We start from the raw sequence: 72,089 nt of genomic DNA, 5'->3' as shown, positions 1-72,089 counted from the left end.
TTTCCATGGCTAGTCGTATCCACGGGTGCCTTCCATACCAACACTTTCCAAGGAATTTATTATTTGACAACATAAAGTAAATTCATTTTTGCATTTCGGGACTAGGCATCCCTAAAACCTTTGCCTTACTCTCATGCAATGACAAGTGAATAAACACTCATCGTGAGAATAACACATCCAGCATGGAAAATATTAGCCACCCGTTACCGTTCCGCGAGCAAAACAAATACACAAAAGAGAAGTTTATTGGCACATGCAAATTTTCTTAGAACGGCAAAAGAATACCGTATTTAGGTAAATATAGTGGACTCATGTGGCAAAACTGGTTTAAAGGATTTTGGATGTACAAGTAGAGATCATACTTAGTGCAAAATGAAGGCTAACAAAAAGATTGAGAAGCGACCAACCAAGTCGTATAATCTCATAAGCAAGCATTAAGCATAATTAACACCGAATAATGCACCACAAGTAGGATATAATTTTCATTGCATGATTATTAACTTTCGTGCATGCATAGGGAATCACAAACCTTAACACCAATATTCTTACTAGAGCACAATTACTCATCAACATAACTCACATATCACATCATCATATCTCAAAACTATTACTAAGAATCAAGTTTATTTTGTCCAATTATCTTCATGGCATTCTTTTACTTTATCCTTCTTGGATATCTATCACTTTGGGACTAATTTTCATGTGTTGCTTTTCATAACCTCAAACAAATATAAGTGAAGATCATGAGCATAACAAATTTTCTTTCTCTCAAAATAATTTAAGTGAAGCAAGAGAGAATTTCTTCAAAATTTTACTAACTCTCAAATAAATCTAAGTGAAGAAAGAGAGCATTTCTTCAAAAATACTAAGCAAACCGTGCTCAAAAAGATATAAGTGAAGCACTAGAGCAAGTCCTAGCTCATAAAAGATTTAAGTGAAGCACAAAGAGCAATTCTAACAAGTCATGATATAATTTTGGCTCTCTCAAAAAGGTGTGTCCAGCAAGGATTGATGACTTAAAACACAAAATAAAACAAGCAAAGACTCATATCATACAAGACGCTCCAAGCAAAACACATATCATGTGACGAATAAAAATATAGCCTCGAGTAAAATACCGATAGTTGTTGGAAGAAAGCGGGGATGCCACTCGGGGGCATCCCCAAGCTTAGTTGGTTGCTCATTCTTGGATAAAATCTTGGGATTCCTGGGCATCCCCAAGCTTAGGCTCTTACATCCTTCCTTCATCCATCGTAAGATAACCCAAAACTTGAAAACTTCAATCACACAAAACTCAACAAAACCTTTGTGAGATACGTTAGTATAAGAAAGCAAACCACTACTATAAGTGCTGTATAAAACCAATTAATATTTTGTTTTTGTATTATATCTACTGTATTCCAACTTTTCTATGGAAAAAACTCATCAAAGAAAACCATAGAGCCATCAAAATAAGCACACAACACAAAGAACACAGAATCTGTCAAAACAGAATAGTCTGTAGTAATCTGGCTTTGGCGAATACTTATGGACCTCCAAAAATTCTACCAAATTAGGAAGACCAGGGTAATTTGTATATTAATCTTCTTCAAAAAGAATCAGGGAAAAATCTCTTTTCTGTGATTTATGAAAATTATTTTCGTGAGCGCAAAGTTTCTGTCTTTTTCAGCAAGATCAAACAACTATCACCCAAGAAGATCCTAAAGGCTTTACTTGGCACAAACACGAATTAAAACACAAAAAACACAATCATACCAGTAGCATAATTGTGTAAACACACAAGAACAGAAAACAAAAAGCAAAAATAAATTTTATTCATTGGGTTGCCTCCCAACAAGCGCTATAGTTTTACGCCCTTAGCTAGGCGTAAAGCAAGGATCTGAGTTTTGTCTTCCGAAGTTTTGGCAACTTTTGTAAGGGTTTTCTCAAACCCGGGAGGCTCTTTACACTTCCCTAAATTCTCCGGAAAAGAAACCATCTTAAGATCCAAAATATCCAATCTCTTGTTGCAAAGAGTAATCAAAGTATTCATGCGATTGATACTACCATTGAGGTGCTTGAGGGGTTCATTATATTTCTGTATTTCAACCATATGTTTATGCAAATCACCAAGTTTGTCCAACATTTGAAATCCCTCAGGGGTAAAAGAAAACCCCTTCTTTTGAGGAGGAATTCCCAAAATTCCCTCTAAAATTTCAAAGGCAGCATTAGCATCAAGCTCAATAAAATTTCCTTTAGCGGCAAAGTCCAGAAGTTGCCTATGATGCAAAGCCAATCCTATGTACAAATTACGAAGCAAAACTTTAGCATCCCCCTTTAGATTGGAAACACGATACGATTCCATAAGCCTATACCAGGCATCTTTCAGATTTTCTCCTTGTCTTTGCTTGAAGTAAAGAACTTCAAAATCTGGTGACAAAGGAGGAGTAGGGACGCTAGCCATCAAGACTAGAAAGCAAGAAAACGGCGAACGAAAAAAGAGAGGCGAATAAAACGGAAAATTTTTGTGAAGTGGGGGAGAGGAAAACGAGAGGCAAATGGAAAATAATGTAAATTGCGAAGAGATGAGATTTGTGATTAGGAACCTGGTTATGTTGAAGATCCTCCCCGGCAACGGCGCCAGAAATTCCTTTTGATGTCGCTTGAAGCTACGTCGGTATTTCCCCAAAGAGGAAGGGATGATGTAGCACAGCGGCGGTAGGTATTTCCCTCAGATATGAAACCAAGGTTATCGAACCAGTAGGAGAACCAAGCAACACAACGTAAACAGCCCCTGCACACAAATAACAGCCACTCGCAACCCGACGTGTTAAAGGGGTTGTCAATCCCTTTCGGGGTACGGCGCCAGAAACGGTGCGTGGACGGGAGAAAATTGTAATAGATTGAAATAATAGACCGCAAATAAAATAAAGTGGAGCAAAGTATTTTTGTATTTTTGGTTTAATAGATCTGAATAAAAAGAGCAAATAAAATAGATCGCAAAACAAATATATGAGAAAGAAGACCCGGGGGCCGTAGGTTTCACTAGTGGCTTCTCTCGAGAAAATAGCAAACGGTGGGTAAACAAATTACTGTTGGGAAATTGATAGAACTACAAATAATTATGACGATATCCAGGCAATGATCATTACATAGGCATCACGTCCAAGATTAGTAGACCGACTCCTGCCTGCATATACTACTATTACTCCACACATCGACCGCTATGCAGCATGCATCTAGTGTATTAAGTTCATGGAAAATGGAGTAATGCAATAAGAACGATGAAATGATGTAGACAAGATCCGTTTATCGATGGCGGTAGATATAGATCCCATCGTTTTATCCTTAGTAGCAACGATACATACGTGTCGGTTCCCTTTCTGTCACTGGGATCAAGCATCGTAAGATCGAACCCACTACCGGCCACCTCTTCCCATTGCAAGATAAATAGATCAAGTTGGCCAAAAAAAACAAATATCAGAGAAAGAAATACGAGGCTATAAGAGATCATGCATATAAGAGATCAAAGAAACTCAAATAACTTTCATGGATATAAAAAGATATGATTGATCATAAACTCGAAGTTCATCAGATCCCAACAAACACACCGCAAAAGAGTTACATCATATGGATCTCCAAGAGACCATTGTATTGAGAATTCAGCGAGAGCGAGGAAGCCATCTAGCTACTAACTACAGACCTGAACGTCTACAAAGAACTACTCACGCATCATCGGAGAGGCACCAATGGAAGTGGTGAACCCCTCTGTGATGGTGTCTAGATTGGATCTGGTGGTTCTGGACTCTGCGGCGGCTGGATGAATATTTCATCGACTGCCCTAGGGTTTCTGGATTTTTGGGGTATTTATAGAGCAAAGAGGCGGTCCGGGGGGGGGCACCCGAGGTGGGCACAACCCACGAGGGCGCGCCAGGGCCTCCTGGCGCGCCCTGGTGGGTTGTCCCCTCCTCGGGACTCCCCCAGGTGTAGCCAGGGCCCAACTTCTTCCTTATGGCCCATAAAAATCATCGTGAAGTTTCGTGGCATTTGGACTTCGTCTGATATTGATTTCCTACGATGTAAAAAACATGAAAAAAACAGCAACTGGCACTTGGCACTATGTCAATAGGTTAGTACCATAAAATGACTATAAAATGATTATAAAACATCCAAGATTGATAATAAAACATGGAACAATAAAAAATTATAGATACGTTGGAGACGTATCAACCCCGCTGCCACGGGAGGGTAGGACAAAAGATGTCATGCAAGTTCTTTCCATAAGCACGTATGACTATTTACGGAATACATGCCTACATTATATCGATGAACTGGAGCTAGTGCCGTATCGCCCTAGGTTATAATTGTCTCATGATGAATAACATCCAACGAGTCACCGATCCATTGCCTACGAATTTATCTCATATTGTTCTTGCTAAGTTACTACTGTTATCATCACTGTTACACTTGCTACAAAATTACTGCTATCACTGTTACCGTTACTGTTATTGCTGTCACTAGTATCAAAACTATCATATTACTTTGCTACTGATTACTTGCTGCAGATAATTAATCTCCAGGTGTGGTTGAATTGACAACTCAGCTGCTAATACCTTCAAATATTCTTTGGCTCCCCTTGTGTCGAATCAATAAATTTGGGTTGAATACTCTACCCTCGAAAACTGTTGCGATCCCCTATACTTGTGGGTTATCAAGACCTTTTTCTGGCGCCGTTGCCGGGGAGCATAGCTATATTTGTTGATTCACTTGGGATTATTATCAATTTATCACTATGAAGAATCTGGAGGATGCTAAGACTAACATATTTCCCTCAAAGACGAGGGGAGGTAAGGAACTGTCATCCAGTTCTGCTTTTGATTCACCTTCTGTTATAAGTAAACTTGCAACACCACCACATGCTATCAATTCTAATATGTCGCAAGTTATTGATGATGCTACTTCTACTTTGAATGATGCTTATGATGATGCTAGTATCTTGCTTGATAATGATGATGTGCCACTTGGTGAATTTCTTGGTGAACAAATTGCTAGAGTAATACAACATGATGTTGTTGAATCTGATGATGAGCTTGAAACTGTAACCCCTGAAACACCTGCTAGAACTAGCCTTCCTAGATATGAATTGCCTAAGGTACCAGAAGGTTATGTTATGAATGAGGAGACAACTAGAGATATTCTTGCTTGTAAGGATAGAGATGAGCGTCATCCCTTTTCCAATTCTTTTTGTATGGCTCGGTTGCATCCGATTGATCGATCCCTAGTCATTGATTACATGCATGAGTTCTTTGATTCACTACTGACTTCTTCTGTGGAGCCGAGTTCGCCGACTGAGACTACTTGAAATGCAAGTATAAAGAAAAATCTATGAATGCTAGAATGAAATATGATCCTAAGTTTGTTACTTCACCTATCTTTATTGATGATACAGATTATGAATTCTCTGTCGACCCAGAGTTAATTACTTTGGTTGAATTTGATCCTTTCCATGGTTATGAAATTGAAACTGTTGTGGCACATCTTACTAAGTTGAATAGCCACCCTTTTTACTCATGATGAGAAAACTTGCTATTACTTTATTCTCAAATTATTTCCTTTCTCATTAAAGGGTGATGCTAAAGCTTGGTACAATACTCTTGCTCCTGGTTGTGTGCGTAGTCCCTAGGATATGATTTATTACTTCTCTGAAAAATATTTTCCTGCTCATAAGAAACAAGCTGCCTTACAGGAAATATTTAACTTTGTGCAAACTAAAGAAGAGAGTCTCCCACAAGCTTGGGGGAGGCTTTGCCACTTACTTAATGCTTTGCCTGATCATCCTCTTAAGAAAAATGAAATATTTGATATATTCTATAGTGGACTAACCGATGCTTCTAGGGACTTCCTAGATAGTTGTGCTGGTTGTGTTTTCAGGGAACAAACTATTGGGCAAGCTGAAGGATTATTGAATAATATATTGAAAAATTATGATGATTGGACCCTTCCCGAACCACCGGCTAAACCCACTCCGAAGAAGAGGGGTATATTATATCTTAGTCCTGAAGATATGCAAGAGGCAAAGAAATCTATGAAGGAAAAAGGTATTAAAGCTGAGGATGTTAAAAATTTACCTCCTATTGATGAAATACATGGGCTTAATACACCACCAATGCCTAAGGTGGTAGAGGTAAATTCTCTAATGAAATTCAATGATAATGACAATCCTCACAATATGAATCCTAGCCAATGCCTTTATGGGTTTGAAAACTACATTAGAAAACAAGATCACTTCAATTCAAATGTTATGAAACAATTGAAATATAATTCTGATATGATTGCTCGCTTGAGTGACTTGTTATTTAGAATCTCAAATGATGTTAGAGGTTTTGGAAAGCATGCTTCTATGGTTCAAACTCAGTTAGAACAAGTTGCCAAATCACAAAGAGAATTACTTGATAAAATGAATAACAACATACATGACTTTGCTGTTAGAGTTGCAACTAGAGGAGGTAAAATGACTCAGGAACCACTTTATCCTGAGGGACACACTACAAAAAAAAGACACATCCGTGACATTTTGGGCCGAACGAATTTTTTTCTGTCATACTTATGACACTTCTATGACGATAATTGTGACAAAACCCGGTATCATCATAGATGTGGTGGGGTCCTACTTCTATGACAAAAAATCATGACAGAAAATGGGCTTTTCGTCCTAGGCGAGCCGGAGACGCGGCTGCATGACATTCTTTGTGCCGTCCATGACGGAAAAAACCATGGTAGAAGCGAGGGCGAGAGAAATATTGGGGAGTTCCCGGTTACGGTGGGTGGTCAGGGGCCGAGCGATGCGCGTTTCTCTTGTACGTACGTGCGTGTGTGCGAGGCGTTGCACTCTAACTGAACCCGAGCGAGGCGTTGGGCTCTAACTGAACCCGAGCGACTGCATTGTAGGCTACGCGTTACTGAACCCGAGCGATCGATCGATCCCTTGCTGTTAACTGAACCCGAGTGATTCCTTCGCTACTGCTGCTAACTGAAGCCGATCGATGCTGCCTCTGGATGAACAGTGAGCGTTGTAGGGGGCGGGGGGGGGGGGGGGTTGGATGAACAGTTCCTGGTGGGGGGGGGGTTGGATGAACAGGACCCCGTGGTAGTAGAGGCCGTTGCCGCTGGATGAACAGTACCTCGATCGATCGAGCCGGTTGGGGGTGGATGAACAGGACCCCATGGAGGGCTGGATGAATAGGACCACGTGGATGGCTGGTTGAATAGTAGCCGGTGGAGGGCTGGATGAACAGTAGCCCATGGAGGGGTGGTTGAGCAGGACCCCGTGGAGAGGGCTGGTTGAACAGTAGCCGGTGGAGGAGCGTGCGGTGGAGGCTGGATGAACAGGAGCCCGTGGATGAACAGTCGCAGGTGGAGGCTAGAGGAGGTCAACGGTGGATGAACAGTAGCCAGTGGAGGCTGGAGGAGGTCGACGGTGGAGATGAACAGTATCCCGTGGAGTCCCGTTTTGCGGGACACCACACTCCTCCCGATGAACAGGACCCCCGTTTCGACCGTAGCGCTCCAACACAAGTCCGTTTCCTCCATTTTGTGGTACATCACACCCCTCCCGATCAACAGGACCCCATTTCAACCGTGGCTGGTCGAACATAAGGCTGTTTCCTCCGTTCTGCGGTATGCCAGGCCTCGTTTCCATCGGCTGTTCCGTCCAAGACGGTTGGCTCCCGATGAACAGCATGCGTTCCGTTGCCTCCCGATGAACACGACGCATTCCGTTGCCTCCCCATGAACACGACGACGACGCAGTTTCTCCGTTACGAACCAGCCATGTACACGAGCGCTGGCCGTACATATCCGCGAGTAGGTGTTCGAGACCCCGCCCGTATGTACGTACGTGGCCATATTTATTTTCTTGCACCCTGGCCGCTGTACATACGTGTACATGCTACGTGCGTGCCTCTATTATGACACATGCGCGCCTCTACTACGACACGTGCCCTTCCTTACACGGCCACGGCTCATCGCTGCAGCCTGCAGACTGACCGATCGTATGTATGTACATGTTCGTGACCAGAATGACAATGCTACGTACGCTTCGACCGGGTGGGTCCCGATTGTCAGGCACTTCCTTGCGTGCGAAGATGTAGCTGGTGGGTCCCAGTAGTCAGGGGAAACGTTTGTTTTTTGTGAAATATGGTGGCCCGTCCGGTGGGTCCCTGCTGTCAGGTGGAGGAATCATTATTTTGCGCGTAATAAGGAGGCACTTCCTTGCTGCGGCCGTAGACCCAGCTGTCAGCCTCTCCATGTACAGTACTCTTCCGGTCGAAGTCGTTCGTTGACCATGTTGTCCACGCCGCGCCAAGAGCAACAGGGCGGTGGACGACGGCGAGGCCTAGGAAGGGGACGACGCGGAGCTGGGGAAGATGCGGCAGTGGATGCCCACGCGGAGGGGAGTACGTGGGTTGACTGCTTCGGCTGCGGTGTGAGGCTACCGTCGCCGGAGAATAACAGGAGGTGTGGGTGAGTATAGAGGGATGGCATCACCAGCGGTGGCAGCACAGCCGGACACGGGAGGCAGGAGCAGGCGGCATGGACGACGCTTGTTTTGGCGGCTGGAGCAAGAAGACCAGAGGTTGAAGAAGCACTACGACCGTTGGATGGACATCGTATGGTCACTGGAGCTAGAATCGTTCATATTGACTAAGTTGACAAAGCCCTCCGTCCCCGTCATCTTCGTAGGCCCACAAGTCAGCCTCCCACAATGGTGGGTCCTAGCTAGCAGGGGGGTATTCATTTTTTTGTGCATAATAAGGAGGCACTTCCTTGTGTGCGAAGATATAGCTGGTGGGTCCGAGCTGACGGCGGGGGGAACGTTTTTTTCAAGAAATACAGAGGCCCTTCCGATGGGTCCCAGCTGTCAGGTGGAGGAATCATTATTTTGCGCGTAATAAGGAGGCATTTCCTTGTGTGGACCCCTACTGTCAGCCTCTTCCGATGGCTGTTGTTTGTTGACCATGTTGACCTCGCCGTGCTGAGAGCACAAACGCGGTGGACGAGGGCGAGGCCCAGGAAGGGAACGACCCGGAGCCGGCGAAGCCACCGCAGCGGATGCCCACGCTGAGGGGTGTACGAGCGCTGACCGGTCGGTTGCGGGGTGAGGTTGACGTCGCCGGAAAATAACGGGATGTGCGGGTGGGTAGAGGGATGGCCTGGCGGCAGCATAGCCAGCCACGGGAGGAGGGAGCAGGCAGTCCCGCCGGCGCTGGTTTGGGCGGCTGGAGCAGGAAAATCAGAGATTGAAGAAGCACGGCGGCCGTTGGATGGACATCCAACAGTCACTGCTCTGTGTTGACTAAGTTGACAAAGCCTTGCGTACGCGTCAAAAAAAATTAGGACATCGTCATCCTCAACCTAGTAGGCCCAGAAGTCAGCCTCCAAATCTGTGGAGAATAACATACAGCCCATTAGCCATTATTTCAATAATTTACAGCCCATTTGCTAATTCTTAAGGGTATTTGAAGCCCATATTCTTTTTATTAGCATTACAGACCATATATTCTGGGCACTGCTAAAAAATTCAACGAAAATTTGCATATTTCGGTGGGGTCCGAACTCTTTTAATCACGAAATTTCGAGTCGCGTTAAAAATAATTTTTTAAAAATTATATCAAAATAAAATTCAAAAAACAATTCTCCGCAAAAAAATGAATGAAATTTAAAATCTTAACTAGCAAGATGCCCGTGCGTTGCACGGAACATGAAGATGCATTTGTATGAGTAGTTTATCTTGTGGGAGAAAAGACAATATTTTAATGTAATTGCCAGTTGGCTTTGGTTTTTATAAGAGTAGAGAGTAGAGAAATCCAAAAAAATGATATTTTAGTGTAATTGCCGGTTGGCTTTGGTTTAAAAATTTACAGCCCATTTCTTACAACTTATAGCCCATTTTCTAGGGAAGCCCATTTCTTATTACTTACATCCCTCTCTCCTCGTCTTGAAAGATTTGCTGTCCAGCAGGGCTGAGAAAAAGCAAGTAAGCCGCGGTTTTGGTATTCTCCAAAAAAAGAACTGGGCTAGCCATTTTCAGAAACAAAAAAGATATCAACTGGGCTCGTCATGTGCTTAAATAAAAGCGTAAGCGTGGGCTAGACGGGCCATAGCCCCCGCACAGCGCGCAGTTGAGCTCCGTCTCTGAAACTAAAAAAACAACTGGGCGAGCTACTGGGTCCCTGGTGTTATCCGCTCGTTGTGTAATTTTAACAAATCCGCCGCCGCGCCGGCCTATCCATCGCCGGTGTGAGATTAGACGTCGATGACTTGTCCTAGCGACATGCCGCCATTGGTGGACTCCGCGTCCCCCTTGTTGAAGTCGACCGCGTCCCCGTCCTCGTCCTCGGCGCCGCCCCTCAAGGTTGTAGTACTCGTAGTAGTGGCTGCGCTAGAGCTCGTGTTGGTACTCCACCGCCGATTCCTCGACGGACAGACTCTTCTCTACCTCGACCTCGGCCACGCACAACTCCTCCTCCCAGCGCTCCTCGTTCTCTGCCGCCTCCTGCATCTCCAGCTCCCGCTCGACGACCTCATGAGGAAGTAGGTGCTCCATGGCCACCGCCGCCTTTTCAGACGTGGGTTGCATGCTGGAGTCCGAGGTGGCCTGGAATATCTTGGCGTGTGCATCCTCGATCTTGGCGTGGATGGCCTCGACCCGGGCCAGGGCGACATCGGCGGCACGGGCGGCAGCTTGAGCGCTCTCGGCGTTTGCAGCCGCCATCGCAGCAGCAGCTATAGCCGTCTCGGCTGCTGCAGCTGCCCTGTCAACTGCCGCAGACGCCCTCTCGGCGGAAGCGGCCGCGCTCAATTCGGATGCGGCGACACTCTCGCCGTAGGCGGCCGCGCTCTCGGCGCAGGCGGCGGCGCTCGGGGGGGACGCGGCCATCGTATGGGCCTTCACGAAGCGTTTCCACGGCGTCATCTTTGCAAGAAGGGGGTGCGGGAATGAGGATTGGGATTCGTGGATTCGGGGGTTGCCGGCACTGGAGCAGACGAGCCGGCGAAGCTTACGGAGGGAGACTTAAATAGACCCAGATATTTTCATCGCAAACGGTTCCTAGAAAACATCTGTGTGTGATGTTGTACATATTTTTTATTAGCTGTGAAAGACGAATTTGGACTAAAGTGGCAACGGATGGTGTTTTAAATGAACGAGAAATTTTGTAGTACTAATACAACTGTCATGTCAAATTTTGGAAAATTTCAGGGGTCATTTGACCTTTTAAGACATTTAAGTGATTTTCTAGCAGTGAGGAATTAGGAGGAAGTATTTTTTGGCTTGTAATAACGAGGCACTTGCTTGCGTAATGCAATGACCCTGGTGGGTCCCTACTGTCAGCCTCTCCACGTACAGTCATCTCCTGATTCCTCTTGGTTGTTGACCATGTTGACAACGCCAGACGGAGGCGGGCACAGCGAGCGAACCAAGGCGGAGAACGACGGCGAGGCCTCGGACGGGAAGGAACAGCAGCCGTGGAAGATGCGGCAGTGTAGTGGCAGGTGGAGGGGAGTACGAGGGCAACAACATGCAACTCAAGCTTACAAACGGTACAAAAAGCCCAAGGATTAATTGTTCATCAAATTTTTAGACAAAACCCAGATTGAACATGGCAGTAACATCTAACCCAACCACTCTTTTTCGCAGTCACAAACAAATGGATCAGTCTGATCCATAAAATCAACATCCTGTGCATAAAAATTATTGCAGGATGACTACAACTTGTTGTAAATAGAAGCCGAGCACGTTTAGAAGCCCATTTGTCCACCTGAAACTTCTTATTTTTGCTCTTCAACGTGTCCGTCCGTGAGAAATCTCTTGCGGTAAAACTTAAGCCTCAGGGACAATAGTAACCTCGCATTCAACAAGAAGAATGTGACAAAGCTTCTGTTTGCCTGGTTGGATGCATATCCTTCCATCGTTATTGTCCTCAAACGAATGTCATGAGAACTGAGAAAATCCTGGTGCTTATTACGCCACCGATTGGTTATACGTTTTTGTCCATGTGCTTGCAGTACCTAAGTAGACATGAAGATTTGAAAACAGTTAAGGTCTGAAAAAAGAGTATGTCGAAAGAGCAACAGCTGAACGGTTAATTCTAGTACAATATATACAGTCTTTCAATGTGCATGAAATCATCACCTCCATATATAAATTCTCCAGAGACCGAAAGCATCGCAGCAAGCCAATAATTATGTTCAGATCATAACTATACATTCCGATATATAAGATCTTGACAGAATCCAGCAGCATTGATAGGCTATCCATGGACGAACTCTTCATTGAGCATATAACATAATATTAGTACCCAAAGTGTACTCCAAGATGATATAAAACTTATGCGCACAAATGAAAAATGCAGCTTATGATTACAAATGTGTAGATGATAATATACGGTACCTGAAAAAGTGAGGAGCCAAACACCAACTTCTTGTGATCATTAAACGGATCACGAATTACACCCAAGGTCTCCAGTTTGGGCGCAGAGACGACAGTTATTTGCGAAGGTTTATAACAATTATCAAGGAGCAACCTTTCAAGTGAAGGGGCATCTTCGATGATGAGCTGCTGTCCTTCAAAACAAATTCCAATGCTTTTAAGGTGAGGCGACTTTATTTGGAGACAACTGATAGGGATTTCTATTCCCAAAACAATCAGCAAGCGCTCCAGGGCAGGGCAACTGGAGTGGATGATGCTGTGCAGTGAGGCCTCCGACAGATAAACCACCACAAGCGAAAGTTTTTTAGCAGTGGGAGTCGAAGCATTTGTACCAGATCGTCTGGTAGATGGCACCGGGCGAAGGTGGCGGTGTGGAGAGAGGAGGAAAACCGCGAGATGGACAACGGTGGTGTGGGCACGAATTCTTGGTGTGTTCGTGGTATGAAACTTTCGTGGTAATGGTAGAACTCAAACTGCTGGAGTTTTCCGAATTCAGGGGATGTCAGCCAAGCGTCCACCGTGCCGGGTATGGACAACAGGTAGCGTGTCAGGATGTAGAGGCGTTGAACGGGGACCTGCTGGTGAGAGGAGACGATGGCTCTGAGGAGATCAAATTCAGGAAGGACAGATATCTGACGACAATTGAGATTGAGGGGCGCGGTGCGCCATAGAGGGCGCCACCGAGTTGAGAGGACTAGTGTGCGGCAGCAATCCTTGGTGGGGAGAAGCGAGATGATCTCCTCAAGGATGACGTCCGGGAGATCACTAATGCGGTCCACCGGAGATTCTACCGGTTGCTCAGATCCGGGTGGGGGGGGGGCTCGCCGCTTCTCTCCGCGATACCGGGTGAGGGATCTACAATCGACGTCGCCGCTGGCGGGAGCCTCATCTTCTTGGCGCTGCGGCCAGTCGACTACATTTTCCTTGTGGGCGTCGCGCCGAGCTCACGGGTTTGAGCAGAGTAGCCAGAGACGAGCCTAGTGGCACTGCGAGTGGGGAAGAAGGAGGGCTGGGGTTTTCTGTAGGAGTGGAAGAAGAGGAGCAGGCGTTTTCTATACGAGTGAGGAAGAAGGTGAGCAGGGGTTTTCTGGAAGAGTGAGGAAGATGGGGAGCGGGGGGAATTGGGGCGAGACGGAAGCGTAAGTGGAAGCGAGGAGGAAGGAGGGTTTTCCTGGGATCGCCCCCTCTTCAAGAAATATGGGCTTCTCCTCGCAAAAACAAAAACAAATGGGCTTTAAGATGGATAGGCTTTTGTATCGGCCCAGTCGGCTGCCCGTGTTTCGTACTGGAGGGCCTTGTGCTAGAGGCAGCCCGAGACACTCTCCAGCTTATTGCCCATTCGAAAAGAAAGAGACGCCTCCAGCTTATGGCTACTCATCGGTAACCTTTTTCAACTTGGCATCCACCAAATTAGAGGATGCGGTACTGGATGCAGACACTCACACCGTAGCACGGCAAAGTGAGGTGTCAAATAACAGGCCTACAATATACTTACTAGATTGTGAAGGTTCACAGGCTAGTCAACATTTACATTAAACTAAGCTTCAGAAGATACGGTATGCATACTAACATTCAGAAGAACAAAAGTTCAGCATGTTTATGCATCTCAATGATTCACCATACTATAACCAATACAAAGCTGTGAGAAGGTGTGGAAATAAAGAAAATTGGTCGATGCTTCTCTGAGCAAAGGGCCTCCCTGCGCATGCATTAATTTCTTGGGCATGCTTGTTTCTTCTCAATGTTGCGAGCACTTTGAGCATGTTGGCAACTCCACAGCTAGCTAGCTGCCTCATCTTGCAATTGATGCTGACACATTTGCAGCAAACACATGAGGCAATAGAGATGACTCAACATGAGTCCATATTGTGTAGTTCCCCTGAAATCATCTTCATTGTCGTGAATATGAAAAGATAGGAAAACAATAGCTATACTTAAACGGCGTTGCAAAACAGTAGCACACATCAATAGCTCGGCATGACAAAACATGATCATCTGGACGAAGGGGATACTGACCTGCCTTAGCAAGATTATATATAATTTCATAAGTCCTTGGTTGGTTTCCACCTTCGGCTGCACTGCTTGTTTGCTACTTGACACATGACAGGATCGTTCCGCACTGCAATCAGCAAGTCAATGTATGAATAAGCTTATTTCATCTTGCGGTGGTCATTGTACCTACCTGGAGCACCATGAGGTTAGCTGACAGCAGGTAGATGCAGCCATATAAGTTTTCCGCGGTGCTACCAAAATTGAGGTTTGTATTCCTTCCCGTTATGAGAATTCTTCTTGAAGTTGGTAGAATGTGACGGCTTGTTCTTTGCATCATACTTGCCTTTCCGCTGAGATTTGTTCTTGTTGTTTTGGGGTTGGTTGGGCTGGAAGTTCTTCTCGTGTAGCATGTGGGCACTAGATGTTGGAAATATGCCCTAGAGGCAATAATAAAATGGTTATTATTGTATTTCCTTGTTCATGATAATTGTCTATTGTTCATGCTATAATTGTATTAACTGGAAACCGTAATACATGTGTGAATACATAGACCACAACATGTCCCTAGTAAGCCTCTAGTTGACTAGCTCGTTGATCAATAGATGGTTATGGTTTCCTGACCATGGACATTGGATGTCATTGATAACGGGATCACATCATTAGGAGAATGATGTGATGGACAAGACCCAATCCTAAGCATAGCACAAGATCGTGTAGTTCGTTTGCTAAGAGCTTTTCTAATGTCAAGTATCATTTCCTTAGACCATGAGATTGTGCAACTCCCGGATACCGTAGGAATGCTTTGGGTGTACCAAACGTCACAACGTAACTGGGTGGATATAAAGGTGCACTACAGGTATCTCCGAAAGTGTCTGTTGGGTTGGCACGAATCGAGACTGGGATTTGTCACTCCGTATGACGGAGAGGTATCTCTGGGCCCACTCGGTAATGCATCATCATAATGAGCTCAATGTGACTAAGGAGTTAGGCACGGGATCATGCGTTATGGAACGAGTAAAGAGACTTGCCGGTAACGAGATTGAACAAGGTATTGGGATACCGACGATCGAATCTCGGGCAATTAACATACCGATAGACAAAGAGAATTGTATACGGGATTGATTGAATCCCCGACATCGTGGTTCATCCGATGAGATCATCGTGGAACATGTGGGAGCCAATATGGGTATCCAGATCCCGCTATTGGTTATTGGCCGGAGAGGTGTCTCGGTCATGTCTGCATGGTTCCCGAACCCGTAGGGTCTACACACTGAAGGTTCGGTGACGCTAGAGTTGTTATGGGAAATAGTATGTGGTTACCGAAGGTTGTTTGGAGTCCCGGATGAGATCCCGGACATCACGAGGAGTTCCGGAATGGTCCGGCGGTGAAGATCGATATATTGGACGAAGGGTATTGGAGTCCGGAAGTGTTCCGAGGGTACCAGGCTATGGCCAGCATGACCGAAAGGTGTTTCAGGAGCCCGGCAAGTGTTTGGAGGGCCTCATGGGCCAAAGGGGAAGGGGCAAACCAGCCCACTAAGGGGTGTTGCGCCCCCCACCCACCCTTTCCCACGTTACTTGGGGAGGTGGGGGCGCCTCCACCTGGCTTGGGAGGCAAGCCTCCACCTGCTTGGCTTGGGGGGCAAGTCTCCCTAGGATTTTCCCTAGGGAGATCCAATCTGCTTGGCCGCCGCCCCCTAGTGGGAAACCCTAGGGCGCCTCCCCCTCTCCCCTTGCCCTATATATAGTGGAGGGTGGGATGGCAGCCGCACCTCTTCCCTGGCGCAGCCCTCCCTCCTCATACACCTCCCTCCTCCTCCTCCTCCGTCAGTGCTTAGCGAAGCTCTGCCGGAGAACCACGAGCTCCATTGCCACCACGCCGTCATGCTGTTGGAGTTCTCCCCTCAACTTCTCTCTCCCCTTGCTGGATCAAGAAGGAGGAGACGTCCCGGCTGTACGTTGTGAACGCGGACGCGCCGTCCGTTCGGCGCTAGATCGGATCTTTGCGATTTGAATCACCGCGAGTACGACTCATCAACCGCGTTCTTGTAACGCTTCCGCTTAGCGATCTTCAAGGGTATGAAGATGCACTCCCTCTCTCTCGTTGCTAGCATCTCCTAGATTGGTCTTGGTGACACGTAGGAATTTTTGAATTATTGCTACGTTCCCCAACAGTGTATCAGAGCCAGGTTTATGCGTAGATTCTATGCACGAGTAGAACACAAAGTAGTTGTGGGCGATGATTTGTTCAATTTGCTTACGTTACTAGTCTTATCTTTATTGCGGGCATTGTGGGATGAAGCGGCCCGGACCGACCTTACACGTACTCTTACGTGAGACAGGTTCCACGACTGACATGCACTTGATGCATAGGTGGCTAGCGGGTGTGTCTCTCCCACTTTAGTTGGATCAGATTCGATGAAAAGGGTCCTTATGAAGGGTAAATAGCAATTGGCATATCACCGTTGTGGCTTTTGCGTAGGTAAGAAACGTTCTTGCTAGAAACCCATAGCAGCCAGTAAAACATGCACACAATTAGAGGACGTCTAACTTGTTTTTGTAGGGTATGCTATTGGATGTGATATGGCAAAAGGATGTGATGAATGATATATGTGATGTATGAGATTGATCATGTTCTTGTAATAGGAATCACGACTTGCATGTCGATGAGTATGACAACCGGCAGGAGCCATAGGAGTTGTCTTAATTTATTTTATGACGTGCGTGTCAATGAAAACGCCATGTAATTACTTTACTTTATTGCTAACCATTAGCCATAGTAGTAGAAGTAATAGTTGGCGAGACAACTTCATGAAGACACGATGATGGAGATCATGGTGTTATGCCGGTGATGAAGGTGATCATGCCGCGCCTCGAAGATGGAGATCAAAAGGCGCAAGATGATATTGGCCATATCATGTCACTTTACGATTTGCATGTGATGTTTGTCATGTTTACATCTTATTTGCTTAGAACAACGGTAGCATAAATAAGATGATCCCTCACTAAAATTTCAAGAGATGTGTTCCCCCTAACTGTGCACCGTTGCGAAGGTTCGTTGTTTCGAAGCACCACGTGATGATCGGGTGTGATAGATTCTAACGTTCGCATACAACGGGTGTAAGCGAGATTTACACATGTGAAACACTTAGGTTGACTTGATGAGCCTAGCATGTACAGACATGGCCTCAGAACACAAGAGACCGAAAGGTCGAACATGAGTCGTATAGTAGATACGATCAACATGGAGATGTTCACCAATGATGACTAGTCCGTCTCACGTGATGATCGGACACGGCCTAGTTGACTCGATCATGTATCACTTAGATGACTAGAGGGATGTCTATCTGAGTGGGAGTTCATTAAATAATTTGATTAGATGAACTTAATTATCATGAACATAGTCAAAAGGTCTTTGCAAATTATGTCGTAGCTTACGCTTTAGTTCTACTGTTTAAGATATGTTCCTAGAGAAAATTTAGTTGAAAGTTGATAGTAGCAATTATGCGGACTCGGTCCGCAAACTGAGGATTGTCCTCATTGCTGCACAGAAGGCTTATGTCCTTAATGCACCGCTCGGTGTGCTGAACCTCGAGCGTCGTCTGTGGATGTTGCGAACATCTGACATACACGTTTTGATGACTACGTGATAGTTCAGTGCGTAATGCTAACGGTTTAGAATTGAGGCGCCAAAGACGGTTTTGAAACGTCGTAGAACATATGAGATGTTCCAAAGACTGAAATTGGGATTTCAGACTAGTGCCCACGTCAAGAGGTATGAGACCTCTGACAAGTTTCTTAAGCCTGCAAACTAAGGGAGAAAAGCTCAATCGTTGAGCATGTGCTCGGATTGTCTGAGTACTGCAATCGCTTGAAGCGAGTGGGAGTTGTCTTCCAGATGAGATAGTGATGGTTCTCCAAAGTCACTGCCACCAAGCTACTGGAGCTTCGTGATGAACTACAACATATCAGGGATAGATATGATGATCCTCGAGCTATTCGCGATGTTTGACACCGCGAAAGTAGATATCAAGTAGGAGCATCAATTGTTGATGGTTAGTAAAACCAGTAGTTTCAAGAAGGGCAAGGGCAAGAAGGGATACTTCATGAAACGGCAAATCAGTTGCAGCTCTAGTGAAGAAACCCAAGGTTGAACCCAAACCCGAGACTAAGTGCTTCTGAGATGAGGGGAACGGTCACTGAAGCAGAACTACCCTAGATACTTCGTAGATGAGAAGGCTGGCAAGGTCGACAGAAGTATATTGGATATACATTATATTAATGTGTACTTTACTAGTACTCCTAGTAGCACCAGGGTATTAGATAACAGTTCGGTTGCTAAGTGTTAGTAACTCGAAATAAAAGCTGCGGAATAAACGGAAACTAGCTAAAGGTGAGATGACGATATGTGTTGGAAGTGTTTCCAAGGTTGATGTGATCAAGCATCGCATGCTCCCTCTACCATCGAGATTGGTGTTAAACCGAAATAATTGTTATTTGGTGTTTGCGTTGAGCATAGACATGATTGGATTATGTTTATCACAAAACGGTTATTCATTTAAGGAGAATACTGGTTACTCTTTTTATTTGAATAATACCTTCAATGGTCTTGCACCTAAAATGAATGGTTTATTGAATCTCGATCGTAGTGATACACATGTTCATGCCAAAAGATATAAGATAGTAATGATAGTACCACATACTTGTGGCACTACTATTTGAGTCATATTGGGATAAAACGCATGAAGAAGCTCCATGTAGATGGATCTTTGGACTCACTCGTTTTTGAAAAGATTGAGACATGCGAACCATGTCTATTAGTATATATGCATGAAGAAAGTCCATATAGATGGATCGTTTGGACTCACTTGATTTTGAATCACTTGAGACATGCAAATCATACCACATGGGCAAGATGACTGAAAGGCCTCGTTTTCAGTAAAGATGGAACAAGAAAGCAACTTGTTGGAAGTAATACATTTTGATGTGTGCAGTCCAATGAGTGCTGAGGCATGCAGTGGATATCGTTATGTTCTTGCTTCACAGATGATTTGAGTAGATGCTGAGTATATTTACTTGATGAAACACAAGTCTGAATTATTGAAAGGTTCAAGTAATTTCAGAGTGAAGTTGAAGATCGTCGTGACAAGAGGATAAAATGTCTGTGATATGATCATAGAGATGAATATCTGAGTTACGAGTTTGGCACACAATTAAGAAATTGTGGAAATTGTTTCACGACTAATACCGCCTGGAACACCATAGTGTGATGGTGTGTCCGAACATCATAACTGCACCCTATTGGATATGGTGCATACCATGATGTCTCTTATCGAATTACACTATCGTTTATGGGTTAGGCATTAGAGACAACCGCATTCACTTTAAATAGGGCACCACGCAATTCCGTTGAGACGACACCATATGAACTATGGTTTAGAGAAACCTAAGCCGTCGTTTCTTAAAAGTTTGGGGCTGCGACGCTTATGTGAAAAAGTTTCAGGCTCATAAGCTCGAACCCAAAGTGGATAAATGCATCTTCATAGAATACCCAAAACAGTTGGGTATACCTCCTATTTCAGATCTGGAAGCAAAAGTGATTGTTTCTAGAAACGGGTCCTTTCTCGAGGAAAAGTTTCTCTCGAAAGAATTGAGTGGGAGGATGGTGGAGACATGATGAGGTTATTGAACCATGACTTCAACTAGTGTGTAGCAGGGCACAGGATGTTGTTCCTGTGGCACCTACACCAATTGAAGTGGAAGCTTATGATAGTGGTCATGAAATTTCGGATCAAGTCACTACCAAACCTCGTAGGTCGACAAGGATGCGTACTACTTCAGAGTGGTACGTAATCCTGTCTTGGAAGTCATGTTTCTAGACAACAATGAACCTACGAGCTATGGAGAAGCGATGGTGGGCCCGGCTTCCGACGAATGGCTTGAGGCCATAAAACCGAGAGGACCCATGTATGAAAACAAAGTATAGACTTTGAAAGAACTACTTGCTGGTCGTAAGGCTGTTGGGTACACATGGATTTCAAAAGGGAAGACAGACAATGATGGTAAGTATCACCGTTAAGAAAGCTCGACTTGTCGTTAAGATGTTTTTCCGATAAGTTCAAGGAGTTGACTACGATGAGATTTTCTCACTCGTAGCGATGCTAAGAGTCTGTTGGAATTATATTAGCAGTTACTGCATTATTTATGAAATCTTGCAGATAGGATGTCAAAACATTGTTTCCTCGACGATTTTCTTGAGGAAAAGTTGTATGTGATACAACCAGAAGGTTTTGTCAATCCTGAAAGATTCTAACAAGTATGCAAAGCTCCAGCAATCCTTCTAAGGACTGGAGTAAGCATCTCGGAGTTGGAATGTACGCTTTGATGAGATGATCAAAGATTTTGGGTTTTTTACAAAGTTTATGAGAAACTTGTATTTCCAAAGAAGTGAGTGGGAGCACTATAGAATTTTTGATGAGTATATGTTGTTAACATATTGTTGATCAGAAATGATGTAGAATTTCTGTAAAGCATGCAGGGTTATTTGAAAAGTGTTTTTCAATGGAAAACCTGGATTAAGCTACTTGAACATTGAGCATCAAGATCTATAAGGATAGATCAAAAAACGCTTAATAGTACTTTCAAATGAATACATACCGTGACAGGATTTTGAAAGAGTTCAAAATAGATCAGCAAAGAAGGAGTTCTTGGCTGTGTTACAAGGTGTGAGTATTGAGTAAGACTCAAGACCTGACCACGAAAGAAGAGAGAGAAAGGGCGACGGTCGTCCCCCATGCTTTAGACGTCGGCTCTACAGTATGCTATGTTGTGTACCGCACCTGAAGTGTGCCTTGCCATGAGTTAGTCAAGGGGTACAATAGTGATCCAGGAATGGATCACATGACAGCGGTCGAACTTATCCTTAGTAACTAGTGGACTAAGGAATTTTCTCGATTATGGAGGTGGTAAAAGAGTTCGTCGTAAAGGGTTACGTCGATACAAACTTTGACACTAATCCGGATGACTCTGAGTAGTAAACCGGATTCGTATAGTAGAGCAGTTGTTTGGAATAGCTCCAAGTAGCGCGTGGTAGCTGCATCTACAAGATGACATAGAGATTTGTAAAGCACACACGGATCTGGAAGGTTCAGACCCGTTGACTAGTAACCTCTCTCACAAGCGAGATATGAACAAACCACATGGGTGTTGGATTCATTACAATCACATGGTGATCTGAACTAGATTATTGACTCTAGTGCAAGTGGGAGACTGTTGGAAATATGCCCTAGAGGCAATAATAAAATGGTTTTTATTGTATTTCCTTCTTCATGATAATTGTCTATTGTTCATGCTATAATTGCATTAACTGGAAACCGTAATACATGTGTGAATACATAGACCACAACATGTCCCTAGTAAGCCTCTAGTTGACTAGCTCGTTGATCAATAGATGGTTATGGTTTCCTGACCATGGACATTGGATGTCATTGATAACGGGATCACATCATTAGAAGAATGATGTGATGGACAAGACCCAATCCTAAGCATAGCACAAGATCGTGTAGTTCGTTTGCTAAGAGCTTTTCTAATGTCAAGTATCATTTAACGTCACAACGTAACTGGGTGGCTATAAAGGTGCACTACAGGTATCTCCGAAAGTTTCTGTTGGGTTGGCACGAATCGAGACTGGGATTTGTCACTCCGTATGACGGAGAGGTATCTCTGGGCCTACTCGGTAATGCATCATCATAATGAGCTCAATGTGACTAAGAAGTTAGGCACGGGATCATGCGTTATGGAACGAGTAAAGAGACTTGCCGGTAACGAGATTGAACAAGGTATTGGGATACCGATGATCGAATCTCGGGCAAGTAACATACCGATAGACAAAGAGAATTGTATACAGGATTGATTGAATCCCCGACATCGTGGTTCATCCGATGAGATCATCGTGGAACATGTGGGAACCAATATGGGTATCCAGATCCCGCTATTGGTTATTGGCCGGAGAGGTGTCTCGGTCATGTCTGCATGGTTCCCGAACCCGTAGGGTCTACACACTTAAGGTTCGGTGACGCTAGAGTTGTTATGGGAAATAGTATGTGGTTACCGAAGGTTGTTCGGAGTCCCGGATGAGATCCCGGACATCACGAGGAGTTCCGGAATGGTCCGTCGGTGAAGATCGATATATTGGACGAAGGGTATTGGAGTCCGGAAGTGTTCCGGGGGTACCAGGCTATGGCCAGCATGACCGAAAGGTGTTTCGGGAGCCCCGACAAGTGTTGGAGGGCCTCATGGGCCAAAGGGGAAGGGGAAAACCAGCCCACTAAGGGGTGGTGCGCCCCCCACACCCTTTCCTACGTTACTTGGGGAGGTGGGGCGCCCCCACCTGGCTTGGGAGGCAAGCCTCCACCTGCTTGGCTTGGGGGGCAAGTCTCCCTAGGATTTTCCCTAGGGAGATCCAATCTTCTTGGTCGCCGCCCCCTAGGGGAAACCCTAGGGCGCCTCCCCCTCTCCCCTTGCCCCTATATATAGTGGAGGGGTGGGATGGCAGCCACACCTCTTCCCTGGCGCAGCCCTCCCTCCTCATACACCTCCTCCTCCTCCTCCGTAGTGCTTAGCGAAGCTCTGCCGGAGAACCACGAGCTCCATGGCCACCGCGCCGTCGTGCTGCTGGAGTTCTCCCTCAACTTCTCCTCTCCCCTTGCAGTATCAAGAAGGAGGAGACGTCCCCGGGCTGTACGTGTGTTGAGCGCGGAGGCACCGTCCGTTCGGCGCTAGATTGGATCTTCCGCGATTTGAATCGCCGCGAGTACGACTCCATCAACCGCATTCTTGTAATGCTTCCGCTTAGCGATCTTCAAGGGTATGAAGATGCAGTCCCTCTCTCTCATTGCTAGCATCTCCTAGATTGGTCTTGGTGACACGTAAGGAATTTTTGAATTATTGCTACGTTCCCCAACACTAGAAGCTCCCTCAGCAACCCGAGCACGTGTGTCTTTTGCTCTCGCCTTCTCTTCAAAATGAAGAGTGCTAATGAGATCTGAAATGGAAAACTCATGTCTCTTGTTTTTTTAGAGAAGTAGCAAAATCGTTCCACGAAGGTGGAAGCTTGGCAATGATGGTCCCAGCAACAAATTTATCCGGCAACACACACTTGAAGTACTCAAGTTCCTTAGCGAGTGATTGTATCTCATGAGTCTACTGAACAACAGAGCGCTCATCAGTCATCTTGTAGTCACAGAACTGCTCGATGACGTACAACTCGTTGCCAGCGCCCGAGGCCCCAAACATGGCCTCGAGCGCAGCCAACATGTCTTTGCCGCTGTCAAACGACATATATGAATCCACAATGGAATCGTCGAGAACACTCAACAGGGCGGCTTTGAAGAGGGTATCCAAGTTCTCAAAAGCTTCCTGCAGTGTAGGATTAAGATCGCCCTCAGGCTTACCCTTAGTGGCGTCATAGCAGTACATGATCTGAAACCAATATACTGCTCTTGTGCGCCACCTTTTGTAATGCACCCCCTTAAAAGTAGGCGGCTTCAAAAGCGCAGCAAAACCACTCGGAGTAAATTGCCTATAATCAGGTTTTTGGATTGGATTGTTGAATATATGAGCAATTTACTATGAGATGTAATCCGAATCAATAGTAAATAGATCATGACGACAATTGCAAAGATCAAAGTAATGATGCGGACTAAACCAGGAGGACAGAATCACATACTGTACAGCGGGAGCAGAACCGATGTGGTTGATGTTGTCACTCATCTCGTTGATGAAGAGGTTACTGAGGGAGTCCTGGATTAAGGGGTCCTCGGACAGCCGGACTATATCCTATGGCCGGACTGTTGGACTATGACGATACAAGATTGAAGACTTCGTCCCGTGTCCGGATGGGACTCTCCTTGGCGTGGAAGGCAAGCTTGGCAATACGGATATGTAGATCTCCTCCCTTGTAACCGACTCTGTGTAACCCTAGCCCCCTCCGGTGTCTATATAAACCAGAGGGTTTAGTCCGTAGGACAACAACAATCATACCATAGGCTAGATTCTAGGGTTTAGCCTCTACGATCTCGTGGTAGATCAACTCTTGTAATACTCGTATCATCAAGATCAATCAAGCAGGAAGTAGGGTATTACCTCCATCGAGAGGGCCCGAACCTGGGTAAACATCGTGTCCCCTGCCTCCTGTTACCATCCGCCTTAGACGCACAGTTCGGGACCCCCTACCCGAGATCCGCCGGTTTTGACACCGACATTGGTGCCTTCATTGAGAGTTCCACTGTGCCGTCACCGTAAGGCTAGATGGCTCCTCCGATCATCGACAACGATGCGATGCAGGGTGAGGTTTTCCTCCCCGGACAGATCTTTGTATTCGGCGGCTTCGTACTGCGGGCCAATTCGCTGGCCATCGGGAGCAGATTGAGAGCTACGCCCCTGGCCATCAGATCAGGTTTGGAAACTTGTACTATACTGCCGACATCCGCGGAGACTTGATCTTCGACGGATTCGGGCCCGTGTCGGGGGCGCCACACAATCACGACGAGCATGACTTAACTCTGCCATCGGACAGTGTTCGGTAGATCACACCTGCAACTGCTCCGGCCCTCAATCTGGTACAAATTGCGCCATCTGAGGACGGGTGGATGGACCCTGCCACGGAGGCCGCACACTCAGTGGTGATAGAGCCAAATACTGACTTCACCTCCTACGAGACCCATGTTGCCGAACCGTTGGATTCGTCCCCGGCCATGGGATCCGAGCCGCCCGCGTCCGTGCCTATCGAATCCGATTGGGCACCGATCATGGAGTTTACCTCCGCGGATATCTTTCAGCACTCGCCCTTTGGAGACGTGTTAAACTCGTTGAGGTCTCTCTCCTTGTCAGGAGATTCTTGGCCGAACTATGTCCGGCTAGAATGGGATGCGGACGACGAAGAAATTCTCTCCCCACCCACCACCCACTTAGTAGCCACTGTCGATGATTTAACTGACATGCTTGACTTCGGCTCCGAAGACATCAACGGTATGGACGACGATGCAGGAGACGAACAAGAACCACCGCCCACAGGGCGCTGGACTGCCACCTCATCATATGACATATACATGGTGGACACCCCCAAACAAGGGGATGGCGATAAGACAACGGAGGATAACCCCTCCAAGAAGCAATCCAAGCACTGACGTCAGCGGCGCCGCTCTAAGTCCCGCCATAGCAAAAGTAGCGATACCGGCACAAGAGACAATAAGGCTTCGGATAGTGCCGAAGATGATGATAATCCCCTCCAGCCAGACCTCGAGCGGGAGGATGAACAAACTAGCCCTCCGGAACAGGCAGCAGACGGAGAATCAGATGATGACAATTACATGCCTCTCTCCGAAGACGAGGTGAGTCTCGACGACGAAGAATTTATCGTGCCTGAGGATCCCGTCGAACAGGAGCGCTTCAAGCGCCGGGTTATAGCCACAGCAAACAGCCTGAAGAAAAAGCAACAACAGCTTCGAGCTGATCAAGATCTACTAGCGGATAGATGGACCAAAGTCCTTGCGGCCAAGGAATTCGAACTCGAACGCCCAACCAAGAGTTACCAAAAGTGCAGGTTGCTACCCCAACTCGAGGAGGAAGCATTGAAACCTACATCACTAGCGTATGATGCGGCTGATCGGCCACCTCGTGGCCGGGACAGAGAGGCATATCAGCCCGAAGTCCAGCCCGCACCCCGTCGCCGTTCAAGCAAAAATACCAAGGCCCGGGGCAACACGCGGGACCTGCGAGACGTATTGGAAAACAAAGCAAAAAATGCAAGATCGATCTACGGATCACGGGGGCACGCCCCAACGCGGGACGATGACCGTCACGCCAGATACACTAAAAGCAAATCCGGTCGGGCCGAATACAGCAGATAAGACTCGTATGAACTGCGTCGTGATATAGCCCGGCACAGAGGCGCCGCACACCCCCTACGCTTCACTGATGAAGTAATGGATCACGAATTCCCAGAGGGTTTCAAACCCGTAAACATTGAATCATATGATGGTACAACAGATCCCGCGGTATGATTGAGGATTTCCTCCTCCACATCCACATGGCTCGCGGTGATGATCTACATGCCATCTAATACCTCCCACTTAAACTCAAAGGACCAGCTCGGCATTGGCTGAATAGCTTGCCAGCAGACTCCATTGGCAGTTGGGAGAATTTGGAAGATGCATTCCTTGACAACTTCCAGGGCACTTATGTGCGACCACCGGATGCTGATGACTTGAGTCATATAACTCAGCAGCCAGGGGAATCGGCCACGAAATACTGGACCCGGTTCCTAACTAAGAAAAACCAAATTGTCGACTGTCCGGATGTAGAGGCCTTAGCAGCATTTAAGCATAACATCCGGGATGAGTGGCTCGCCCGGCACCTCGGCCAGGAGAAGCCGAAGACTATGGCAGCCCTCACGACACTTATGACCCGCTTTTGCGCGGGCGAGGATAGCTGGTTGGCTCGTAGCAACAACATAGCAAGCAAACCTGTCACATCAGAGGCCAGGGATAGCAACGGCAAACCACGACGCGACAAACATAAGCGCGGAAAATATGGTGAAAACGCTGAAGATACGGCAGTTAATGCTGGGTTTAGTGGCTCAAAGTCCGGTCAGCGAAAGGGGCCACTCGAAAATAACAATTCGGGTCCATCCAGTCTGGACCGAATACTCGATCGCCAATGCCAAATTCATGGCACCCCAGGAATGCCAGCCACCCATACCAACAGAGAATGCTGGGTGTTCAAGCAGGCCGGCAAGTTGAATGCCGAAAACAAGGACAAGGGGCTGCATAGCGACGACGAAGAGGAGCCCCGGCCGCCGAACACAGGAGGACAAAAGAAATTTCCTCCCCAAGTGAAAACGGTGAATATGATATACGCAACCCATATTCCCAAGAGGGAACGGAAGCATGCACTAAGGGACGTCTATGCGATGGAGCCAGTCGCCCCAAAGTTCAACCCATGGTCTTCTTGTCCGATCACTTTTGATAGTAGGGACCACCCCACTAGTATCCGTCACGGCGGTTCTGCCGCATTGGTCCTTGATCCCATCATTGATGGATTTCACCTCACCCGAGTCTTATGGACGGTGGCAGCAGCCTGAACCTGCTTTATCAGGACACAGTGCGCAAGATGGGCATCGATCATTCGGTGATCAAACCCACTACAACCACTTTTAGAGGCATTATACCAGGTGTGGAAACCAGCTATACAGGCTCCATCGCCCTTGAGGTAGTCTTCGGATCACCAGACAATTACCGTACCGAAGAGTTAATCTTCAAAATCGTCCCTTTCTGCAGTGATCATTAGGCACTGCTCGGACGAACCGCGTTTGCTCGATTCAACGCGGTGCCACATTATACCTACCGTAAGCTCAAAATGCCCGGTCCACGCGGCGTCATCACGGTTCGTGGCAAGGATGAACTTTACTTCGGCACCAATGAGTACACCGCTGCCTTAACAGCAGAAGCGACGAGCAGCATCTTGCAGCCGAACCTCGAGTCGACGGCCAGGCTCCCGGACACTGTCAAAGGACTTCGAACTACTTCGCGGAAGGATAGCCCGGCTCGTCCGGAGCTCAGTTAAACACTCTGGCGAAGGCCAGGACAGGCCGCACTCAGCGGCTCAACCGCTCTTCGGCACGGAAACATTTCTTACATTTCCTTCGCAGGTTCACTTTTGCGCCAACCAGGACGGGCGATATGGAAGCAGCTCGAACGTGCAAGGGAATCCATAGATATTCCCCGCGGTGACCATCCGACTATACTCCGGATCCGCACACAGCTTCTTCCCCTGGTCCCAGCAGGTTCCACAGTCATATTTCCTTTTTATCACATTACCTGTACTCATACGCATAGACGTACTATTCCAATACAATATGTGGATTTATATGACGCTTACCTGCTGTTATTTCTTATTGAAATTCTTTTGTCAAGTGGCATCCGTACACAGCGATATGCCTTAAAATATGCTAGGGGCTTCGTTTTACCCATAATACGGCAATAAAGTCCGAACACCTTCATGGAAGTTTGGCACCCCGAACTTATAGCACTATATGCATCAGCTCCGAATCATGTCTTGGGTCAATAGTTGGGTTTGCCCGGCTCCCATGTTTTGGTACCTTGCGTTCCGCTATATCGGCTAAGGTAGCACTGGGAGAACTACTGCGATTGTGTCCCGGTTCTTCCGGACGAGCACCTCAGTAGAGAAAGCCAAAAACTGATTGTCATGATACGGCGAGAGCTGGTCAGCTGTTCGAGAGGTCGTAAAATCTTTAAGGATTTCTCCCGCATAATGCCATAACCAATGCAGCGTGCGATGGATCGGTTTTTCCTCCGATCAGGTGCTTATAGAGCCCCTAGTACGGTCTCCCGAACACCAGGGGCTGCGCCTACCTTACTAAAGCTCCTATGGCTAAGTGGGAGTGTTAAAGCCTTATAGTCCGATTGCCTGGTTCGTTGTGCTGAGCACCTCCTTCGAAGGACCCAAAACTGAGATAAAGAGTGCTCAGGTTTATCCCGAACACCCCCGTACTTCTTACGTGGGGGCAGAAGCCGACGACTGGCCAACTCTCAGGTTTCCAATATAAAACGGCCGCACAGGAGGGTAAACTTTTATATAACAGGCAATAAATAAATGACCTTGTTCAAACATTACAAAGGACAACATGATTTGCATTCATGGAAATATAATGTCCTTGGTGCATAGCTCTGCTGCAAGGTAGGATCCTTTTAGGACACTTTCATAATATAATTCGGGCTTGCGGTGCTCCTTCCCCACTGGCGGCCCTTCGGTCGTCAGCTTTTCAGCATCCATCTTCCCCCAGTGCACCTTTGCGCGGGCGAAGGCCATTCGCGCACCTTCTATGCAGACCGACCGCTTGATGACGTCAAGTCGAGGGCAAGCGCTTGCAAGCCGCTTCACGAGCCCGAAATAGCTGCTCGGAATCGGCTCGACGGGCCATAACCGGATAATCATATCCTTCATGGCTAGTTCCGCCGCCTTATGCAGTTCGATCAACTGTTTCAGTTGATCGGCAAAAGGCACCGGATAATTCGGTGCCAAATACTGCGACCAGAAGAGCTTATCCGCAGTGTTCTTTTCTTCGGCTCGGTAGAATTGGGCGGCATCTGATATGCTACGGGGCAGCTCGGCAAATACCCCTGCGAAATTAGAATTCAAAATTAGAAACATAATTTTCCCCTCAAATACCTGCTTTACATGGAAAAAGCCCTACCCGCCGCGATCTTTCTCGCCTCTTGGATCCCCTGCAGGGCGCTTTGGGTCTCCCCCCGGGCATCGCTCGTGGCCTGATGCGCCTTGGTAAGTTCGGATTCTTTCTCCCTTAAACTCTGCTCCAAGGTCTCGCATTTCCTCATGGCCTCTTGCAGCTCCTGCTCGGCTTTTATAACCCCGGCCTCGTGCTTTTCACGAAGAGCCTGCTCTGTGGCTGCCTTTTTCTCGGCCTCGGCCACAGCCTTCTTAAGAGCCTCGACTTCGGTCATCATCCCTAACGCAGATCATGAAACATATTTTATCATACTGAAAATTCATTCGCAATAAACGCGAACAAGACTTGCGCATACCTTGTTTATCTCGCAACTGCATTTTTAACTGGCCAAGTTCTTCTTTGGCCCGCTCCAGACTTTGATTCAGTCCGGAGACCTCCGCAGTATGAGAGGCAGTAGCCGCTACAGACGTCTGCTTATAGCAGAAGAGAAATAGATCTCATCCAATGAGTCTTCCTGTGATCCTAAATTTGATCCTCTGTCCGCTTCCTTCTTTCACCGAACAGTGTATCAGGGGCTACTATCCATACCATGACACTCTTCGAAACCTCATAAAACATACCTCATAACCTTTTATAAGGCCGATGCAGGCTTCATTCAGTCCACTCTCAGCAGACTGAATCTTCTTAATCACCGCACCCATAAGGGCACGGTGTTCGTCGATGATGGAGGCGCTCTTCAGCGCCACCAACAAAGCATCTGACACCTCTGGTTGGACAGAGATTGCCGATGGAACAGGCATGCCCCCTCCAATCGAGAGAGGCTGCCTGCTTGATTCTGGATCCGTGTTGGTATCCAGAATTGCATCCGGCTGGGAGCCGAATTCAAGATGGCCCCCGCCGTCAGCTCCCATGGGAATTTTCTCCCCCATGTGTCCGGCCCCAGAAGTCTGACCTTCAGGCGCCCCTTCACGGTCTTTCCGTCTCCTTCTTGGCCGAGGCCCCCCTGGGACGAAGCCTCGGTGTTATTCACCTGTTTGGAGGAAGGAGCCTTCGGGGGCGTCTCGCTCTCCATAGCATCCAAGCTCAGCAAATCCTCTGATGAGGATTGATTGGTACATGACCTCGCCGGACTACAAAATAATATGGCTCAGCTTAAAATATTATGCCATGATGAGTCTGGACGCATAAACGTACTCGGATTCAATATACTCACGAATTCACCAGGGGCTGGGCCCTGCGATCCCATGCCGGGCCGCTGTCGGCGGCGGCAGTAGACTCCTCTGGAAGAGGAGCTTTTCCCCTTTTAGGCAACTCGGCCTCCAAGTGTGCGGAGGCCGTCCTCTTCTTTCTTCCCCCTGTAGGGGATTCATCTTCCTCCTCCTCGTCCTCTTCGGAGGCAGAACAGGCATCAGAGCCTTCGGATATTGTGTCAGAAGTGCCGCGACGACGAAGGCCGCCCCGGGTCTTTTTGGCCTCCTTCTCGGCCGTCTTCTTCGGCACCTTGTAAGGCGCCGGGACCAACATCTTCGTCAGAAGTGGGACGGCCGGTTCTTCGGGCAGCGGGGCCGGACAATGCATCTGCTCCGCCTTCTTCGTCCAGCCCTAGGAGAGTTGTAGAAAACGCATTAAGCGCTTCCTTTGGGTTAAGCGGATAAAAAAGTATGATGACTTACCGAACTTGCAGGGCGGGACAGTTGGAACCCGTGGTCTTCAGCGGAGTCCGGCGATGATTTGCTGGACTTGAAAAGCACCCTCCAGATGTCTTTGTGCGAGGAGCCGAAAAGCTCTCGCAGGGTTTGGTGCTTGGCCGGATCGAATTCCCATAGATTGCAAGTCCGGTGTTGACAAGACAAGATCCGACGAACTAACATCACCTGGACTACATTGACAAGTCCGATGTTCTTGTCTCCCATATTTTTAACGCGCGCCTGGAGCACTGACAATTCGTCGGATGAGGACCAGTTCAGGCCCTTCTTGGCCCAGGATGTAAGCCGCAGAGGGGCTCTGGATCGAAACTCGGGAGTAGCGGCCCATTCCGTGCCGCGCGGCTCGGTGATGTAAAACCACTGCTGTTGCCACTCCTTGACGGAATCGTTAAAAGTGCCTGTTGGCCATGTGACGTTGGGCATCTTGCTCACCATAGCGCCCCCGCACTCGGTGTGCTCGCCGCCCACTACCTTGGGCTTCACATTAAAAATCTTCATCCATAAGCCGAAGTGTGGCGAGATGCGGAGAAAAGCCTCGCACACGACAATGAATGTCGAGATGTTGAGGAAGGAATTAGGGGACAGATCGTGAAGATCGATCCCATAATAATACATGATGCCGCGAACGAATGGGTGGAGCGGAAACCCTAGCCCGCGGACGAAGTGAGGGAGGAATACAACTCTCTCGTGGGGCTCCGGATTAGGGACGATCTGTCCCGCCGTCGGGAGACGGTGGCAGATTTTCTTGGCCAGATACCCGGCCCCCCGAAGCTTTTTGATATCCTTCTCCCGGATGGCAGAGGCCATCCACTTGCCTCCTGCTCCAGATCCGGACATTTTCGGAAGGCCTTTGTGGGCAGAGGAGATGAACGCTTGGGCGCTGGAGCTCGAGCAAAGGGGAATGGATCGGGAAGAAGAAAGCGTGGGTGCGAAAGGGAGTCCTTATCCCCTTATAACGGCAGCAGGGATTCTGCGCCTCCCCACTTGCCTGGTAAAACCGCTTATTCCCCAAGCGCCGTAATTGATGGCACGGTTGGGTTACCCATGACCCGTACTGATGAGAATCCCATGATAAGGGGACACGATCTTTGCTTCGACAAGACGTGCCAAGAAAACCGCCTCGCGATATGTGCAATGGCTGGATGTGAAAAACGGTTCGAATAATAACCGGGCCGTGGCGTGATGTCATGCTGCAGAATGTGTCAGCAGATTAGATTTGTGGAAATATTATTCTCTCTACGGTGGTATGCGAAATTTATTTTGCAGAGCCGGACACTATCCTTGTGTTCAAAATCTTCTATGGAGTATTCGGAGGAGGAACCCGCTTTGCAATGCCGAAGACAATCTGCGCGCCGGACTCATCGTCATTGAAGCCTGGTTCAGGGGCTACTGAGGGAGTCCTGGATTAAGGGGTCCTCGGACAGCCGGACTATATCCTATGGCTGGACTGTTGGACCATGAAGATACAAGATTGAAGATTTTGTCCCGTGTCCGGATGGGACTCTCCTTGGCGTGGAAGGCAAGCTTGGCAATACGGATATGTAGATCTCCTCCCTTGTAACCGACTCTGTGTAACCCTAGCCCCCTCCGGTGTCTATATAAACCGGAGGGTTTAGTCCGTAGGACAACAACAATCATACCATAGGCTAGCTTCTAGGGTTTAGCCTCTACGATCTCGTGGTAGATCAACTCTTGTAATACTCATATCATCAAGATCAATCAAGTAGGAAGTAGGGTATTACCTCCATCGAGAGGGCCCGAACCTGTGTAAACATCGTGTCCCCTGCCTCCTGTTACCATCCGCCTTAGACGCATAGTTCGGGACCCCCTACCCGAGATCCGCCGGTTTTGACACCGACAGTTACCAAGGTCGGGGAAGAAGGCTGTCGTTGAGGAAGTCGTCACTGGCAGCAGTCACAGGAGTGTGCTCCCCAAAAACCTGATCGCCCCTCTCCCGTAAAGGATCACGAAAGGCGGGGTTCGGAGGACTGCTATCCCTTCTCGCAGTGCACGCCGGAAGGAGGGATGGAGAAGAATTGCGTGGCGGCGCTAAGATCTGGAACGGTGCGAAACCATATGATACAACGGCGGCTAGGGTAGAGCCTGTCAGGTCGGTCATGCGAGTAAGACCAAGTATAATAGTAGGCCTTTGGCCCAAACCCCATGTCCAAGTAAATGATAGCCCCAGTATCCAAAAGAATCAGAAACGGCTGAGTAATTAAGGCGTCTGTTAATTATTAATTGATGACTTAATAAATTTTCCGACTCACATCACACTTAGAGCATGGTTAATAGTATAGCCAATATCCGGCTATATGAAGTTGACACATCATCTAGAACCAACCTAATACGTAGCCTGCTTACAATAGTTAGTCCCTTTAGTATAAAACTATATCATTAATAATGGCCCCACCATTTGTCTCACAAAGTATGCGTAGTCTGAAATGCCGGGCGTGCAGCGGGCAGTGCCCTCAGTCGGCGTGCCGCTTGAACGGCGGAAGCAGTGAGAGGTCGCGTCGCCCTGACTTGCCATCAATGTGGAGCAGCGGGCTCAGCTAGCGCCGGGCGGGTGATACATCTCCGTCGTATCTACTTTTCCAAACACTTTTGCCCTTCTTTTGGACTCTAACTTGCATGATTTGAATGGAACTAACCCGGACTGACGCTGTTTTCAGCAGAATTGCCATGGTGTTATTTATGTGCAGAAACAAAATTTCTCGGAATGACCTGAAACTCCACGGAGGTAATTTTTGGAAATAATAAAAAATACTAGCGAAAGAATCAAGGCCAGGGGGCCCACACCCTTTCCACGAGGGTGGGGGCGCGCCTGCCCCCTGGGCATACCCCCCTGCCTCGTGGGCCCCCTGGAGCTCCACCGACCACAACTCCAACTCCATATATTCGTGTTCGGGGACAAAAAATCAGAGAGAAAGATTCATCGCGTTTTACGATACAGAGCCGCCGCCAAGCCCTAAACTCTCTCGGGAGGGCTGATCTGGAGTACGTTCGGGGCTACGGAGAGGGGAATCCGTCGCCGTCTTCATCATCAACCATCCTCCATCACCAATTTCATGATGCTCACCGCCGTGCGTGAGTAATTCCATCGTAGGCTTGCTGGACGGTGATGGGTTGGATGAGATTTATCATATAATCGAGTTAGTTTTGTTAGGGTTTGACCCTAGTATCCACTATGTTCTGAGATTGATGTTGCTATGACTTTGCTATGCTTAATGCTTGTCATTAGGGCCCGAGTGCCATGATTTCAGATCTGAACCTATTATGTTTTCATGAATATAAGTGAGTTGTTGATTCTATCTTGCAAGTCTATAGTCACCTACTATGTGTTACGATCCGGCAACCCCGAAGTGACAATAATCGGGACCACTCCCGGTGATGACCATAGTTTGAGGAGTTCATGTACTCACTATGCGTTAATGCTTTGGTTCGGTACTCTATTAAAAGGAGGCCTTAATATCCCTTAGTTTCCATTAGGACCCCGCTGCCACGGGAGGGTAGGACAAAAGATGTCTTGCAAGTTCTTTTCCATAAGCACGGATGACTATAGTCGGAATACATGCCTACATTACATTGATGAATTGGAGCTCGTTCTGTGTCACCCTATGTTATGACTATTAGATGATGAACCGCATCTGGCATAATTCTCCATCACCGATCCAGTGCCTACGAGCTTTTCATATATTGTTCTCCGCTTATTTACTTTTCCGTTGCTACTGTTACAATCACTACAAAACCCAAAAATATTACTTTGCTATCGTTACCGTTACTTCCATACTACTTTGCTACTAAATACTTTGCTGCAGATATTAAGTTATCCAGGTGTGGTTGAATTGACAACTCAACTGCTAATACTTGAGAATATTCTTTGGCTCCCCTTGTGTCGAGTCAATAAATTTGGGTTGAATACTCTACCCTCGAAAACTGTTGCGATCCCCTATACTTGTGGGCTATCAAGACTATTTTCTGGCGCCGTTGCCGGGGAGCATAGCTCTATTCTTTGAGTCACTTGGGATTTATATCTGCTGGTCACTATGAGGAACTTGAAAGACGAGAAAACAAAAATATATCTATCAACTACGAGGGGAGGTAAGGAACTGCCATCTAGCTCTGCACTTGATTCACCTTCTATTCTGAGTAAGCTTGCGACATCTAAACCTGCTTCTGCTATTAATTCTGATATGTCGCATGTTATTGATGATGCCACTTCTGCTATGCATGATACTTATGATGAAACTACTTCTATGCTTGATACTACTGTGCCACTTGGTGAATTTCTTGATGAACAACTTGCTAGGGCTAGAGAGAATGAAATTATTGAAACTGATAATATTGATGAAAGTGATGATGAAGACTCTCCCAATAATTATGAATTACCTGTTGTGCCTAAGGGCTATGTTATGGATGAAGAAACTGCTAGAGACTTTCTTGCTTGCAATAATAGAAGTGATCTTAAGAAATTATTAGCTAAGCTGAAACAAAAAACTTCGAATGCTAGAATGAAATATGATCCTGCTTATGCCACTTCACCTATCTTTGTTACTGATAAGGATTATGAATTCTCCATTGATCCTGATATAATTACTTTGGTTGAATCCGATCCTTTTTATGGCTATGAATCTGAAACTGTTGTGGCACATCTTACTAAATTAAATGATATAGCCACCCTGTTCACTAATGATGAGAGAACTCGCTACTTTTATATCCTTAAAATATTTCCATTCTCATTAAAGGGTGATGCTAAGATATGGTTTAATTCTCTTGATCCTGGTTGTGTGCGTAGTCCCCAGGATATGATTTATTACTTCTCTGCTAAATATTTCCCTGCTCATAAGAAACAAGCTGCTTTAAGGGAAATATATAATTTTGTGCAAATTGAAGAAGAGAGTCTCCCACAAGCTTGGGGGAGGCTTCTCCAATTACTTAATGCTTTGCCTGATCATCCTCTTAAGAAAAATGAAATACTTGATATCTTTTATAATGGACTAACCGATGCTTTCAGAGACCACCTGGATAGTTGTGCTGGTTCTGTTTTCAGGGAAAGAACACCAGATGAAGCTGAAATCCTATTGAATAATATGTTGACCAATTAAAATAATTGGACACTTCCTGAACCAACTCCTAAGCCAACTCCGAAGAAGAGGGTGTTCTATTCCTCAGTCCTGAAGATATGCAAGAGGCAAAGAAATCTATGAAAGAAAAGGGTATTAAAGCTGAAGATGTTAAGAATTTACCTCCTATTGAAGAAATACATGGTCTTAATTTACCGCCTGTTGAAGAAATATCTGATCTCAATCCATTACCTATTGAAGAAACTCATGGTCTTGATAACCCGACACAGGTAGTAAAGGTAAATTCTCTCTATAGATTTGATGAAGGTGATATTCCTCTTTATAAGTCTGCTAGACAATGCTTAGATGAGTTTGACAATTTTATTGTCAAACAAGAAAATTTCAATGCTTATGTTGGTAGACAATTAAAACAAAATGCTTATATGATTGAACACTTGGGTGATTATAGGTCTAGAGTTAAAGGTGAACTTAAACTCATTAGTAAACATGCTTCTATGGTTACCACTCAAGTAGAACAAGTACTTAAGGCTCAAAATGATTTGCTCAATGAATTGAATAGTAAGAATAATGATTTTGCTGTTAGAGTGGCTAGTAGAACTGGTAAAATGACTCAGGAACCTTTGTATCCTGAAGGCCATCCTAAGAGAATTGAGCAAGATTCTCAAAGAACTTATATAGATGCACCTAGTCCTTCTAAAAAGAAGAAAAAGAAAAATGATAGGACTTTGCATGCTTCTAGTGAACCTATTCCTGAAACACCTGAGAATCCCAATGATATTTCTATTTCTGATGCTAAAACACAATCTGGTGATGAACATGAACCTAATGATAATGTTAACGATGATGTTCATGTAGATGCTCAACCTAGCAATGACAATGATGTAGAAATTGAACCTGTAGTTGATCTTGATAACCCACAATCAAAGAATCAACGCTATGATAAGAGAGACTTTGTTGCTAGGAAGCATGGTAAAGAAGGAGAACCATGGGTTCAGAAACCCATGCCTTTTCCTACCAAACCATCCAAGAAAAAGGATGATGAGGATTTTGAGCGCTTTGCTGAAATGATTAGACCTATCTTTTTGCGTATGGGTTTGACTGATATGCTTAAAATGAATCCTTATGCTAAGTATATGAAAGAAATTGTCACTAATAAAAGAAAGATACCGGAAGCTGAAATTTCCACCATGCTTGCTAATTATACTTTTAAGGGTGGAATACCTAAGAGACTAGGAGATCCAGGAGTACCAACTATACCATGCTCCATTAAAACAAACTATGTTAAAACTGCTTTATGTGATCTTGGAGCCAGTGTTAGTGTTATGCCTCTCTCTTTATATCGTAGACTTGATTTGAATAAGTTGACACCTACTGAAATATCTTTGCAAATGGCTGATAAATCAACTGCTATACCTGTCGGTATTTGTGAGGATGTGCCTGTTGTGGTTGCAAACATTACTATTTTAACGGACTTTGTTATTCTTGATATTCCTGAGGATGATAGTATGTATATTATTCTTGGAAGACCTTTTTTGAATACTGCAGGGGCTGTTATTGATTGCAACAAAGGCAATGTCACTTTTCATGTTAATGGTAATGAGCATACGGCACACTTCCCGAGGAAACAACCTGAAGTCCACAGTATCAATTCTATTGGAAAAATTCCATCGATTATGTTTGGAGGTTTTGAATTTCCTCTTCCTACTGTCAAGAAGAAATATGATATTCTTATTATTGGGGATGTGCATATCCCAGTTGAGGTAACATAGTGTTATTCGAAATTTCTCCGGTTTCATGCAATTCGGAATGAGTTTGTTAACAAGACCTGATCAACCTTGTTAGTGGATTCCTTTTGATGAGCATGAGATGGATGAAGTTAGAAAGCACAACCTTCTGTACCCTTCTTTTACTTTCTGTTATTTAGTTGAAATAAAGTAAAAATAGTATTTTTTCCTGTCTGTTTTCTGATTTATCTGTGCAATATAAAAATACCCCGAAAATAAAAGTTCTCCAAATGCCCCGAAATTGAAATATGATTTTTTCTGGAATATTTTAGAATATCTGGCACTGAGAACACAGCAGGGGGAGCAAGCACCGGCCACGGGGGTCCAGGGCGCGCCCACCCCCCTGGGCGCGCCCCCTGCCTCGGGCCCACGGTGGCTCCCCTCCACTTATTCCTGCACCCACACACTTCTTCTTCCTCCCAAAAAAATCACCAACCAGCTCAAGCACGAGTTCTAGCTCATTTTGCTGCGATTTTCGATCTCCTTGCTCAAGGCACCTCTCACAAAAACTGCTTATGGGGATTGTTCCTTGGTATGTGACTCCTCCATTGGTCCAATTAGTTTTTGTTCTAGTGCTTTATTCATTGCAAATTTGTGCTGCCTAGGTGACCATGTTCTTGAGCTTGCATGTCAAATTTATATGGTTCCAAGTAGTTCTAATGCATGATATAGGCTCTGGGCACTTGTAGGAGTAGTTGCTATCAATTTTGTTGAGTTTGGTTCACTTTTATTTGAAGTTACTAAAAATTTCAGAAATTTTGCAGAGGAAGAAATATGTTTAGGAAAATGTACCAAGGTGGTTCTTCAAGGAAGCAAGGACCCAGGCTTGCAATGCACGATGCTGATGATGAACCACCAAGAGACGCTCCAGTACGAGCTTGTGAATGGCCTTCAGAGGACTTCATGGATCAAGCAGGAATCAAGGAAGAATTTAACGCATATGTGCGTAATGCTGATCTTGAGAGCTTCGAGGCAGATAAGTGCCGCCAGTACCACTATCTCACTAGTTCCTCTGTGAGGAGGTTTGAATTTTCATCTTCACGCAATTCTGAAACTGTCCTGTTTGATCTTTATGAAAATTCTTATACTATGGACTTAGAGGATTTTACTACTGCTTGCAAACTTCCACAATGGGGTAGTCCTAGTGAACCTCGCAATTCTGAATTTAGAGATTTTCTTGCTAGTATAACTGTGGGTGAATCTAGAGACATAGCACAAGCTACCATAGGGAGCATTCATTTTCCTGCTATACACTATTTTGCTCTCTTCATAGGTAGGTGCATAAATGGTAAGTATGAAGCATGTCACATGTGTGTCCCTGACCTCAGTGTTCTTAGCAGTGTTGTGTTAGGAGATAAACATTATAATTTGGGAGCCATTGTTGCACGTAGGTTGCATCATAATAGATTTAATGGAGATTTCTTTGGTGGAATTTATGCAACCCGTATAGCTAATTTTCTTGGTGTAACCATACGTGAGGATGATATTGAGTTGCCTGCTGCTTATTTGGATTATGAGGCTATGGTTCGTCATCATTTTGTTGAGAGGAACTATCAGTTCCTCCAGTACCGACTAACCTTTGACAGACGACACACCTATCACATCACTCTCCCTGCTTCTACTTTCTTTGACTTTCAGGCAAAAGGGAGATATTTTATAACCAGAGAGGAGGCGGAAGAGTATAAGAGGAGGGCTGAGATAGCTCGCCCACAAGCTGCAGCCCACGATGCAATGACTGCTGCATCTCAGTACGACCCCAACTATAACTTTGGATATCCGCCAGGCCATCCGTGGCAATAAACCAACTTAGGCCAAAAGCCAAAGCTTGGGGGAGTATGTATTTCCCACCGACATTACATTCATGTTGACACACTCATTGCTAGATGTTGGTGCTCATACTCTTTCACTATAATATCCATGCTAGTTTATTTTCCTTGTTTTCTTGCTTTCTTCTTGTGTGTTTGATAAACCTTAAGAAAAACCAAAAAAAATAGTAGTAGCTTTTAGCTAGCTTACTTTCCATGCTTGTAGTAATAATTAAAAAGAAAACCCAAAAATATTTCATGTTCTTCTTTTGCTTGTTGGGAGCTTTCCCGTGTAAATAGTTTTATTTCTTTTCTTTTCTTTGGGGGTCGATAGGAGAAGACTATAATGAAATTGTTGAAGTGGATCTTATATGCATTATTGTTGATTTAACCAAGAGCCCGTATTGCCTTGTCTTCTCCTGTTTATTGAATGCTCGCAGATTCCAGCATAGTCCAATGCATGTGCACTATTATTATTATTCACATTGTTTGGTTGTGCAAGTGAAAGGCAATTATGACGATATATGATGGACTGACTGAGATGAGAGAAGCTGGTATGAACTCGACCTCTCTTGTTTTTGTAAATATGACTAGCAAAAGTGCCTGTGCGTTGCAACGGGAGAAACAAATTATCACCCCTAGTGCTTCCCTCCTTGTTGCCACTTCTTTTCTTTATTATGATGTCAGTCACGATGTTCACTACACAGCGAACGTTCCACCTGAGCTTGGAACCAATACAAAATTGCATCGCCTGCATGGAAAGACCAGCGAACGGTCGCGTTTGAGATCCCGGCCACATCTGCACAATCTAATGCTTGTGCCTTGTGTTTGTGTTATCCGGATTTACATGGTAATAGTTAAGTACCAGTCCGTGAAGGACACAAACAACCACCAAATTTAACTTTAGTTTAAAACGATCAACACCTTTTTTGCAGGCTAACACGATCAACACAAAAAACTGTGCAGGTTGTGAGTTAGAGGTCAACGATTTTTGCCTCATATCCTAGACGGGATGGCGGGTTTGATTTGTTGGGCCGGGTTGCACGAATAGGTTGGCAGGGCACTATGTTTTCTATTGGTGGAATGCTACACGGACCAACGGGGCAGAGGCCAAGTGGCCCAGGACAGATGATCGGTAGAATAGCCTAGCTCAATATGAAAAATGCCATGGACATACGAAATGGGAGGACCAATAAGATTATACCTCCATTTATATAAATATAAAAAATAGTACAGATGCCCGTGGGTTACAACAGTTGAAACAATTGACATAAATTTAGCGGGGACTGTCTGCGCAAACATAACGTTCAATGTGTTATAAATTTGGCGCAAATTTAGTAAGGATTATAAGTGTAAGGAAAACATGTCACACTCTGTTGCAACGGAAGAAAAAATGGCATGAATTTAGTGAGTATCAAGCACGAAAAAGACGCCACATCGTTTTATTCATAAGATATGAATGGGGCACTACACGCCTGCCATTGATATCCGCACCTCCTTCAAAAAAAATTCTGTAATTGCCATCTATTTACTTCCTTTCTCTTTTCTTCTTTATTTATCATGCAATTAGTGTCTATTCTATTTATCTTTGTTTCCTTATATCATGCATGTGAGGAATCCAAATTGCCGGCCTATTAATTACTCATGCGATTAATATGGCACTCACAATAATTACAGTCTATTTCCTTTCTCCTTCCTTTTTTATTTCTCATGCAAAAATATCTATTTCCTTTCTTGCCGACTCTACATAATTACCGTCTATTTCCTTCCCCTCTCTCTTTTCTTTCTCCTTCCTTCTTTATTCTCATGTAATTAGCAATTAATGTCTATTTCCTTTCTTGCTGGCCTAATTATGCATAATAGCTATTGCTCTCCCCTTCATTTGTTTCATTAAGGACAATTCTTATTCATGCCATATTCTTTGCTTAATTTCCGAAGCAGTAGCCTGCTCCCCAATGTCTGTACCGTCGGCCGCAGCAGTCGGCCGGCCTAGCACGCCCGGGCCCATTGTTTCGGCCCGAATACGCGTGGTCTTCTATTCCTGAAAGGCCAGATGCCACCAGACGCCAACGTTAGCACACTCACGAGTCTAGCCTGTTCGGTATGATGCGTTTGCACACACCCAGCAGACCAAGTATCAAATCCCCGCGTTGGCCAATTGTTTTCTCTGTTTTTTTATATTCAAACACACGCACACACAGGATCCGGGTGGGCCAGATCTAAAAAAACGACGTCCAACAAAAGAACTGTTAACTACACATACGAAAGGGCTTATAAATAGTACCACCTCGGATAGCGAAAATAATATAGGTGAAAAACTGAAAGCGTAAATTCACAGGAAGAAAGCGTATTGTGACGGTGAACCCGACAAAGTCAATCCATGCTTTATAATTAGGGAGAGATTAGTTCATCGTTCCTGATTCGGCCTATTATGAATAAACATGTTTGCAATGACAATTAGAGATTATAGTTGCTCGTGCCATGCTTGATTTGCTAGAAGCTTATAATGGTTTACCTTACGTGCCAACATGCTATTAAAATGGTTGTGATGTGGTATGATGGGGTGGTATCCTCCTTTGAATGATTCAAGTGACTTGACCTGGCACATGTTCACGCATGTAGTTGAAACAAAATCAACATAGCCTTCATGATATGTATGTTCATGGTGGATTATATCCTACTCATGCTTGCACTCAGTGTTTATTAATTTTAATGCATGTTCATGACTGTTGTCGCTCTCTAGTTGGTCGCTTCCCAGTCTTTTTCTAGCCTTCACTTGTACTAAGCGGGAATACTATTTGTGCATCCAATCCCTTAAACCCCAAAGTTATTCCATATGAGTCCACTATACCTTCCTATATGCGGTATCTACCTGCCGTTCCAAGTAAATTTATATGTGCCAAACTCTAAACCTTCAAATGAAATTTTGTTTTGTATGCTCGAATAGCTCATGTATCAACTAGGGATGTCCGTATCTTCCATGCTAGGCGGGTTATTCTCAAGAGGAGTGGACTCCGCTCCTCACTCACGAGAAAATGGCTGGTCACCGGGATGCCCAGTCCCATGCTTTATGCAAACCAAATCAAAATAATTGCAAACAAAACTCCCCCGGGACTGTTGTTAGTTGGAGGCACTCGTTGTTTCGAGCAAGCCATGGATTGATGCTTGTTGGTGGAGGGGGAGTATAAACTTTACCATTCTGTTTGGGAACCGCCTATAATGTGTGTAGCATGGAAGATATCGCCATCTCTTGGTTGTTATGTTGACAATGAAAGTATACCGCTCAAAATATTATTTATCTCTATGTCAAAACCGAGCTCTCGCACCTCTACAAATCCCCGCTTCCCTCTGCGAAGGGCCTATCTTACTTTTATGTTGAGTCATCACCCTCTTATTACAAAGCACCAGCTGGGGAGCACCGCTGTCATTTGCATCCATTACTATTAATTTATATTGGGTATGACTATGACTGGATCTTTTTTACCATGAATTACAATGTCTAGTCAGTCCTTGATCTTTAAAGGTGCTCTGCATTTATGTTTTGTGGTCTCAGAAAGGGCTAGCGAGATACCATCTTGTTATATCATATTATGATTGTTTTGAGAAAGTGTTGTCATCCGAGATTTATTATTATTGCTCGCTAGTTGATTATGCCATTGATATGAGTAAACATGAGACCTAAGAGTTATTGTGAATATGGTTAGTTCATAATCTTTGCTGAAAACTTGAATGCTGGCTTTACATATTTACAACAACAAGAGCAAACAGAGTTTGTAAAAGTTTTTCTTTATCACTTTCAGTTTATCAACTGAATTGCTTGAGGGCAAGCAAAGGTTTAAGCTTATGGGAGTTGATACGTCTCTGTCGTATCTACTTTTCCAAACACTTTTGCCCTTGTTTTGGACTCTAACTTGCATGATTTGAATGGAACTAACCCGGACTGACGCTGTTTTCAGCAGAATTGCCATGGTGTTATTTACGTGCAGAAACAAAAGTTCTCGGAATGACCTGAAACTACACAGAGATTAATTTTGGAAATAATAAAAAATACTGGTGAAAGAATCAAGGCCAAGGGGCCCACACCCTTGCCACGAGGGTGGGGGGCGCGCGCCCCTGCCTCGTCAGCCCCCTGGAGCTCCACCGACCTCAACTCCAACTCCATATATTCGTGTTCGGGGAGGAAAAAAATCAGAGAGAAAGATTCATCGTGTTTTACGATACGGAGCCGCCGCCAAGCCCTAAACTCTCTCGGGAGGGCTGATCTGGAGTCCGTTCGGGGCTCTGGAGAGGGGAATCCGTTGTCGTAGTCATTATCAACCATCACTACAAAAAAAAATACACTTCGGTGATGATACGTGTTTGTCACAGTAGGTCGCGTTTTTTGTCATGCATGTACATCCATGAAAAATTTATGACAGAATCAAGATAGTCATACCTGTGTTGTCGTAGAAGTGTTCCATGACATTACCAAAATTGTTATGACGGAAGTGTCCACTTCCATGACGATAAATCGCGCGTCACAGAAGTGCTTTCGTCAAGGGTGACCGACACGTGGCATCCACCGTAATGGAACGCCGTTAAGCTATCGGGTCCGGTTTTGGATCCGATAACCCGTTAACAGCCCCGACCAATGGGGATTTTCCACGTGTAAAACCATCATTGGCTGGAGGTAACACGTGTCAGCTCCCCGTTGGGACAGATGTCATCCACTCATTGGACAGGAGGCGCCTATGATACGTCGACACATGACACGACCCAACAAAGGCCCATTCGTGTGAAAAGGCCGGCCCGTTTGACTTGGTCAAAAGGTGGCGGGCGGCCCACGGCAAGCCTGTTAACGGCCTGTTCGCATATAGCCCATTTACAGCCCGCTATCCCACGGCCCGTTTACGGCCTATCCGAATTAGGCCCAGTAGCGTCATCTGGGCCGTCCAATATAACTCCAGCTCGTTTTAACTTCCGGCCCATGTATGGCCCATGACGTCTTTCGGCCCATATGAGGCCCTTAGTAACCCTCGGCCCCTTAACGGCCCGTGGTAAAACTGGCCCGTAATGAACAGTGTATCACTTTATACCCATTAACGGCCCATTATTCCGTTGGGCCGTTTCCAGCCCAGGATATCTTTCGGCCTTCTCAGGGCCCATTTAATCTTGGGCTCATTTCCAGCATTCGGTTACTTACGGCCCGTTACTGTCATTTTCTGCTAGTGGGCCAAATTCAGCCCGTGGTTACAGTCGGCCCGTTTGCGGCCCGTTAATACGTTTGACCGTTTTAATGTCGAAAAAAACCCGTTGGGCTATTTTCATAGAGTTATCAAATACGGCCAATAAACGGCCCGTTATTGTCCACGAATAGTACGACCCATGATTGGCGAAATGATGATACGCCCCGTAGAAGGCCCATGGATCGTACGGCCCGTAAAAGGCCCATGGATCGTACGGCCCGTAGAAGGCACATGGATCCTACGGCCCGTATAGAAGGCCAATGGATCCTACGACCCGTAGAAGGCCCATGGATCATACGGCCCGCAGGAGGCCCATGGTTACAACAGTCCATGTGTTGCCATGATTATTTTGGCCTAGTTTCCAAAAATAGGTTATTGTGGCCACTAGAAAAACACAGAAAAAGAACTGCAGTTGTCGGGGATATACCCGCGGTATGACCCGGCCGGAGGTGTGACCCGGTCGAACTTGGCGCTTCACCGTGACCTGCCGGAGGACTGGCAACTCACGGGTCTGGCGGCTCACTGTCAGACGACTCACGAGCCTGACGACTCACGAATGACCCCTACGGTGGGTCAGATAGAAGACTAGGCCCAAGGCCCAGATGGCCGGCTCATGTGATGATGGGCCGGCTTAAGAAGAAAGGGATGACGAATATTTCCTTTACAAGGAAGCAAAACCCGGACTTGTAATTAACTTGTAAGGGAAGATAGACTAGTCCTAGTCCTACTAGGACTCCACATGTAACCCGCCCCTCTAACTTATATAAAGAGGGGCAGGGCTCCCCAAGAGGGACAAGGAACAAGAATCAATCTCTAGGGCTAGACACCGAAAGCCGGTTCCCGGCGACTCTCTTATGAGCATAATGAGACTTAGCCTCAAACAGCACGTAGGGTTGTTACCGGATGATGTTTCCCGGGGCCCGAAGCTGTCTAAACCCTTGTCTTGTGCGTTGATCCGCCCTGCGTCTCTCATCCCAATCAACCCCTCTCAAGCTACTACATAGATGCGCTGGCCTCACGACTAAGTCCTTACACCTAGGACATCTGACGTGTTAATTCCATGACAGTTGGCGCCCACCGTGGGGCCTCGCGCACGGTGGTGTTGAGTTCTTGGAGGGATCTTTCACAGGGATCAAGAAGCTCGCGATTCGTTGGATGAAAGAAGAGCCGGCAATATTCATTGTTAAGTGATTGGAGTCATGATTGGCTTCGAAGCGGCAGATACAAAATTTAAGTTCAGAAGAAATTAGGGTTACGGCTGGTGCGCCGCCGTAGGCGTCTCTGACGATCTGTCAATCCGAGGACATATCAAAATTTTCTGCTACAGCGCACCGACGCTATACATCAAGACGGGCAGGAGATGTCCTCTCGAGGAGATATTGGCTACATGGCTGTTTGCATCAGACCTAAAGATTACTAGTACTACTAGTACTAGATCCCATACGAAAGCCTCAAGTTTGCTCAAGCAAAAGGTGCTAGTTTTGGCACAGTTCCTTATAGATGATGGATTAATTAAGTGTTATGCATCCTAACGTAAGGAACAAAGGCAACTGGCCGGTCGAATCTGGGGCAGATATGATTCGAAATCGGATAGCTGCATATGGGAGAAAATTCAGTCTATCCCTTGGACGTACTGAGAAAAAAAAACTCTACGACGGAAGGGGATAAGGTCATGGAATCTTCGTCTCCGTCGTCATCTCGGAGCCACCACTGTCGGGCGCGAATCCGACTGTAGCTCGGCCGCAGCCCTGCCGAGCCGGCGCCTCTCTCACCCGCGGCCGTGGACTCAACCCGGTACCGTCTGTCCGCCCCGGCCTGCTCTCCGGCGCTCCGAGCTACCTCTTCACCGCGACTGCGCCAAGCCAGTCCCGCGGCTGCGATCAAACCGCCCCCACGATAAACCGTCGGTCGCCTCTGCGCCGGTCACTCACCGCCGCAGTTTCAGGACACGGATATGACCCGGAGAAGGACTCGGGCCGCGTCTCCGAGACCGCCCGCTAACACCTCGGCTGTGGAAGCCATCGTCCCCACAGCCGTCGAGCCGCCGCCTCGCGCTTGAGCCGCCGAACTCGGCCCCCGTGGCCGCCGCCTGAGACGCCCCGTTGAGGCGTCTTGCATCGTGAGCCTCCACCACTGTTGAGTCGCCTTCGGGTCTCGCCGCTGTTGAATCATCTTCGCGCTTGCCCTCGTCTGAGTCATCTTCGGGCCTCGCCGTTGCTGAGTCGCCATCGCGCTCGCCCCCCTTCCAAGTCCTTCGGGACCAGACGTTGCTGAGTCGCCTCCCGTCTGAATCATCGTCAGACCTCGCCGCTCCTGAGCCCTCCCTGAGCTGCGAACAGCCCGGCCTCGTAGCCGCCTCTGGCCGCGGCTGGCCTCGCGCCCCTGTGCTAAGTCGCCGGCACTTCTCCGCCTCCGCGGCCGAACACAGAGCCGCCAGCCACTGCCCACCGCGTGAGTCGCTGTGGCTCAGCACGCTTCTGCCTGTTACAGCCGTCTCCACTTCGAGCAAGCTCTCCGCGTTTCTGTACTATGGCTGAGCAGAGGATGCAGCCGACCTGCTCAACTCACTGCAAAATACATATTATTGGGATTGAACAGTAAAAGAAAGAAGCAAACAACTTGTTCCTCAGGAAGGAGCAAAGCTCATGACATGATACATCCATCATTATCGAGATCACGCGATGGAGAAATCAATGCTACAGACTCATCAGATATCAGACCAGACGGAGTGCTAGATTCGCAGACTAAAAAACTAGCACGTTCACGTTGCTGCTGGGCCTCCGTATCCCAGTTAAACAATGGACGCGCAAAGATCATCTGTTATCCCAATGCCCCAGGTGATATCCGTCCAATCTATTTGTTACGACATATTTATTCTTTCCTAGAACAATACTTTGGCATGTATATTTTAACGTGCAGGGTAATTATTCATGACAAAAAGTGGTATTATACCGAGGAGATGGAGGCATGCCAACATTTTTTGGCACGGGTGGTCGTCGTTACTCAACGGACTCCCGCACCGGCTTACAGCGCCGTGGCCGTCTCTCGCGACCACGCCGGCTTACAACGACGTGGCCGTCTCTCGCGACCACACCGGTTTACAACGAGGAGGACAATTTGCCCGTTTGCACCGGCTTACAACGCCACGGACGACTCGCCCGTCCGCCCTCGCGGCCGGTTCACGTGTCTGCGCCAGCTTACAACGCCGTGGCCGACTCGCTGTCCGCGCCGGCTTACAAAAGTCACGGCCGACTCACCCGTCCACACCGGTTTACCATGCCGTGGCCGGTTCACCCGAGAGCGACTTCAACTTCACCTAGCGATCATCAATTTCATGGCGGATTATTTCCGGCCTGGCACATTAGGTGATATCCATCTAAAATATATTTTATTGGTACATATTATTTTGTCAAAGAGCAGTTTATCTTTGTCTTGGTCTGCAATATTGTTGATGCAGGACAATTGTTCACTACATCGAAACAACGTGGTTAACTCGCCCGACCGCGCCGGTTTACAACACCGCGGCCGGTTCAACTGTCTATGCCGCCTCTGATGCTGAGGTCGTCTTTTCCGTCCGCCTCTCGCGGCCTGGTCTATATCAACATACTGGGCCACACCCGTCTGCGTGAGCTGATTATTGAGTATGAGTAAGTCACTACTTGGGAAGCCCGGTTTTCTTTGAACAAAATGGAGGTAATTATCATATACTATCAACCGCCGTCTGCACCGGATGGCTCAATGGACATGCGCACATGTCGCCGTCACTACAGTTTGGTCAAACTTCAAACAGCCAGTTGGAAGGAACCGTTGGCCGAGTTGCTGACACGGCTCATACGGGATTATTTATAACCCGCCGCAGTCACCTCAACCTTCTGTGGATACACATCGTGTTATCAACACCAATGATATACAAGTTATGCCGGCTTATATCACGGTTAAATATGGAGAATCTCAAGCCAACTCCTCGAGTCATCTTGAGACTCGGGGGCTACAGTGACATGACTCGGGAACCTCGGGTCGTTGGAGGGAATGATAACCCGGTTCCGGAGGCTGCTACCATATTGATGAAAATTTAAAGGCCGTCAGAAAATTGCCGGTTCAAAATAAAGATTCCGGTTTAAAATCCGGTTCAAGAGATATCTCTCTCTCGCAAGGTTTTGAAGCTTTCATATCCGGTTCAAACATCCGGCTCAAGGTAAATTTATATCTTATAAAGCTTTGAAGCTCTCAATATCCGGTTTACAAATTTCCGGTTCAAAAAGAGAGTCTATTACAAAGCACAACTCAAATATAGGTACCCTGCTTTAATGACCATTGGGAGCTGATCGTATTCGAATTTAGCTTAATCATTTTGGTGTGACCCTGATCGTATTCGAATCAGAGTCGTTAAATATTCTCATGATCACTAGGGGGCTTCCTGTTCAAACATAGGTCGTATTCGAACCAAAGAGAACATAGCTGTCGGTACCCTTTTGATCGGCACACTGCCAAGCTCATTGGGGAGTTTCTTGGTCATATTTGAACCATAGCTCAACCCCCTTTGGGAACCGACGTGGATCGTATTCGAATCAGCGTCGTTAAACAACTCTCAAGGTCATTTGGGGGCTTCCTGTTCAAACATAGGTCGTATTCGAACCAAAGAGAACATAGCTGTCGGTACCCTCTTGATCGGCAACGCCAAAGCCACTGGGGGCTATATGATCGTATTCGAATCTTAGCTTAACCCCTTTGGGACGGTTTTCTGATCGTATTCGAATCAGAAGCCTCAAAAATTTTGAAGTCTCTTTTTGCAAACAGTTTTCGGATTTTATTTGAAGCTCTTTTGATCATATCTAAAGTGTATATGAGTGGTTGCTATTTAACCCGGTTCGACTTTGGATAATAAGTCGCCATCATATGACAATCATAAACATTTCGAAGTCTTGATTCCTAAAGATTGGGTTATCACCCTTACTGCATAGGTCACATAAACCGGCAGTGCAAATTCAATATCATAGTGGTTATATGTGAGATATTATGACCCGCCCTGCGGTAAACCGCCAAGGGATCTTGTGATCTACTTGTGTGCAGGATAAGACTACATTTGGGTGATTACCCGCCCTGGCTTTTAACGTTAAGTCGCTAGGGCATATGTTGTTTAAACTCTGTGCAGGATTTACAGGGCTATGACTTACATAAATGATTAAGTTCAAGCCCATCATCAAAGATTGAAATTAGTGTCTCAAAAGGGTTGGTAATTCTTGGTTTTTCGAAGGCTATAAGCCGCCGGGTTATAAAATTTCTGGCTTACAATGGAGGCGTAATAAATCGCCATCGGCCAAGAGTCGCCGGTATTTAAACTCCGGATTTACTTGTCAACAGATAAGGTATTTGAATCTTTAAATAGCCAAACTTGGCTGGATTTTCACTATAATATTATGATTGAGGTTTTCAAAGTCGCTTTGGCGCAATGGCTATTATTTTATCAATGGATATGATTTATTCTACAATGAAAGGAATAGTCCCGAGTCGCTGCAGGCTTACAACCCGGCACTTGGGGGCTACATTATTCAAGTTGAGATTACATCAAATATGCAAGTCCCATGTCACTGCCAGCATGCACCATGGCACTTGGGGGCTAATGCAAAGTCATTTTTTGCTTACTTCATTGAAGACCCGAATCATCACATCCTAATGAGCCGGCACTTAGGGGCTACCAATTGCTCCTGTCGAAAATTCAAGACAATTCTAGGATGACCCGGCTACACTACTATGACTATAGCCGACTCATGGGGGCTACACCACTGGATTTTATTTAAAGCCATGGTGATAAGTCCCGACTTATTCATGCTGATTAAACCGGCCCTTGGGGGCTACAGGTAATATGGATATAAGGGAGAAAAATCTTCAAATTCTCAGTTTTGAGTAAATCAGATTGACCTGGTGTCTGCAAAAATCATAAACCGGAGTCGGCGACAATTATGACTTGGCATCATCTATTTATAACCCGGCAATTTTGGTACTCATAAACCGGCAAGTTTTACATCTTTAAGCCGACTGAATATAAGTTGAATATTTGAAGACCAATATTTTTGTCAAGTCAGAGCATTGAAAGCCGACTCAAGTGGATTATCTCTTACAATATTTCTCAACAAGAGACCAATGTCAGCAAATTGACACTGAAGCTGGCCTGTTGACCCGGATTTTTCAAAGGAAGTATCTGGATTTTTTGCATTGGCAAAATTTGAACATATCTGCTAAAGAGATTTGCTATGAGATTATGGATACATATCAAGAAGGAAGATGACAAGGACTTAAGGATGATCAAGTGCCGGCTTACAAAGAATATTTAACCCGGAACACAACCTGTCAAATTTGTTCTTATGTTTATATTGCAGATTAGTTTAACATGGATAAATCCAAATTAAACTGGGGGCTAATGTCGGGGATATACCCCGCGGTATGACCCGGCCGGAGGTGTGACCCGGTCGGACTTGGCGCTTCACCGTGACCCGCCGGAGGACTGGCAACTCACGGGTCTGGCGGCTCACTGTCAGACGACTCACGAGCCTGACGACTCACGGATGACCCCTACGGTGGGTCAGATAGAAGACTAGGCCCAAGGCCCAGGAGGCCGGCTCATGTGATGATGGGCCGGCTTAAGAAGAAAGGGATGACGAATATTTCCTTTACGAGGAAGCAAAACCCGGACTTGTAATTAACTTGTAAGGGAAGATAGACTAGTCCTAGTCCTACTAGGACTCCACATGTAACCCGCCCCTCTAACTTATATAAGAGGGGCAGGGCTCCCCAAGAGGGACAAGGAACAAGAATCAATCTCTAGGGCTAGACACCGAAAGCCGGATTCCCGGCGACTCTCTTATGAGCATAATGAGACTTAGCCTCAAACAGCACGTAGGGTTGTTACCGGATGATGTTTCCCGGGGCCCGAAGCTGTCTAAACCCTTGTCTTGTGCGTTGATCCGCCCTGCGTCTCTCATCCCAATCAACCCCTCTCAAGCTACTACATAGATGCGCTGGCCTCACGACTAAGTCCTTACACCTAGGACATCTGACGTGTTAATTCCACGACACTGACTAAAAGCAAATAACTAAACAAGACAATAAGGAAATAAATAAGCAAGCAATTAATGCAAGCCTATTACCGCTATTACACATATTACATCCACTGGGCATCAAAGTTCGCCACCAGTGCAAATATAGGGAACAAAGCAGCATATTACATACACTGGCCATCAAAATTGGCCACCAGTGCAAATAAACGCGGCAGCAAAACAAGAGCATAACTGAAACAACTTCATAAGAGCTCAAGAAACGTGGTATCCACCATGCTGGCAATAAGCTTAGCAAGCTTATTCGCTTTGTCCTGTTTGGCACTAAAATCCTCCAACACTTGCTGTTGCACCAGAAAGTATGCATCTGAATGCTCCAGGGACTTCCGCAGTCCTTCCGCTTCTTGTCGCAGCACAGCTGATCGATGTCTTTCAGCTTGTAGTTGAGACTCAAGAAACCGAACTGATTCAGACAGTGAGTTTGAATAGCTTGTGCAAGCGGTAGTGGCCAGTAACTCCAACACTAAACCAAGACAGGACTTTGGGCTTGTCTCACTGTCTTCGAGATAGTCTTCTTTAGCTGTTTTATCAGCTTTGTTGGAGACCAACAAGGATGTGTCACTATCCTGAACCTTATCTGCATTACTTCCTTTACCATTGCTTAATAAGGCACTCTTCCCCAATATTCTGTCAGCATTCTAAAAGAAGAAACAAGCAGACACATAACAATTTAGCATGTACTAGTATATGAAACTCATTTTGGTGAACCAGTTCATTAGTAAGGTGGACAGGATTAAACTACCAAGTCTTCTATTGCCAAGTACTAGTACATAATAAAAGCATCAAACAAACATATATCTATGTCCTATGGTCACTGCATTGTCTTGCCAAATAAAAATAGAGACACGGTTCAAATCATATCAGTTCAAGACAAAGCAGCAGTGAAAGAATACAAAGCGTGGGAAACTACACGGCACAACAAGATTTCAGGTGGGTACCACGGGTCTACATGTACAACAACACTATTGGCTCTGTTGTGATGTTAGTAATGTGCATGATATGAGAAGTCAACTGTATACACAATTGAAATTGAAATCAACAGAGCTATTGATAAGAGCAAGCCTGTTAAAGAAACATGCGTGAACATACCTGCTGTGCCATTGCAGTTTCGATTGGATCCTTCAATTTAAAAAGAAGTTTGTATGAGTAAATACAGTGATACAAGAGCAAAGTAGTATGCACCATAGCAATCATAGTTAAAAAAGGCGCGCCTAAGCGAGCGCGTAAGCGCGCCTAGGCTCTAGGCGTTGGCGAAACGAATTGCGCATAACTACGCTTAATCTGCGCATAACTGCGCATAAGCATGCACTTTGGTCAGTAAAGCGCAAGGCAGTGGCAAAACGCACAATTAACGCCTAGCGCTTTTTTGAACTATGATAGCAATGGAATCTTAAATTAGAACAGTTGTTCTTCAGGTTTAGGCACTTGTTCTACATGAACAGAGTATAGTAAGACGCAAGAATATAGTACTTAAAAATAGAAAATGAGCTCATAGACCTTACCACATTCTTGGTTCGGGACCAGTATAGAACAAGGCGTTCCCATTCATCGTCCAGTAAATGTGTCTCAGGAGAACGTAAGGGAATTTGATGAGTTTCTTTGCCGATGAAGTACGTTTTCTTCCGGTAATTCCGATACTGCCACCAAGCTTTCTTGAAGATAGCAGAGGTATTAGCACAGGTTACCTCATCCTGAGTTTCCAAATCGGTCCTTCTCTATAGAGAAAAATGGGAAAATTTGATGTATTATAACCATCATGGAGGTAGGATGTATGGGACAAAGCAAAGTAATTGCCATGAATAACATTACTTACACATAACTCCTGGACAAACACCTGCAACTGGCATTTTCCTTCATCTTCAGTATAATATTTCCAAGGTGGGAAGATACGCACATACGATTTAACAACATCAAATGCGATAGATGCTAAACTATGACTAGCTGGTTGTGCTTCCTCCACAGGAATAGGCGTACTAACTGGTGGAGTTGGGGTTCGCCGTGGTAGTACTGGCCCTTTGGGCACTGGAGCTGCCTTACTAACTGCTCTTGTTTGGGAGCTCTGTGGTGGAGATGGTGATGTGTCAACAGGAACTATGTTACTATCTGCTGGGGTTGGCGTTAGATTGGGTGAAGCTGGTTCTCTGTCCATCGCAGTAGGGGTACAATCTGCGAGAGTTTGGGTTATGTGTGGTAGGGCTGGTTCTCGTGCATGTACAACCGGGGTGCTATCTCCACCAAGAGGTAGCATTGTTTTATTTAAAGACCATGTTTCTAGTCCGCTAGATGCTGGCATCACCCGCTCCAATTCAAATGGCTGGTAAACAGGAAACATAGTTGAATGTACAGACATTGTATGAGAGACAGATGCAATAGATAGTGTGGAAAAAAGAGGGCATGAAATAGTTGACATGTATATTGTTTAACTAAAACGGATAGCATGACATAATTTCACAAATATGATGTCTATCTAAACTGGATAGCATAGCATAACATTATTCAAAGATATGATGAATAACTAAACAGGATCGCATGACATAATTCATCTACATGTTATCTAAGTAATCAGGATCGCATCATTTAATTCACATATGTGATTTATATGCTAAACAGAGGGCATTATATATGATGTCTGAACTAAGAACATGGTGTTGAATATTGTGTATATGATGTCTAATCTATGCAATGCAAGACACCATATGCATGATATGAGCAGTATAACCGTGCCAAGTTAGAGCATACACCTCGGTGGGGGAATAGGACTGGTCATCTGTCCCTGAATCCATCTCTGAGGAGCTATCGGGACCCAACAAGAGATCTGCTTCGACAGGTAGCACTATCTGCTCAGAAGGCCTTGTTTTCACTCCAGATTTTTCAATCTCCCACCCAAATGGCTGATTCACAAGAAGAGTAGTTTAATGTACAAACATTGTTGACAAATGGAAATGTAATGAATAAAAGGATGGGCAAGATATCATTCAAATATATGATGCATGGTTAAACAGGATGGCATTGCACATTTCACGTATATTATGGCTGGCTAAAAGACATGAGACTGCACAATTCCCATATACTCCCTTCGTTCCACAATACATGTCTTCCATTTGTCAAAATATAGATGCATCTAGACATTTTTTAGTATATAGGTACATCCATTTTTGAACAAATGGAAGTCAAGTATTTTGGAACAGAGGGAGTATGATATAGAAACTAAACAGGTGGCATTACAACACATGTCTAAACTAAGCAGATGACATATATGATTTCAAAAGTAGGCACTACAAGGAAACATATGCATGATATGACTAACATCATCATGCCAAGGTAGAGGAAACACCTTGGGGGTAAATAGGAGTGGTCAGCGGCGTCTGAATCTGCCTCAGAACAGATAGCTTCCTCTGGACTACAATCTGGAGAGGGGTGGGGAGGGTTTGCCATTGAACCCAGCATGGAGCGATGTCTGCATGACATTGTATTGCTGCGCAAAACTCTTCTCTTTTTCTCTACATGTTCAGCATGACTGTGTACAATATCTGACATGCATACGGAAAAAATATGGTGAGATTATGTAAGGAGAGCATGCAGAAATTTAGAGTGATGATAACAACCAGTGGATGGATCCAAAAATAATGATAGCAGGCTGATGATTGCTTTAATTTAATAAAAAGACAAATGATGATTGCTTTACTATTTGTTTAGACATACGAAAAAAAGATGTAAAATTTACATCACCAAAAACCACCTGACTACAACAGATGAGGTAAAAACTATTGACTCTGAACTTAACTGTCGAAACTGAAATTTACTGTGGAATCTGAATGTTACTGTCGAAACTGAACGCAATGGTAGCAGAGAGGCACTTGACATGTAGTTTAGGGAGGGCCTGCAGTTCATCTTCAACCTGCACCCCCTGAACCGCCAGCCACCACCGGGCGAACAGCCGGCCCCAGCGCCGCCTCGCCGCCCCGAAACAACTCCCCACCGCCGGTCCGTCACCGACCCGGCCAGCCCTATAGGCCCCCCGCCCCCCACCCTGAACCCTAAGATAGATAGTGGGGTACCTCTCCGGCGAGCCCCCGTCCCCTCAGCGGGTGGTTCTTCCTTAACTCCAGCGAGGCCCCCCCACCCCCTGAAAATCGACTGACCCAAAAGTTGATTCAGTCGACTGAAGTGTAGCTAAATCGGAGCAGAGCAGCAGCACAAGCGAGGGGGAGAGCAGCTGCGCGAGCGAGCGAGAGCCAGAACAGCAGCATCTGGGCGAGCGAGCGATTGAGCGAGAGCCGGAGCAGCAGCAGCAGATCCGGCTGGTATGGACGCCGCCGCCGAAGGGGCCTCGCACTGGGGGAGAGCCGCCGTGGAGATGTCGCCCGCGGCGCCGGCTTCAAGGTAGCCGCTCCATGGGGGTGCGGGATGGAGCACCGTCGGTGCCGGGAGGTCGAGCTAAGGAGAAGGTGCGATGCGATGAGTGTACAACCTCTTTGGTGGCGCCGAGTAGGCCTCGGCTTCGTCCAAGGAGTCGGTGAGGATGATGCGGTTTCGGTGGAGCAGGTTAAGGCGGCGCTGTGGGGATGGAGCAGCCGCGATAGACGAGGCGATCGTAGGAGTAGCTCCTTGGAGGTGGAGGATGGGGCGGCTGAACTGGCGGGACGACAAGATGGACGACGGATCCTCATCCGGGGAGGTGGACGAGTGGCGTCGAGCTGTTGCGGTGGACGACGTCGTCGGGGAAGAGGCTCCGGACGGGCAGCGGTGAGGTGGCAGACAGAGGAGGGTGGGGTTTCGCGGCTGGAGCGGAGAGGTTATGGCGGCCTGGGATTTCGAATGGCAAAAAGGAGGCGATGGGAGGGGGTGAACCATGACTTAGGGACGCGCTTGTCCAAAATGTAGGGTGTGTTAGAAAAGTACCCCGCACCGATTTGAACTAGCGGCCCTTTCGGCTCAGGGTTAGAAGGGGGATTTCGCGTGTCGGGATTTGGCAGCTGGAGGGAGTTTTCCCGCGCGTTGTAATTTCGGGATAGCAAGGCGCAGGTTGTGAAGGCGCCAGTTTTGGGAGCATGATATCTAAATTTTCGGGATATAACAAGGCGCGGGTTGAATTTTAGGGACAAGCCTAACGTGTAATATTGTACTTGTACGTACCAAATCAATTCGCACTTCCCTCAACCAAAAATAAAACGAAAAAAATAAAACTATTCACACCACACAAAGAGAGAGTCTTCCCCCGTTTTACTATAAAAATGCTATTTAAAGCTACTCATACCAACAATTTAGTGCAATTAAATGCTATTCGGTAGTATGAATCCATGTTATGTCCAATTAAATTTTTTCCCTTGCTGTATAATGCATGTAACCTACTCATACCAACATTTTAGTGCATTCCAAATGTCTATACTACCGCTGCAATTCGAACTGAATTTGAATTCGTTTCTCTATTTCAATAACAAATCTACAATCATGATTGTTGCCAACTTCAACCATCATTCGTGTATTACCTTAATAACACACCACATGATTACTATAGAGATAGATATGAACTATGTGTACTACATGAACTCGAATTCTATTTTTTGAATACACTTGATGTTGATTCCAAATAATAGTACATTTGATGTACTAACTATATATTCATAATCTAAACCATGTTCCATACGTGTACACCGTGTTTATCACACATAGTATAGTGCCCCGCCCCCTACATTATGACAAGTATTTAGACCTGAGCTGCAAAAGCCACACATTAGCCCAAATTATGATCAATGTTCTATATGTTATACGTAGTACTAGCAAGATGCCCATGCGTTCCACAGAACATCAACATGATCAAGGGGAGGCCTAATTTGCAAATATGGAGAGGGGTGTGGGTATCTTTTTTCAAAATTGCCATAGTTTCCTTCCTATCCGTCAGATATAAATCGGACGGCCTATATTGCAGGATGGCACCATCATCAACAACTCCGTTTTTTATAAGAGTAGAGATAAAATATATTATATGTAGTATAACATGTTCATAACCACACCATGTGTATCACCGTTATATATATTCACACATGCGTCGGTTTAAAACACTATGATAAATTCTTCAAATATCCGAATTCGCTTTTTATAATGAAGTATGATCTCTATTCGTCTTTTACACCCACACAATCCTCTTATCTTTGTAGCTAGCTAGCGCTAACTTTCTCTCGTGCATGCAGACGCCCGCATCCCTCTAACCCTCCCTCAGCATTCTCTAGCTCCATCGCGCAAATTCGTCTTTTCACTTTAGGTCGTTCACCCACGGTGTGTGTAGGCCCCCCAGCTCCTTCTTTACGGCACACATCGATCGATATGCCTCTCTAGCCAGGTGTGCCTAGCACAAACACAAGCTTCCCCTCTTCTCTTATCACCGTCCATGCCTCACTCCCACCACTCTTTTCATCGATCTCGTACTCGCACACTCCTTCCCCCTCGATATAGTATGACTCTCGCACCACCTCCTAGATGCATCCCTCTCTCTCTATCCTTCTCCCCGTGCCTCATTTGCTTCTAACACACACATGCATGTATACCGATCGATCTCCCAACATATACCTAGGTCGACTTTAACTATTCCCCCCCATCGATCGACGTACCTCACAAGTTATGTCTCTCCTTTCTCTGACAAAGGACGATTGATCTTCCTATGTAGTTATGTCTGCTTACCACAGCCATATCGCCCCCCTCATCATTCGTGCATGCCTCCTGACCCGTCTCTCACACGCACGTGCACAGACAGGCAGCCATCCCCTCTCTTATTGATATTGCAGGCGTGCCCTCCGGTTGTCTAGCAATCCTATCCCACCATTTGTTAGAAGCAACTCCACTACCACCCCCTCCAACACTCTAGCTCTGTCTCTCTCCCAACCTTATTCCTCTCCTGCACATATGCATGGATGCCGATCGATCTCCCTTAATACATGAGGTAGATCGATCTCCCTTAATACATGAGGTAGGCCTCTCTCCTCCTCCACACATATACCAGCCATTGTACCTCTATAGTTAATTAGGCCTCCCTCCCCCCCCACCACACACCGATAGTCGAGCGCTGTAGGTAGGTATCCATGCCACAGAGACAAACCGCACCTGTCCCCTCTCTCGTTCTAGTAGGCCAGCCACTCTATATCTTTGACGTGGGCACACACAAATTCGATGGCACTCTTTATCGACCGCGCGCGCACACACACACACATCATCCCTCTCTTCGATTCTATGGACACCTCAAGTCGATGATACCTCCACTCTCTTCTCGTGGATCGCCCCCTCTATATATATGATATATCCAGGACTCTATTTCACACACATTGCATATGTTACATTTTTTGATTGACCCCCCCCCTAAAAAAACTCTCACGAACCCACACACTATATCTCTCTACGTTTGTATCTCTCTCACACAACCCCACGTAGGTGGTGTACGTATACAAGAAGAGAATAGGTGCACCGTGCACGTACTCACGCTTCGTGCCCAGCCACACCCGCGCGGGTACACGGTGGAGCTCATTTCTGTACGAAATGGCAGCCCACGTGCTAATTTGAACGCGTGTAGCGGTTGTTTACCTACGGAGGTCGTGTACCACGCGTGCACGAAACAAAGTTCGACTTGATGCGTTGGCGCGTTATTTTTAAATAAAGTTATATCGCTCAATGGCACGTACACAGAATATAAACCGATTTTTATGGAGAAAAAGGTAGTCCGCTCCACTATATACAATGGAGCCTCCCTGCCTGGTTTGTCTCTCTTCAGAGTATCTCACACAAGGCTGCGGTGGCCTCTCTCTCTCTCACCGTTGGTCACTGATCCGGCCGCATCCCGTCCGCCGGCGGAAAGGGAGGACGTGCATCGTTTCTCCGTTCGACGGCGCCGAGGCAGCACGTCCCGATCTGCGGTACACGCCGTTCTCTCTGACCAAGCTCCGGCGCGGTAGGGCCTACGCCACCTGCTCGCTGCCGCAGTATGGGCAGATTCCGCCCGCCGCCGCTCACCTAGTTACATCCCGACGACCTCCAGGTATCCCCTCCGGCCTTGCTCCACTGCCCGTCTTCCCACGTCGCTGCATGTGGATCTTCCATAGTTCTTTGCACAAAACGTAGCTCGTCCGGCGTACTTTCCATATTGCAATCTCGTCCTCACACCGTTTTAGACAAACACAACCGTGTTGTTATCTTCCCTTAGGACAAGGAATATGCTTCTTTTTTGTCGTCGCAACTGTCATCAACAATATTTGTCTTTTTACAAATTTCAAATGGGCATATTTTAGAGTGTAGATTCACTCATTTTGCTTCGTATGTGTACTCCCTCCGTTCCTAAATATTTGTCTTTCTAGAGATTTCAACAAGTGACTACATACGGAGCAAAATGAGTGAATCTACACTCTAAAATATGTCTATATACATCCGTATGTAGTAGTCCATTTGAATCTCTAAAAAGACAAATATTTGAGTAGTCACTCGTTGAAATCTCTAGAAAGACAAATACTCCGGAGTATATTTAAGAACCGAGGGGGTAGTGCACAGCCGCATGGGAGACTCAGACCGGTCGTTGCGCCGCATTAATAGTGAGTAATGAGCAGTCAAATCATAAGCCCCACCTTTCCCACTGTAAGTTGCTCGGAAGAAGCAACCATCAATACGCTCTTCTTTGAATCCGCTCATACTACTCCATCCGTCACTGTTTATAGAGCGCGCTTCAGAAAAAGAGAAAATCTGTCGGCCTGAAAAATAGCATTGGTAGTTATAGCACGGCGTCTATTACTAGAGGAAATAATGCGTACACACATGCATGCAGTGCTTCCACCCCGGGTAGACACATGCATGCACTTACTCCACTCCGTAGTACTACATCGAGAGAAAATTGCGGTTACCACGCCCTAATTAATTGAGCATTAAACCAAACGCGTCTAAAGTCTCTCTGGTGGTGGAAATGCATTGAGAGAAATGCATCATAATGAAGCGCGCCCTGTAAACTGTGACGGAGGGAGGAGTAGTATGAAGGTGCAAAACCAAGTACGCGTATGGCCAGTCGATCAACGCACCTCCTCTTGGCATATCACTGACATGTGGGACCGGAGTGTGAGCAAACCTATCTCAGTTGACGGCAAAATGGCCAACCCGCCGTTCCTTGAGAGAGACGAGGAGCGAGAACACACAGACGGGCTCGCACGGAGGCCAAGATATATTCGAGCATGGTTGATCGATATCATCATTACATGTTGGGCTGCCGTTTTCCGCCCTTCTCCGGAATAAATGTGTACTTTATCAAAGATTAAGAAAAATAAGAGTACAGAGGCTCCACCATGCGGTTCTAGTAGTAGTACTACTCGTACTACTAAACCTTGCGCTTGGCTCTTCGCCTCTTCGTGAAGTCGAACAATGATGGTACTCCGCATGTTCGGTACTACAGTGTATGCCTCTGGCAATCTGACACCGAATGAACTGATGCATGTCCACCGCCTGGGCGAGGTACGTTGCATTAGTCAAAAGGCGTAAGCGAGCTTCACCTTGTCCTGCAAGCTTCTCCTCGTTCTGCGAGTTGACGGGACACACCAACAAGTAGTGCTAGTCCATACTCCCTCCTTTCCGGTTAATATGGCTTAATCTTTTTTGCGGGTAAATGAGAGAGCTTTATTCATATATAAGCATTCTTAGGACGATCAGCCAAGACACTGGTCACTAGGAAGCGAGGTACCCCGCAAAAAAAGAAGTAGGAAGCGAGGTGTTTCATCAAGCCAGCTCTCGGCCACATTCAAAGTGCAGCAAGCACGGTTCGCACAAAGATGCGCCGCAAGGTTTGCTGACCTGTTTACATGCTGAATAACAAAAAAGAGAGGAAATATTACCGAGCGCTCCTATTTGTAACAGGATATGAGCCAGAATTAAGCGAGAATTGTGGCGAGTGTTCCATGCAATCAACTTCCATTATCACATGCGAGAACCCTCGAAGAGAACCAAATGTGTTGAAGATTGCTTTATCACATTTTAAAAATATAATAAGAGTGCAGACGCTCCTCCATCCGGTTCCTAGTACTAGTATAGTACCTCTATAGACTATAGTAGTAGTACTAGTAAACTTTGCGCTTGGCTGTTCGCCTCTTCGGGAAGTGCAACAATAATAGTACTAGTATAGTGTATGCTTCTGGCAATCTGACACCGAATTAACTGTTGCACGTCCACCGCCTGAGCGAAGGACAGCTTGCATTAGTCAAAAGTTTCTCCTTGTCCTGCGAGCCACCGCGCGCAAGCTTCTCCCGTCCTGCAAGCTTCTCCTCGTTCGGCAAGTTGACGGGACACAACAAAGTAATGCTAGTCCATACTGCCTCCTCTCCGGTTAATATGGCTTAATTTCAAACGAGATAAATACACTGTCTGTCACTGTATATTTGTAAAAATACGGTCAGTGGACTTCATAATACGCTCATTGCGCTCAATATATACATTTTCCGGTGTTTATACGGTCACTAGCTCACCCTGGCTGAGTATGTGTGTGCATGCACGTGTAGGTTGAGCACTTGAGCGTGACCGTGTGTGTTCCGTCGTGTGCTCGGACATGCATGCATTAGGGCGTCGCGCGCGTTTTTGCGTCCATGTGTACGTGTGACTGTTGCATACACGTAGGGGGAGTACGTGTAGGGGCCACTAAAGGAGCAGTCAAATCACACAGTAAGTTAGTCGGAAGAAGCAACCATCATTTCACTCTTCAATGACACGTACGCAATATAAAATGGTTGATATGGAGAGAAAAAGAAAACCACTATATATACACTAGCAGGAGCCTAAGCTACAAGCCTGCTTGCTTGGGTTGCTCTCTTCACAAGCATCGAACGACGGTGGCCACACCGCTGGTCACATATCCGGCCTGATCCCGCAGCTGGGGGAAGGGAACAATGTTCTGCGTAGACGCGGTCGACATCGGCGAGGGAGAAAATCCACAGTCGGTGCGTCCCAATCGGGGGTCACCGCGGTATGGGCCGATGCCGCGTCCCAACCGCCCTTCTAGCTACAGCCCGACGTCCGTTTCGAAAATATTAGTGCATGTCAACAAAAATTATACTAGTATCGCTGTTCCGTTTCGAAAAAAAGCATATAAGCTGTTACTTCTTACCCAAAGGATCTTTATATCCAACAGACACAAAATATCCATTCGACTGTTCGAAATTACTTTCACTGCTGATCTGATGTCGAGGTAATTGCTGCATCGCCACCAAAACCCACCATCTCTTAAGCTAAAGTAGACCGAGCTAACCCCTATATTAGCATATTACTAAGATAAACAGAAGGCACTGTAGAATCATTTAGGACGTGAGCTTGTCAATCTGAATGTGGAGGGACACCAGCTTAGCCCCGGCCAGCAGCTTGGGCGGAACTGTGAAGAAGGTCAGCTCCTGCACGGCGACGTCGCCGGGATCCCTGCTGCTTGTCACCTCCATTTCCACCTTGACGGCGTCGGTCCTGCCTTTGGGCTCCCCCGGCGGGCCGTTCGCCCACAGCTTGGCCACGTAGTGCGGCAGTGGGGACGCCCCCGCTCTGATGCAGACGACCGACACGGCGATAGGCGCGCCGATGTCGAGCACGCCGCCGACCAAGAAAAACGCGCGGCCGTCCTCCTCCGCGAACAGCAAGAGCCGTGGCTCCGACAGTGGCACTTGCAGCTGGAGCGCCTTGCCGTACTGGATCCTGTGCACGGGCATGGGATGCACGGTGCTGATGTGGTGGGAGAGCCACGGCGGCGGGCCTTCGTAGCCGCAGACGGGCACGGGGCATTTGCAGGGCGCGAGCGGACACACGCTCTGGTGATCGGCGAGCTTGTGGTAAGTGACGTAGAGCCCACAGCCTTCGTGCGGGCACTCCACCCTCACCGAGGAGAGGACGGCGTCCACCGCCGTGTTCCGCACGTCGAAGCCACAGCCGCGCTCGCACTTCTGGCACTGCCGCTGGTTCCCGGGGCGCTCGACGCGGCAGTCCGCGCAAGCCAGGTGCCCTCCCTTGCACTGCACAAATCAATCGAACAACACATCAATCAAGAAACCTGCACCTTGCTCGATCAGCCGAACGGACGAGGTGTATTCGAACCTCATACACTGGAGGCTTCAAGGGGCGGAGGCACAAGGGGCAGTGGAGCAAGGTGAGGTCCATCGAGACCATAGAGAGCTCCATCGTCGGGTCCTGTTCCGTCTGCATGATCTCGCCCTCCTCGTGCACAACCATCTCTCGCTTTATTAGGGCCGGGGCATTACAAAGCTTTACCGTCACATATTCATACTACTTCAAGGTGCATTAAATCAACACATGCAAGTATCAAAAGGAGAGTCACGGCATGCATGCATGCGTTGTAATTAATGCATCGGTAAACGCAAATTATTGAAATATATCGAGTGCAGTGCTTTGATGTGTCGCGTCAACTCGTACAAGACCGAGAAGTTTGATTACTACAACGCCCTCTCGCCTTAACCGCACCTGCCTTTGGCTGCATGACAGGTGGGCCACCGACCTGTTGGGCCCACCTGTCATGGACGCAAAGGCAGGAGCAGTAAGTCAATGAAGCTGCGTCCCTCCCTCGCCCATGAGCGTGGTGGCTGGCAGGACTAGGAGAAGCTTTCGTTCGCTACACGCTCTCCCTCCCGTACGCGGTGGACATGCAGCAGTTCAATCGGTGTCAGATGGCCAGAAGCATACTGTAGTACTCCTCCACTGCAGTAGTACTCCATCATTTTGTTCGACTTCCCGAAGAGGCGAAGAGCCAAGCGCAGCCCGGACGCTCGTGTGGCAGTTTCATGTGTAGAGTAGTCTAGGATAGCGTGTACCGTGCCTGTAAGCTTAAAATCGTTGGGGTCGGCTCCATGCTATATTTTTTGATTAAAATTATCTTCTGGCCCTACCTGTCATCCTGGTGATTCTAGTTTGCACGCTCATCTGGTCAAGACAGGAATATATATTTTAATTTGTGGTGGGGTAAATGTTAGAGGTTGCAGCAAATGGAGTATTGTACACTGCGGGTCTTTCAGCCAAGTTTAGAGGCAACCATGTGGGGCCAGTGCTATGATGTGTCGCGTCAACTCGTACAACGAGGAGAAGCTTGATTTTACTACTACACGCCTTCTCCCTCGCCCATGCGCGCGGTGGCTCGCAGACGAGGACAGGCTTTTGCTTATATAGTACTACAACAAGCTATCCCTCCCGCTCGCGGTGGACGGACATGCAGCAGTGGATTCGATACTGTAGAAGCAGTAGTAGTAACATCATTGTTCGTCTTCTCGAAGAGGCGAAGAGCCAAGTGCAACCCGAACGTGGCAGTTGCGAACCTTGGAGCACGCATATAGCCAGGCTCTTGCATGAGACAAAATTGCTATGTGAGCCCACTATTGTAGTAAGTACTTGCTAGTATAGCCCTGTAAACCAGAAAGGAGTATTTGCCTTTCTAGAGATTTCAACAAGTGACTAGACTACACCGAGACGGAGTACATATGGAGCAAAATGAGTGAATCTACACCGTAAATAAATACGTACTAGTTCTCTCGTTTTCCTCTCGGCCTTGGTCGCGGTGCACAATATTGAGTATACTAGTACTATCATCTTGAAATTTACGAAGTCACCATAGGCACCTCGTCGTCGACGGGAACGTCTCCTGACACGCGATAGACGCGAGCGGCAGTCGCCTCCATAGGTGCTTGAATGCCAAGGAGGGAGAGGGTAGCGGTTCCCGAGACGTTGAACGGTCAATGATGCATCCTCAAATTACTCTACATGCAGAGGGAATTAATTGGAGAAGCAGAATAGAGCCAGCACGATGTGAATGCAACAGAGTTTGGATTCTCATATAAAGGCGCCCCACCACTCCAATCCATCTACTCCTTAGTCTCTGCGCAACACTGCTCACTCCAATCCAAGACCAAGTGACTAGAAGCCAGAAGCACCTATGGAGGCGATGGACGCGAGCGGCAGTCGGTTGTGCCAAATCATCCAAGGCGCCGGCCTGCGGCCCCGCACCGCGCAGCGTTTCCAGACGGTGCTGGCGACCGCCGGCGTCGTAGCCCTCGCCGATGCCGGCTTCGCCTCTCGCATGGACGACATGATGGTCAACTCCATCCGCAAGTTCGCCGCCGTCAAGAAGCGCGCGGATGACCTTGCCGTACTGCTCTAGCCCGCGCGCCCAGGCTCCTCATTGCCTGCCACCCTCATCGGCCTCCATGGTGACGAACTCTTTCAAGCCCTGGTGGCCCTGCAGTTGCCGGAGGTCGCGATGAAGAATGTGCACCTCGAGGCCGCGCTCGTCGCGCAGCGCCTTGCCATGCAAGAAACCGTCGACCTGCACATCCACGTCTACGAGGAAATCGTCTACATAGGCCACTACAAGGCCAGCGAGGACAGAAAGACGTTGGCCTTCTTCCAGCGGCTGGAATCTTTGGACGCCATTGTTCAGAAGCACGTCGACCTGGCCACGAAAGCCGCTGCTACTTAGCCGCCGTTCGATGCATCTCTTCTTCTTGCCTCCTGTAACCAGCACTGCATCGCCTCGTGGCCTTAATGTTTTATTAGTATAGGAGTATATGGCATTTTTATTCCAGTAGTAACGTTTTCACAGTGAGGTGGGGACGCAGTTGAGCAAACCGACCATCGGCAAATCCCCACCCCGCCCACCGGGCGTCGGCTGAGTTTAGAATTACTAGAAGAGAGAAACGAGGGAGAAGAGCTAGCTGTAGCACAGACGCTGTTGTCAGATGGGACTCGCGTTGATAGAATAGGAGTACTGAGCACTCGTACCTCTTTTTTTAGGGAAAAAGCAGTCGTATGTCTAGTACTACCACTAGTTGGGTGCGTGCGACCTATACTTGTCATCACTTTAGGTCTCCTTTTCGAACCGCAGCTACGCTTCACCGTACATATTTTTTCACGCATTTATCCTCCTATATGTACTCCTAGGCTATTTCCACGTGCACCCTTTCGCCGACATGTGGGACATAGAGCATCTGGGTCGTAGTGCATGCACGACTCGGAGCATATGCCGGGGTACTTTACATTTCAGACCTCACGAATTACATGCAAACCCCCCGCAGAAGAATAAATAAATAAATGAATTACTACATGAAACCAGATTATTTTCGTAGAAACCGGAGCACGTTCATTAAATTTTGGACATAACACGTTTATAAAAAACTACCGGACCTAAACCAGTCTAAGGGCCTCTTTGATTCGCAGGATACTGAAAACACAGAAATGGGGAAAGTATGATGGCGATGAACCGAGACGAGGAGAACTCTACTAACTCAGTTAGAGGTTAGAGTTAGATTCTAACCCTGAACTAACTCTAAACCAAAGAGGTCTATGGATGGCAGGGTTAGATTGACAATAAATGTTCTTTCTCAATCACTGCGCAACACTGCTCACTCCAATCCAAGACCAAGTGACCAGAAGCCAGAAGCACCTATGGAGGCGATGGTCGCGAGCGGCAGTCGGCTGTGCCAAATCATCCAAGGCGCCGGCCTGCGGCCCCGCACCGCGCAGCGTTTCCAGACGGTGCTGGCGACCGCCGGCGTCGTAGCCCTCGCCGACGCCGGCTTCGCCTCTCGCATGGACGACATGATGGTCAACTCCATCCGCAAGTTCGCCGCCGTCAAGAAGCGTGTAGCGAAAGCTCCTACTAGTCCTGCCAGCCACCACGCTCATGCGCGAGGGAGGGGGCGTTGTAGTAATCAAACTTCTCGGTCTTGTACGAGTTGACGCGACACATCAAAGCACTGCACTCGATATAAGTCTTTTTACACATTTCAAATGGACTACTACATACGGATGTATGTAGACATATTTTGCTTCGTATGTAGTCACTTGTTGCAATCTCTAAAAAGACTTATATTTGGAAACGGAGGGAGTACAACGCATGCATGCATGCCGTGACCTCCCTTTTGATACTTGCATGTGTTGATTTGATGCACCTTGCCAAATTTTGACTATAAATTTAACTAACCAAATTTTCATGCATGTCACAAAAAATTACGGGGCTGTTTGGATTGTGACTATGTTTGTCTTATGTTGCCACATTATTTTTCCCCACACTTGCCTAACTTGAGTTGCTCAAATTGTTAGACACACTTTGGCTTGCCTAAGGGAATCTTGCCACACTTTTTGTGTCTATGACATGTGGGGTTCACTGCTAATAAAAAAATTCTTGTCTTAGGTGTGGCGAATAAAAAAGACTTATATTTAGGAACGGAGGGAGTAGAAAATATAAATAATAATGCATGTTGGGGCAACCCACGTTTCCGATAATTTTAGCCGTGGGCTTGTTCACAATTTTTACGAGGGGGTGGTTGTTCATTTAATGGAGGGACTTGTACCAGACTTGAACGATACAAAGTGCGACCTGGCACCCTAAAAAAAGTGCGACCTGGCACACCGTAACACCACTTGGAACAAGCGGGTAGCTATCTCAAAAAACAATCAACAACTAAAAAAACGGCGACCTGGCACGTAGTACACAATTTTAAACGATTGTTTTGATGGAGTGAAAAAGGAAAACTACCCCACTACGTATATATAGGCCGGAGCCTCCGCGCTTGCTTGCTAGGGTTGCTCTATTCACACACTCTCATCCTCTCCAGATCTAAACAAGATAGGGGTGGTAACACTGTCTTTCTCCCTTCAAAAAACACTGTCTTTCTATCCTCACCGCTGGTTACAGATCCGGACGTATCCCCCTCCGCCGGTGAAGGGGAGGAGGGGCAGCGTTTAGGCCGTCGTCGACAGCGAGGGAGGAGACCCACTGCCGGCCGCACCGTTATCTCTGGCCGAGCGCCGGCGCGAGAGGTCCTCCGATCCCTTCGTCGTTGCCCTAGTGTGGGCGGATCCGGCCTCCCGCCGCCCACCTATCCACATCCCGACGACCTTCAGGTATATCTTCCTTCGAAACCGCCTTAGCTCTACTTCCCCAGCTCGCTACGTCGCTGCATGTGCATCATTTTCTACCTCTCAGCCCCTCTCGATCGGATGGTCCAACGTCACCTATTTTTTTCTTCTATTGTTAGAGGTAAAGCTACTTCATGGAGTCGAATCTTGTACTTGGTTCAAACAAGAAATAAAGTGGGGGTGGGGGAATTTAGTATGTAGTACATCGGACTTGGTACAAACAGGAAGGAAAGGGGGTGAAAGTAGTACAGACTGGTCATCCAACCGGTCTCTTGGTCGAAAAGGGAAATATAGGGGTAACGCTGTACACAGTGGTATGACCAGGACTAGATTTGCTATCCACACATAGGAGTAGGTGGCTAGAGTGAACAAAAATGGGACCAACCCAGATATGTTTCTTGGATGTTTGTTTCTCGGGGCAACAAACTATGAATCACCACTTTATGCCCCTGTTTAGGTACATGGTGCTGGACTGCTGGTGCACCCACTGTCCCATGCCCTTATACCAAATATTTAGCTGTTCTTAATCTAATGCCCCTGGTAAAAATGAAGCCATGCCACTGTTATAAGCCATGACAAGTTTAGCCAAATGTTTTTGCCTGTAATTGTTTGAGACTCTGACTGTTTCCTCTGTAGCTTTTTGTGCAAACAGGGATATCCATTTCACCTGGTTGCTGTTGTGACCTTTTGGTGCACTGCACAAAACTCTTCTTAAAAGAAGTGACTTTTGTGCTGTTTAACTGGAATGTCAGAATGGAACAGTTGGTTCATTTCGGTGGAACTGCACAAAGGGAGATCTGTGTTCCAATCCTCATCATCCATATTGGCACCATAACCTTCCTTTAGGTAAGAATGATATTTAATGCATGTGTTCATCTCTATTTTGCGACTGCCATGAGAAAATAATGCTATTTTTTACTAGTACACTTGTACTCCCTCACTGACAAAACCAATTCTGAAATAGAAGGCCAATCATGTACTTGGTTTCACCAACTGGTGAGGAGACTGAGAAACAGAGCATGAAGAGGAAGAAGAAGAAGAGTAAACAGTGCCAAGGCGATCTTGCTGAAGCCAGAGGCCTCAGTCGAGGCCATTCAAGGGCTCCGGCAACGACTACCTTACATGTGAGACGATCCTCCAGGGAGCCCTTCCACTTCTGCTGTCTCACTTAATTAATTAGGAGTACTTAAGTACCACTAATTTATTGCTGCCTAATTTTCCTGTCGGAGTTAAACAAATCTTTAGTAGCACCCTATGCTGAATCATGTACGTGTGTATGTTTGTCTATGAGGTGAATCATGTGGTGGAGCAGGGAGGGAATGCTAACTTTACCCATTAAGATAATGAGGGTGCTTCTATTTGTTAGTGTATGTTTCATCAACTAGTCCCACTATTACAGTAATCTCACTCTCTCAATATATGTGCCAACAGGGATGCTCGATTTTGGTGGAACTGCACAAAAACTTTGGGTGCTTCATTGCCTCGACAGCTTCCTTCCTTTCCTGTTAGTCGCTAATCTCGGCTTGCATTCTTCCTTTGCTGTCAGTCGCTTGGCTTATCTCGGCTTCCAGTCAAAGGAAATAGTAATTGATATGCTACCTCACACAGGTTGGTACTGGTCTTTATCCTGATTATTGTGCTTGTCATATGTATTGGTAATTTGGTATTGTGCTACTGTTTGCCGATTTCATAAAGGAGTAACTTGGAGCCTGAACTCGCAGGCAAATCATTACATCGGGTGATTTCAGTAGAACTGCACAAAAAGATCAGATGGACAGGTACTTATGCTGCTGCTATGTACTCCAAAGTTCACTCAGACAAGCATCGATGTTGACAAGAAGAAGTGCCTATATTCATTCGAGTATCAACCGGCGTCAACCAATTGTCAAACTCCAAGTATTAGGAGAGTGAACGCCAAAAATATTGCTTGGCGCATAGCCCAGAAAAACGCAGTCCAGTCTTTGGTCCCAACTTGTGCCTTTTGGTTATCTGCACATATGGTAGCGAACTGTATGGCATGGAGTCTAAAGATTCCAGACAAGTTGGTTGACGCGTATATTCATCTGGCACTTAATCAGTCTGCACGCCAGGGATGCTCCATTTCAGTTGAACTGCACAAAAAATTTGGGTGGTTCATTTTCTCAACCGCCTCCTTTCTCGTCTGCAATGTAGAATTTTGGCGAGATACAGGACCAAGATGAGCCAGTAAACTAGTTGGATGAAAGTAGTGGCCAAGTTGCTCAAACCTCCCTCGGCACGAGGCCACTATTTGAGGATAAACCTACAAGCAAAGTTCAGATTGTCTGTGCTGCCTCTTATGTACTCGAAAGTTTACTCGTAGAAGCATTAATTTTAGCAAGAAGTACCTCCGACTGAACACCATTTACCAGTCTGCAATGTAGAATTTTGGCGAGCTACAGGACCAAGATGAGCCAGTAAACTAGTTGGATGAAAGTAGTGGCCAAGTTGCTCAAACCTCCCTCGGCACGAGGCCACTATTTGAGGATAAACCTACAAGCAAAGTTCAGATTGTCTGTGCTGCCTCTTATGTACTCGAAAGTTTACTCGTACAAGCATTAATTTTAGCAAGAAGTACCTCCGACTGAACACCATTTACCAGTCTGTACCCTAGGTAATTAAAGTTCGTCCATGGATCATATTGGCTGTGATCTCAATCATTTGGATGCATAAACATACTGAACATGTGTATATCTGAATCTTTTTGTGAATTAT

Source organism: Triticum aestivum, chromosome 5D (assembly GCF_018294505.1).
Source record: "Triticum aestivum cultivar Chinese Spring chromosome 5D, IWGSC CS RefSeq v2.1, whole genome shotgun sequence".
In the NCBI taxonomy this organism is placed as follows: domain Eukaryota; kingdom Viridiplantae; phylum Streptophyta; class Magnoliopsida; order Poales; family Poaceae; genus Triticum; species Triticum aestivum.
The sequence above is the reverse complement of the archived record's forward strand: the minus strand, read 5'-3'. Positions refer to the sequence as shown.